Source organism: Phyllostomus discolor, chromosome 2 (assembly GCF_004126475.2).
Source record: "Phyllostomus discolor isolate MPI-MPIP mPhyDis1 chromosome 2, mPhyDis1.pri.v3, whole genome shotgun sequence".
NCBI lineage: Eukaryota > Metazoa > Chordata > Mammalia > Chiroptera > Phyllostomidae > Phyllostomus > Phyllostomus discolor.
Window position 1 is genome coordinate 209,021,970 of NC_040904.2, and position 64,748 is coordinate 209,086,717.

Below are 64,748 nucleotides of genomic sequence, written 5' to 3' on the forward strand. Positions count from 1 at the left end.
TCTGGCTGCAGAAGGGTGTGAGAAGCCGGACCCCCAGCCCCTCCTCAGCTGTTCGGGGGGCAAAGCTCAAAAAGCAAGGTATTCCGTTTCCCCGTTCCCAGCCAACCCCTGGCAGCCTGGCTTTCCTGGCTCCCCTTCAATGCTGGACCGTTCTCCGTGGGTGAAGCCAGAACAGGCTGGAGACCTGAAGTTACAGGACACCCGGACAAGATGTTGGGGAGGATAGGAGATAAGGAATTTCCATCCCTGGAATCTGAGAACGTGAGAGCCGAGGCCAGCTGGGCCCCTGGGGATCGGCCGGCCCCATCTGCTTGGGTTTCGGATGGGAGACGGAGGCCCAGAGAAGGAGCGAGAACAGCCAGGGTCACACAGCCCCTTTGGGCAGAGCAGGGATCAGAACCCAGGTAAACGAGTCGGCCAGGTTCAGGGAAAATCCCAAATTCTCCTGGATTTCCCCCCTACAAGGTAGGGAGGGGGGAAAAGATTGTTCAAATGTAGAAAAAATGCCCCCGTTTTTGCCGGGCCGGCTTGCAGGGCAGCTCTCTCAGACTGAGCCTGCCCTTCCCACCTGGTCTCGGGAGCTGGCTGGCTGTCCTCTCGCTTTCCCGCAATGGACAGAGCGCCGCGCTTTGAATCCAAGTGTCCCGAGACCCACAATGCGCCCAGGCCCCCCGTCGTGGCTACTCACCGTCCACCCCGATCTTGCCGTCCCCATCCTTGTCCCCAGCGGCCAGCAGCGTCTTGGTTTCTTTAGCAGACAGGTCCCTGGCGTCTGCGGAGAAGCCCTTCAGGATGGATCTGGGAAGAAAAGCCAGAGAGGGAGCCAGGTCAAGGGCACCTTGCAGGAACACCGTGCGGACGGTGGGCTGGAGTCTGCAGAGGGGGAGTGGGCAGCGGGGGCAGCAGCACGCAGCGGGTGGGCGTGTCGTGTGCTGGGGCCGGGCCAGGCAGCCCGGGCTGTGGCCAGCCCCTCCTGGGTGCGTGTGCGGGAAGGACAGGCTGTCCCCAGCCGAGGGCTGACCTCGCCTCGTCTACAGGCAGGGCACCTGCAACTGCTTTTTATCCAGCCAATGCAACCAACACAAAAGTATTCCTCTGTGCCGGGGCCATGCTGGAAACGGGGGGTGGCGCGGGCGTGGGGGGCACAGAGATGACCCGGGAGGCCACCTGAAAACATAGGGGGGAGGGGCAAACGCTGGGAGAGAGACCAGGCAGGGGGGTGGCTGCAGCGATGGGCACTCTCGAGGGAGGCGTCTGGGACACCTGGGGTGAGGGGACGCGTCCTCCCCACCTGGAGGGCAGGAAGAAGTCAGCCCGAGTGTGTGCATGCACACACGTGTGCCATGGGGCACAGGCGGACAGGAGGAGAAGGTTGCAGACAAAGGGTATCCTCGTGGGATGGTTTGGCGAGAGGCCGGATGGACGGGGACGTTCTCACTCGAAACGCTCCTCTCCACCTCCTCCCCCTTCGCTCTCTGACAAAACCCAAGCCAGCCGTGGCCAGAGAGTGACGCAGACCCAGCCAGGCGGGCAGACACACGCCAGGTGGCCGAGGGGGTGCGGCGGGGGCTTCCTCTGCTGGCGTCGCTCTAAGTCATGACCTTCTCCTCCTTTGCTTTGCCCCCCGAACTCCCCAGCCCCCAGGGCTGGTGACCGGCCCTGACACACCAGGAGCTGCCCTGGCCTCGCTGGTGCGGAGGGCAGGGGTCCCAGGGTGGTGGGAGGAGCCTGACAGCCACCTGAAAATCCGTGAAACACTCAAGCTGTTGCTCTCTGTCTTGCCTATGGTGTTAGGCAGAGAAAAGGGGCCTTTTGAATTATATTAAATTATGAAGTAGCATCCTTCCATTAACAATATTAAGTAGCTCTAATTTAACCTAGTTAGTTGCACTTTCTGCTGAGTTTACTCTTCCGGAAGCAACAGGGGTCCGGCTGTTTTCTGTTAGGGGGGGCGGAGGGAAGGGCTGAGGGAGTCCCAACCCCCACCCCCTCTCCCAGCCTCGGGCTGAGCAGCCCCTGCCCGCCTCAGTTTACCCCAGCTCCTCCTCCTCGATGAAGCCGCTCTTGTCCTTGTCCAGGATGTGGAACACCTTCTTCACGTCCTCCGGGCTCTTCTTCTTCAGGCCCACCATCTGGAAGAACTTCTTGTGGTCGAAGGACTCGGCGGCTGCGGGGGCGGAGAGGAGCGGTGGGAATGCCCGGGGGAAGGACAGGAGGGAAGGGGGTGGGGGGGGGGCTGTCCCAGAGCTTGCTGACTGAGTCCTCCTCGCAGCCTCCACGGGAGGGGCTGCGGTGCCCAGGGTCACCTAGCTAGAGGTGGGAGAGGTCAGCTGCACCCCGGCCTCCCTGGCTCCCCAGCCTGTCCCCGCCTTCACCACCGGCCCCTGGGCTGAGGGTGGGGGCAGCCTTGGAAGGCAGAGAGGGTCCCTGGTTTTCAGGAAGCCTTTTGGGGGGTGGCTGCGTGGGGGTGGGCAAGGGAATTGGGGGGATGTGCACACGGTGTGTGCATTGGGGCAGGGGGATGGGGGAGGCCCCCTTTTTCTCAGCCACAGATTGAGTTGCCAGAAAATCAACACAGAGAGGGCAGGTTTCTCTCAAGGTCACACACAGGAGGGGGAGGGGAGGACCCAAAAGTCCAGGCTCTGCCGTGGAAAGCAATTCTGGTGGGAGTTTCGGGGTGGGGGTGGGGGTGGGGTTAGAAGGCTCCCTGGGAATTCCCAGTTGAGGTTCCATGTGGAGGGAGCAAGGTGGGCCTCGGAGAAAGGGTGAGTGATGTCGGCACCCTGGGAGGGTGGCTTCCCCCAGCTGCTTCATGCCCAGAGGAGAAGCTGCCGAGCCGAGGGCAAAGGGGGTCCCCCTTCCCGGCTTCCTGAACTCTTACAGAGGAGCTGGGGACGCTGTGAGAACGCCGCGCAGGGGAACGCGCAGTGTTACGTGGAGTAACCTGTGTGGGGGGGAGGGGTCCTGGTAAGGGTCCGGTTCTCCTCCCTTTGCCCAGGGCTAACACGAGGGTGGGGGACCGGGACCTACTCCTGAGACCCCCCGGTGGCTGCGAGGTGACCTTGAGCGGGTTGCAGACCCTCTCCCAGCCTCAGTTTCCCCCCATCTGGGCGATGGGAGGGAGACCCCGGGCCGCTAAGCGCTCAAGTCCGGGGCCGCTCAGAAAGGTGAGGCAGCCGCTTCCCTCCGCGGGCCGCCAACGGGGGCTGGAAGTTGCAAGCGCTGAAGATGCTCAGACAGCGTTGGGCAGAGCAGGGCGCCAGCGTCAGAAAGTCACCTCGCTCTCGGGTCGTTGGAAGGGGGCTCTGAGCCCCGGACTGGGGGGTTCGGACAGTGAGGGGCGGGCAGCCCTGCCCACCGCGGGGTGAGATGAGACCTGGCCAGAATGGGTCGGAGAGAGGGCGCAAGTGCCTGCAGCCCCTTCCACGTGCCTTAAAGGGGCAGTCCAGAGCGCGCACAAGGACCCCAAGGGCCCGAAGGTCCTGTCTTCCACCGGGTCTTCGCCCTTGGTTCGGGACCCCAGTCCGCGAAGCCGGACACCCAGACTGTAGCGCCCGCAAGTTTTCAGTGTCTGGGGCAGGGTGCCTGGCCTCCCCACCCGATCCAAGTCCCGCCCGGATTTGGGGAAATGCTGAGGACCCCGCTCCCTGCCCTGCTGGCGCCGACCGGATGCACGCGCAAAGGGGCGCGGGGCGCAGGGCGGTGGGTGAGGGGAGAGGGTTGGGGAGAGGAGCGCGCTGCTCACCGGCAAAGGCCCCCACCGCCTTCTTGATGTCCTCAACGCTGAGCAAGTCTGTCATCGACATCCTGCAACTGTTTGAGCGGGCAGAGCAAGTGCGAAAAGATTAAAAAGTGCCTTTCTCATCATTTCTGCTCATATGACCGGCGCTGCAGTGCTGTGCGCCCGGCGCACGCGGGCCGGCCTGGCGCAGAGCCAGGGGGCGCGGGGCGGGGCGCGCAGCCAGAGCAGCTCCGTCCGCCCGGCGTCCCACAGGCGCCCCCGCCGGGGGTCCTCGCCATCCGGGGGGCTGCGGCCAGGGCGCCCGGGGAAGGGGCGGCCGCTGGGCTTTCTGGGGCTCCCGCGTCACCAGCGGGGCCTGGAGGGTTCGCCTGCAGCCAAGGGCACGCAGTAGGGCAGTGAGGTCGGTGCACCTCGGGGGATGTCCCGCCGCTTCGGGGAGGACAGGCACGGGCAGGGGCCAGACCTTCACCCTCCTGGGGCCCCTGGTCCTGCCGCCACTCTCTCTGCTCCTACCTCAGCCTCCGCGCTGTCTGTCCTGGATGCAAATTTTATGCTGCAAAATCTGAGCGCTGAGGTCTGGAAACCTGACCCACGGGACGCTGAGTGGGGGAGGCACAGGTGGGCGGGCACTCCGTGGGCTCCACGCCCGTGCCCCATCCCGCATCTGGTCAGGGATGCACCTACCGAAACCTCATTTTTTTTTTCTAGTCTGACTTTTCAAAGAACCCTTCTCAGACCTGGTAAACTACGTACTTTCCTGGTCTCCTGGCCACGGAGTAGAGCTCGGGTCCAGACTCTCTGGGCCCCCCGCTAAACTTTTGGAGGAGGGTAGGATGGGAGAGGCCTCTTGGAATCTCTACACACCCTCTCCTGTCTCGGAGCTCGAAGGGCTCAGGTGGGGGGAGAGGGTGGCACCTTCAGACCACGCTTTCCAGACGACCTAAGCAGGTTGATGGCCCGAACGTCATCTCTGGAAATGTGACACTTCCTGATCTGTAGACAGGCAGAAACCGGTTGCATTCTTTCCCACGGCCGCCCAAGGGTTCGGGCTGCAACCAGCTGCCTCTGGAGTGTGCGGAGCACTGGACAGGGAGCCTCGGGGGGGTGGGGGGGTCCTGGGTTCCTGGGTTCCAGGTCTGGGGCTGCACTAAGTCGCTGTGTGACCTTAAGGGGTTGTGGGCATCGCCCTCTCTGGGCTTCTGTCTCTCTCGGTTGTTTTGATGGTGTTGGTGGTCCCTTGGAAGGTGTGTGGGCAGCTGGGAGGGGCTGAGACTGGCGGCCCATGGTGGGCAGGGTGGGCGGGGGGAGAACTGCCCGGCGACCCAATAGCTCAAGTTCCTTCGCGCTCACTGTCCACGCCGGCTCCCTCAGCTCGACCCTGGATGGCTGCCCTTCCCGGAAACCTTAGCACCTGCTGGCTCTAGCTGCCCCCTCCTTGTGAGTCAGCTCCTTCAGGCAACAGCCCGCCATCTGGCTTCCAGGGCACCCAGGCTGCCGCCCCGGACCCGATCTGCGGTGGGAGGACTTGGCCGGGCCCCTCAGCTGCCCTGCGGCCCCCGCCCCGGCCGGGCTGCTCACTTGGACGTGCTGGGCTTCTGTGCCGCCTCGTCAGCCCCGGCTCGGCTCGCTCCCGAGGTCTCGGCAGGAGAACCTGTTCCCAGCTGAAGGGCCCTTAGTTGCACTGGCAGGGAGACTGAGGCCACACAGAGTCGGCAAGTGGCCGTGGCCCAAGGACTCGTGGAGAGGCGGTGGCTGGGGGCGGCCCACTCCCAGGGCTGCTGGCTGGAGCTCAGCGACTCCTCCGGGGGGGGTCCCCCCCAGTTCCCAGGGACCCAGCCCTCTGACCTCCCACACCCACACCCACACCCACACGGCTGAGTCCCCAGACTCTGCCCCTGGGGCCAAGGCTCCACAGAGACCCGTCCCTGTCCTCCTCTGTCTGCCTGTCTGTCCTGCTGCAGAGACCTCCCAGCCACGTGGCTCCCTCTCTGGCCTGAAGTCCACCCACCCCGGCGCCCGATGACGTCATTTCAGCCCGTCCACCTCCCACCCCCGTCCTCCTGCCTGCTCTGCCCACTGACCAGTGCACAGGAGTCTGGCTCCGCCCCTCCGGTTTCCCGGCCGGGCAGGTGGGAGAATGTGCCGCAGGCCACACCCGGAGGTAGGGCAGCCACCCCAGAACTCACGCTCCGGGGCCTGGGCTCCCCAGCTGCCTGCTGTTCGGCACCCCACACCCCAGCCCCGTGTCACCGGAGGGAGGGGAGACACGGCAGCCCCTTCCGGCGGGCCTCTTCCCACCGTGCCCCTCCATCCTCCTCCGACCTCCGTAGCTGCCACTCACCTCGGTGGGGGCGGGGGGCTGGAACCTGCAGTGAGAGGCCGGGCTGGTGGGAGGTCCTGTCGGGCAGTGCGTCTGGTGGTGGGATAGCCACCTATATAGGCCTGTGCCCTGGCTATTTTGGGAGGCGCCGCTCCCCCCAGCCCTCGGCCCCCTCCCCTTGCGGTGTCAGGTACTCCCCAACGCCGCGCTGGGTGTCTGTATCACATTCGGTCTCCCTGGGCCCATCGAGCTGGGCCTATTAATAACGCTGGCCCCTGCCTCCCTTCACCACCCAAAGTGGAGGCTCGGGCCAGGCTCTCCTCTTCCACGAAGCCTTCCATGACCACTTTAGATGGTGGCAACGTTTCTGTCCTCCAAAATCCTGCAAGGAAAGGAAGAGAAAGGCTGGCAAAGGGGTGGAACAGGAATCGTCTCCCGCGCATAGGCCACGGGCTGGGCTCCGGTGCCCACGTCATATCCCTCAGGATGGTCTTGCGGGGCAGGGCGGTGCCCGTGCGTGGGTGAGGGGACAGCACGCGGAGGCGTTGGGTGGTGCGGGACTCACTACTCAAAGCGGTGGACCTGGAGCAGGACAGCCCAGCGCCGGCAGGGGGTGCTCGAGTGCCGGGCGGGGGAGGCTCCATCCGCGCACTCGCTCACCAGCCTCGTCCTCTCTTTGCATTTCGGCCTCCGGTCGTGAGAGGAGCTCCACCAGGGGCCAACCTTCCTCTGTGGACGGGCTCTGGGGGCTACGGACCCCCTAAAGTATGCAACAAGTCATGTGCAAGGGCACTTTTGTGGAGCAAAGGCCCACTGCTTTCACGAGACTCACAAAGGGAACTCTGGTGCCGTCTGCCCTGGGCTGGAGGAGACCACCCAGGGGGCGCCTTCTGAAAACACGAATGAGCGAATGAGCTTCACAGATATTTATTATGAACATCGCGAACGGTTCCTCTCCTCATCCCCAGCCTGAAAAAGAATCCCCAGGGCGCTAACAGCGTCAATAGTCAAGTCCAGTTTGTCGAGTCCAGTTCTTGACTGCGACAGGAGGAGGGAAGCTACACGAGTCCTTCACTGACCGTGGGCTCCAGGGCAGGGGGCGGGGAGAGCAGCGGTCGGGCTGCAGGGGGAAGCTGGTCTGGAGCCCACGTGTGCCGCGGGTCTGGGCGAGGGCAATGAAGACGGGGGGAGGAGGAGCCTGGGTAGCATTTCTGGGAAGACTCTCCTAGGCTTGGGGGCTGTGATGGACGCATGCAAGCCAACTCTGAGTTTGTAAGCTGGGGGTCCACAGAAGAGAGCGAAGGTGCTGCTTTGGCAGGCGCTGGGTCTGGGGAAGAGGAGGGGCAGAGTGGGGGTGACGACGGGTTGGGGTTGAGAACCCTAGGACGTCGGGGCTGGGAGTGCTCTGAAGTGATGAACTACAACCCACTCGCGTTATCATGCAGAAAGCAAGGCCAAGGTGATGGGCCGAAGTCTCAGGGGAGTGGTGGACAAGCCGGGACGTTGTGCTGGGTTTGGGGTGCAGGGAAGACATCCCGGTGGGGACGCCAGCGAGGGGCCGGGCCCGGACACAGAGCTCTGGTGGTCATCAGGGAGGCCAAGGGCAGGGGCACGGCTGAGTTCAGGGAGGCGGGGACGAGGCAGTCGAGGACCAGCCCCCGGGGAAGGGCTAGGGCCTGGGAAAACATCACGCTCGTTCGTTGAACAACGTGCGCTGTGCACTGCGTTACACTTTTGCCCTTGAACCTCCTTACAAGGTAGGCATGGCCGTCCCCATTTTACTAGCAACAGAACAAGGCTCAGAGAGGTTAGGCCACTTGCCTGAGGTCACAGAGCAGGGGGAGGACGTAAACCCAGGGCTCTCTGACCCAGAGCCCCAGCTTCCCTCCACTCCGCAGCTCTGCTTCTTGGTGAGACCAACGGAAGCAGCACGCCGGGGGCAGTGCCCGCCAGGAGTGAATTCTCTGAAACCAGGATGGCCTTCCTCTCTGCCCCCCTCTGTGCCCATGTTTTAGGGGGTGCGTTTATTGAGGACCTACTATGTACTTAGTGCCGTATCAGATTATTTCACGTTACCCTCATTGTAATCCTCAGAGGCTTGAGGAAAGTCTCAGAGAGGGTGGGGGCTTTGTGCAAAGTCACACAGCTGGTGAGTGCGAGAGTGGAGATTTACACTGAAGGCTTCCAAGTCTGAAGTGTCCCCACCCCCCACCCCGTAACACCTGCAGTAGGGTAGGGATATCCTAAAGCCTGAGTAGAGTATCTTGGAAAATTATTTGGTTCCTTTTGCTCTGAATCAGTTCAAGAGCCGTCATTTCATGACTTTGGCTTCACAAGGGGCCCTGATGCCATGGAGTAGTAGGTTTATCAGGCAGGACATTTTTGACCGCAAGTGACAGAAAGCCCGGCTTGGCTGGATTAACTCTGTAACTATGCGTGGGACGGATGTTAAACATACTGATCGTGGTGGTCACTTTGCAACATATAAAAGTATCGAATCATTATGTTGTACCCCTGAAACTAATATCATGCTCTATGACAGTTGTACCTCAGTAAGAAGAAAAACATTTCACACCACCTGCTCCCCTAAAAGGACAACATGTAACAGATAAGGCCATGAAGGTTCAGGTATGGCTTGATCCAGAATGCTGTTTTTAACTCTCAGCAATACCTTGGGTCGCAGGGGCTACCTTCTCAGCCTGGCTGGCCCCTGAGGGGTACAGGAGGGCCCTCCCTCGCAGGGCTATAAACGGCTGGGTCCAGTCCTAGGCGGACAGGGGGCCCACTGCCCCAGAACCCTAGAACTGAGTTTCACTGGCTGTGGTTAGCTTGGTTGGGACGTGGCAGGACGTCAACATCTTTGGAAGCGCTCGGGGCATGGACTGTCCTGGGACCCTCTCGAGAGGAGAGGGATCCTAGGTGGCCAAAACCAAGAACGGTTCATTGAGCGAATCTCTGGGGGCGCCCAGTGTGCCAGGCACCAGGGAGGTTCACGCCTTAAGTTCTTGGTGAGTGTGATGACATTGAACTTCTAAGGAATGAGTCACTCTGGGTCGAAGTGGCCTTTCTGGACTTGACAGCCCCAACCCCATCCTGTCCCTTGCGAGGCTTCCGCGTCCAGGTGGCAGAAGTGCCCGGGGGCGTTGGCCCCTGGCTCTGGGGTCCTTGTTCTGCACCGCCGTGAGGCTGCTGGGTGCACAGATGTGTGACACAGTGTGGGGACACTGACCTCTTCTGTCCCCTGGTCCAAATACGGTGCCTGGCCTTGAGCTGGAGGCTTCCTCATATGTGCTGCTGAAGTGGATCCCGGACATAAAAACTGAGGCTCAGAGAAGTCCAGTCACTCGCCCCAGGTCGCACAGCACACAGAGACTGGAGACCAGAGACAGAGCCTGGTCTGCCTGTCTGTAGCCCTGTTTGGTGCTGTCCCCACAGGCCACATCAGCCTCCCAGCGGGTGGGGGGACAGGCCATAGTGTGTGGGTCGGCAGTCTCTTAGCTGCCCTGTGCCAGCAGACGAGCATTCAGCTGTTTGCTTCACTGGTGGTACTTCATGAGTTCACACTATTTCCACCTGCTGAGACCGAGGAGGAGACAGACTTCCTCGGGTCCGGGGACCCGGTGGGTGGGGCCACTGCTGCCGGATGGAATGCTGTCCCTGAGCTGGGCCGGGGAGGCACCGTGTATGACATTGAACGAGCCTCGGCCCTGTTCCTGAGGGGCAGGTCTCTAGGCTGCGGCCTTGTTCTCCCTCCCACCCCTCACCACCAACAGAGAGTCCTAACGGTGGTACGGGGACACAGGTCTCTACTCTGGCCCTGCCGCTTACCCGCTGCGTGACCTTGAGCCAGCGGCTTCGCCTCTCTGGGCCTCAGGTTCTTCATCTGTGAAATGGAGCTGAAGAGGAAGCCGTGGTGAGCGCTAAGCGGACATCACGGCGGAGGACAGGGTTTGGAGGGCACAAACTCCCACAGAAATGGATCGGATCAGGGTGCTCCTCATCGTGTGGAGTTCACCCTTGACCTTGCCCTGCCACTGAGGGCGAGGACCCCGGCGTGTCTTTATATGTAGAAATTCGGAGAAGCAGGGGCTGCCAGCCCCTAATCACCCCTGGCTTCCTCAGGGCGGTCTCAGGACCAGGACTCCGTGGCCCTGCTGGGGAAGTCAGGAGCCCCAGCTCGAGGGAGGAGGGGCGGGGTCTGAGAGTGTGAGACGTGGGAGGAGCCTGGGGCTCTGGGAGGGGAGCTAGGCCGGGCTGTCTCAGCCCAGGTGATCTTGGCTCTTGGCCACCTGGGCTTGTGTCCTTCCCGGGAAACCCCGCCCTGTCTCCCCGGCGCTCAGGGGAAACCAGAGAAGAGTTCGGTCCCTGTGTGGGCTGGAACAGGGCACCCCAAGGTCACAGTTGTGGAAATCAAAAGACCTGGTAGAAATCGGTCACAGTGGTCTCTGGGAAGCTCCTGTCTTGGGTTGCGCATGGGGAAGCAGGGAGGGGTTGGTCTGCAGAGCCTCTCAGAGAGCTCCAGGCTCCCGGATGCCTGCTGACCTCAGGGGAGCGGATGCCAGCACCCCCCCCCCCCCCCCCCGAGTCCAGCTCGGGTCTCTAAGGCGATCGTAGGTGACAAAGGCACTGGTATCTCCTCCCAGGCCTCTTCTAGCTCAGCCGTCACCATGTCGATGCACATCCCGCAGCAAAGAGTTAGAATGATCGCTGGAAGCGGTGTGTGCATGTGTGCATGTGTGTGTTGTGCGTGCATGTGTCGTGTGTGCACACATATACCCTCAGGGGCAGGAGATGTGTCCATGTGTTTTAGGGGACCTCCGGCGAGTGTGCTTTTTACTGGCCACTGGATGCCTGTGCCTGGCACCTCCCCCAGGTGGCCCCAGAGCGCTAACAGCCCATGTGCGTCATCCCCAGCACCCAGCATCTTTGTGTCCAGATCAGGTGGTACTCATGGTCTGAGCTCTCCCGTGACAAAAGGGGGAGACAAAGGGCGCCTCCAGCACCATCTGCCTGCCCCTCAGTGCCATGGGCAGTGTTGGGTGCCCCCCGCCGCCAGTCCATCTGTGGAAGCCCTAACCACCAGGAGCCCGGGACGTCCCTGTATTTGGAGGTGGGGCCTCTATGGTGGTGATCAAGTTCGCCTCAGTCTCTGGGGGTGAGCCCTGATCCAACGTGACTGGCGTCCTTACAAAACGATAAAGTCAGGACGCAGACACGCACAGACAAGAGACCGTGTGAGGACACGGGGAGAAGACGGCCGCCTGCCAGCCAAGGAGAGAGGCCTCAGGAGGAACCAGCCTGCCGACACCTTGATCCGGCCATCCAGCCCCCAGGACCGTGGGCAGTAAATGTCTGAGGTTTGAGCCCCCAGCCCCCGCACGTTGCTGCGGCCGCCCACGGGCGCTAACACACCAGCGAGGGGAGAGGCTCTCTATTCCCGTGATGACAAGGACAATGGACCACAGTCTCACGAAAACTCTCCAAGTCCTGCGAAAAGGCTACCTTCCCTTTCTTGCAACAAATTTTATGAAGAGTGACACATACTCTTTAAAGAAACAATAGAAAATAGAGAGGAGGCCAGCCGGAGGAGGAGTCGCCAATAATCCATTGCTACCCAGGTACAACCACTGTTGTCACGTCTAGAGGTGTTCGCCTTCTCACTCCTGCTGGGCCACCCACTCTGGATGATTCAGCTTGGATGCCGCCGCTTACTGGAAGCCCTCCTGGGTTTCTTCCCTCGACCTCATGTTCCTCCTAGCACCTGCACTGACCTCAATCATGGCCCCATTATTCCCGGGTTCTCCAGGCGTCTTTTCAGCTGGGAGTTTGGGGCGCCGGCACTGGCACCCAGCCTGTCTCCTGGAGAGCCTCTGAGGAGAATACGTCCGACTGATGTTTTCATTTTCGCTTGTGTGTGGGCCATGGTGGCTGTTCTCGAAGACACTGTCGGATTGTACTTAGAACACTACCTACATTCATTTCTTCACCGATCTTTAGGGGCGGCTGCTGGGGTGCAATTAGTGTTGTGGGAACGGGGATCTTCCCTTGGGGTTCAGGCCTCATGTCTATCCGGCTCTCTCTTCCTGACCCAAAATTGCGGCTCGTATTCTGGCAGGAGAGGGTGCTTTGGGGAACAGGAAACTGGATATTGAAACCAGGCTGAGCAGATCTGGGACATGTCTTGGTGGCCCTTCCGCCGGTGGGGGCGGCTTGCCCTTGGCGCCGAGCGTGGAGGCCCTGGGCGACGTGGCTGATGTGTTTGAGGACACGATCACTGTTTTTTCTTATCACTGTTTTTTCTTATCAAGTATGTATTGCTTTCATCTTGATGCCGGGTCAAATTCTACTGAAAAAAAAAATCTGAAATCTCAGAAGCTGACTCTGTTTGAACACCCACAGTCCCCGTCTTGCGCTGGTACAGTGTAGACCGACCTGCAGAGGAAGGTGGAGACTGAGGCTGAGCTTTAAAGAGGAGCACGGTTCAGAATGGGGAATAAACACCAGGCAGGGAAGGACGACGCCTGGGCTCCAGCACAGCCCCCCCCCCGCCCCCTCTCCTGGACTGGATCACTCCGCCGCTTCCTGTCTCCCTGGCCAGCGCTTCTCTTCCCGGCCTCTCAATCGTGCGTCCTTGGCCTCACAGGCCCATAGAATTGGGGGACCCTTAGCAATCAGTTAAAGTTTATTTACACTGTGTATCCACCATCGCGTGGGGAGGCTGAGGCTGGAGAAGTCGGAGCGTGTCAGAGGGAAATGGAAAAGCCGGGACTCACACCAGGCCTGTGGGCTGCCTCCGGGCCGCACAGTGGGTAAGGGGGGAGGGGGGGCATGCCTAAGGGAAGAGCAGGGGTGGGGGGAGAGAGCCCAGGCCTGGGCGGGAGGTGCTGGGTCATATCTGACACAAAGACACTGAAACGATTGCTGCGTTCAGCCCCGTGTTTGGTGTCGCTTGTCACACGGCAATAGTGGAAGCGCTGACTAACGCACTAGGGCATGGGGCGGTTGTCGGAGCCACGTTAGACAGTGCGTGGGAGGCGCTCGGGGCAGTGCCTGCCATGCAGAAAATGCTCTTCGGCTATCCACTGTTTATTTCCTGTTGCTGTTGTTATTGCATGTTTGTTGCCCAAGTTAGGTCATGAGTTTATCGAGGGTGGCAAGTGTGTTGTTTGCATTGCTGTGTCCCCGGGACCCAGCCCAGGACTTGGCATATGGTAGACATTCCGTCGATGTTGCTTTCAATGAATGAATGAATGAATGATACAGGAATGAATGAATGAATGAATGGACAGCAAGGGGAAGTGTGTGCAAAGTGCAAACCCAGAAACACATGCATAGTTTATCCTCAGCATGTATTTGTTTGATCCGAACATACTTCAGATGGCCCTCACTCCAAAGGACACACGGGCCACTGAGGGCCTAGACAACTTCCAGGGCGACTGATTTTGTAGCAAGTCAGTGGCCCCTGCGGAGGGAGGTTCCTACTCTCTGCGCCATCGGGGACGTGGGTTCTCATTGGTCAGTGCACCAGGGGATACGCAGAGCGTGGAGAGTACCGCGTAGGCTCTTACGTTCTTTCCCAGAGTAGGGACACACCTTACTTCCGGCTACATTTCATTGGCCAAAGCCAGTCACATGGTCCCACTTAACTTCAGGAGGGGCAGCCCTCCGAGGGGGCGGGAGGAGAGGAGAACCAGAAACACCAGTGAGCGGTGGGGACATTTATTCTCTATCCCTACATCACGGGCCCCAGGGGGGCAAGGCCATGTCGTACCCGTGTGGCACCTGGGCACTCACTCCTGTGTGACAGGGGGCTGTTCTCCAGGACACGGACCTGGTTTAAACCAGGCAGCCACCCAAGATACATGGGCAAGGCAGCCAACAGCTGTACCGCCCAGATAAGCTCTGGGCGCAGCGAATGACTATAATACCCCATGCTTCTCATTTTTCAGAGAGAAAATGAAGACTCTAATTAAAGTCCAGTGACTTGCGTAGTCCTCGGAGTTCAATTCATTTTTATTGAAAATGTAATATATGTGAGATAGAGCTAATGTAGCAAGACGGTCATTCTCAGCTGTGGGTGCGTGGTGTTTGAAGGAAGGAAGGTGATTGGTCCAGGAACCCGCGGCCTGGACTTAAAGAAACAGACACAGTTCAAGGGGAAAAGAGGCCGCTGGGACCTCCACTTCCCGTAGTCAGGAAGCAAACCGAGGAAGCTACTCTGCTGCCGAGGGTAGCAGAGCCTTCCGGAAAAGCCCAGAGCCCACAGGGCAGACCGTGAGCCAAGGGGGACAATGGATTAAAGAATTACCGCCCTCCCCCCACCCCGTGATGCAGAGTAGGGGAAGACTGGCAGATTTGCTGTGGACCAGAGCCTGCCGTGCGTGTCCCCCTCCCCTCCTTTTGGAAGGCTGGTGTCACATCTATTGTGGTTTCCCAGTCCCTGTCTCGTCACAGCGTGCTGGGTGTGTGTGTGTGGGGGGGCAGGAAACGGGTACTGTAGCCCGCGAGTCTCTGAATGCAGAGGAGTTGAACTTGAGGAGCTGCATCTGAGGCATCTGATCTGCACCTGGACCTGACTGACGTCATGAGACCCTGGTCCTTGAGCCTGAGGCCCACATGAGACGGGACTCTGGGGGTCTCGGGAGGGAGGGAGGGGGGTGTACCTCACACGTGGCATATTTGTGGCCACAGAGCAGACTAGGGTGAATGGAGGATAGTCGTAAAGTCTTTGTACCTTCCCTCTTTGAGAAGTCAAGGCTCGCCCTGACTGGTGTGGCTCAGTTGGTGGGAGCATCGTCCCATGGACCGAAAGGTTGTGGGTTCGATCCCTGGTCAGGGCACATACTTCGGTTATAGGTTCGACCCCCAGTCGGGGTGCAGATAGGAGGCAAACAATTGATGTTTCTCCCCCCACCCTTTCTCTCTCTAAAAAGCAATGGAAAAAAGAGAAGGGGAGGGAGAGAGAGAAAGAAGTGAAGTTCCTTCCCCCTCTCTGAATCCAGGCCACTCTGCAACTTTCTTTGACTGACACAGCGCTGCAGAACGCCAGTCACCACCTACAGAAATATGATCACCCGGCGGAGAGATGAGACACAAGGGGGGAGAGAGAACCTAACCAGCCCCCAGCTGTCCCAGGCATGCTGTGCGGTGCCAGACGTGTTAGCAAAACCCTCCTGGGTCCCCTAGCCCGAGCCGGAGCAGCTCAGCCAACACCCTACGGAGCAGAGACAAGCTGTTCTCACCAAGCCTTGACTAGTTGCAGAATCATGAACAAATAAACAGCTGTTGTTGTTTTAACACACTGAACGGCGGGCTTAACATTTATTCCGCGGTAGAAAATGGATACAGAAGTTTGCACCAGACGTGCAATTTGAACCCATGCAAATACTGAATCTGCGGGCGACGGGTGCCTGGCTGGGTCTCCGGCGGCTCCGGCCGGTGGACTGCCACGCGCCTTCTCTTTGCTCTGTCCTCGTTTCTTAGTGAGAGCGTCTGCTGCGTTGCCTCGTCCCCATCTCCCCGTTGTGTGCTGGGGGTATGTGGCTAGATGCGGTGTGCAAATAAACGATCCTTTTAGTTCTTCAGTCACCAGACCAAGGTGAGATGTACCCGAGGAACCGCACCTGCCTCTGGGCCTGAGGCAGGTGGGGAGAAGCTGGACGTTGAGTGGCTGCTCTGATTGGATGGCGGGCTTGGGGGGAGTGGGCGTGTTCTGCCCGTTGGCCAATCGTAAACTTTTAGGGCCGGAGGAGAGGCCGCGGTCGATTATCTCCAAAGAAGGCCGCCGACACTTCATCCCGGCCGGTGCTGCCGCTGCTCCCGGCACAACGCGCAGTCTCTTTCTCCATCCCCGTGACTCTGCGATGTCCCTGTGACTGGCTTTGACCCACAATGTGGGCGGAAGTTACACTTGAGTGAGTCTCAGAGCCTTGGCCTCAGATACCTTGCAGCGTCCTCCTTGTCTTCCTTAGGACCTGGCCACCATGTCCCAGAGCTGTCATCACTGAATGGCGAGGGTCCTACAGGGAGGGGGTCCAGCCAGCCAGCCCGCCCCAGCCACGTGCCAGACTTGTGTGACAGCACTATGGGCTCCCAATGGCAGCTAAATCCCAGCTGTGACCCCAAAGGATGCCACGTGGAGCAAAAGAACCACCCAGTACCCAACCCAAAGAAGCCTCAGAAACAGCATGTTGCTGGAGATTAGTTTTTTTTTTCTGCAGTATTTCACCAAATTGCACCCCAACAACGCACTTTGGGGTTGGGGCATGTGGCCCTACAGCAACTCCTTCTGAAGAAAAATGTGGCCCTCAACCCCTCTGCCTCTCCGAATTGAACCTTTTATAGCCCCCAGTTCAGGAGAGGTCAGAGTCACAAAACTGGTTTTAACCCTTATTTCTGCAGAACCAGCATAAGGGGTCTTGTACAGGGCTTGGCAAACGCTAGCCTGAATCCAGCCAACAGATTTTCTTTTCTTTTTTCTAATGGCTCATGAGCTATGGCCCATGAAGACTAAAGTATTTACTGTCTGTCCCTTTAAGAAAAATGTGTACAACCGGCCCTGGCTGATGTGACTCAGTGGATTGTTGGGAACTGCCCTGCCTGGTATCAGAAGCTGTAACCCGTGCCTAGGCTAAGGCTGAGGGAACAACCTTGGAACCGTAACCCTGCAAGGAGACAAGCTTATCTCCCTGACAGGAGCACTGCTTCTGCTCCTTCATACCTCACCCTGCCTAAACCCCAATACTTGGTCGGTTAGCCAATGACGGGTAAGATTCCCCAAGGGGGAAACGATCTAAGACAGGCACAATCACATGGGAGGCCCCCTTATGCAAAATGAACCCAATAAAAGCCGGTTTGGATGGTAAATCAGAGCGCTCCCCACTAGAGGGGGTGGCCGTTCCATCCCTACTTCTCCACAGAAACTGGTCTGTCTCTGTGCATGTTTTTTTCTTACATTTTGACGAGCCATCTGCAGCATTCCGTGATCACTGCTGGCCAGTGATCCACGCATCAGTGGATTGAACGCCGGACTGTGAACCAAAGAGTCACTGGTTCGATTCCCAGTCAGGGCACATGCCTGGGTTACAGGCCAGGTCCCCAGTAGGGGGCGTGCACGAGAGGCAACCACACACTGATTTTGTTTCCCTCTCTTTCTGTCTGCCTTCCCCTCTGTCTAAAAATAAATAAATAAAGTTTTTTAAAAAAAAGTCCAACCTAGAATTCCACTTTGGTATGTGGGAACAGCTGGCAACTCTTGTTTGGATGCTCAGCTAAAAATTAGATGGAATTACTTTAATTTTAGTATACTGTTTCAGAGGGTTGATACACAGAGCATTCCGGAGCCAGATACGCCTGAGAAATACACAAAGGAAAAACAAACGTTAGATGAGAGTCTTTAATTGCAGCCTTCTGTCCAGGGGGGCAAAAAGAGGCCTATATAACATGCTTTCCTCAATATTCTGGAACCTTTTCCGCTGGAACATCTTATGTGATGCGTGGTCCCCGAGACATGCTTGGGGAACCCCTGTGGCCCGAGACGAGAGATGGTGGACATTCAGAAAGGTGCCATGGAGCCAGGCAGAATTCCTGGTCCTGTCTTCACCTTGACCTTTCTGCCCTCTTTCCTCCCTGGGATCATCTGGCTGCCTGCCCATCTGCTCATAAACAATCTTGTTCATACTAGGTTGTGAGAGACTGACAGTTCCCTAGGGAAGGTGAGGTGAAGCATTTGGGGATTTAGTTTTTGACAGATGACAGCAAAGGTGAATTCAGAGACGTTCACTGTCTCTCTCTATTTTGTCACCATCAAAGTTGTGCTTTGTCACTCAGCAGCCCCCCTGTCACAGTTCTGTGATTTGCCGGAGTTACTTTCGAGCAGATTTCTTTATGATCAAAAGGAGTCTTTATGCCGGGAAGAAACTAACCTGTTCAGACCTGCCGCAGACCCCGCGGACACGACAGGCCCCTCTGTCAAGGGCTGTTTGAACTTCCAGCATCTCCTCCCTTTGGTTACACTGAACAATGTGCTGGCAATGCTGAGTCATCACTCACGGCGGGAGAGCTTTTCTCTCCTGTTTGCCCGTCACCCCAGTGATGAAAAGGAATGAACGCACAGTGTGGAGACGGCAGAGGAGTGCTCTTTTTGCAAAGCTTGTTTTTGTTCAGGGGAAGCAGATTTATGCAGGGAGATTAAGAATGCATTAAACACAGCACGATCGTGCTCATTTCGAATTGAACGCCAAGCTGCCTGCATGCGTTTGGCATTTCTAGGCGCTCCACCGGTGGGACCTGCACACGTGGAGCTTTGACGGTTTCCCCCCAAAGCTGTATTTTCTCAGGCTGGCGTGACATTCCTGCCTCCAACGTACTATGAGTGACTACGTGGCGTGTGTAGGGACATGCCATGCTCTGTATGTTCAGAGAAAGTCGGGTTGAGTGCGGTTTGCTTCTGGCTGCGTGTGAGCAGAGGCTGGTGGTCCACGTGGAACGGAGTGGTGGCATCTGGGGCGTGGCAATGATGGGGGCAATACTTGGGCCTGGGGAGCGGCCCTCTGCAGAAACGGGTGACGGGGCTGTTCCTATGGAGCAGACTCTGTGTGTGCGTGCGTGTGCGTGTACATGCATGTGCGTGTGTGTGTGTGTGTGTGTGTGTGTTGGATGTCAGGTCAGCAAACTGTGGCCGGGCTCTTCCTGGGCCGGCCCTGCCACTCCTGTCTCAGCCGTCCCCTCCCGGGGACCCGCTGGTGTCACTGCACTGTGACGGGAGAGGGAGCCTGGAGGGAGCTGCCCTGGTCCGGGCCGCACTGCCTGCCAGGTGTGCCCTGCGCTTTGCACTTGCTCCCGCCACCAGGTTCACAGGCTGGTGCGGGGCTGCTTGTTTGGCTCGGCTCTGGGTGCGCTGGTCAGTCCGGCTCTGGAGCCTCAGCCCTCGGGCCAGCCCCGGTCAGTTGTGTCTGCACAGGACGGTCACCCTCTGCCACCCCCGTCTCGTCCTCAGAGGCCAGGCTGAGCGGTGGGAGGCTGGCACCGAGAGGAAGGGTCACAGCTGGGCCTGCTTGCTGGGCCCCAGTCTCCAGGGGAGATGGTGGGCTTCTCCCTGCAGGCCAGAGGTTGCAGGTTTGGGCCGCGTGGACCTCACTGCAGGCGGCTGTGCACCCAGAGCAGGGGAGGCCTGGTGCACACCCCCACGATGGGACAGGAGCGTCTGCAATAACCACCCCCCCCCACCGTCTTGGTCTGAGCCGCCAGTCACGCCCCCTCCTCGGCATGGGGTGGGGTGGGAAGCGGGGAGGGTGCAGGTCTGCTAGGCTGCCTCAGAGAGGAAATGCAAATCAGATCCCTTTCCTCCCAATTCTCAGCCCTCCATGACTCCCCATCACGTGTGGAAGAAAATCCCAGTTCCTCCCCCCACCCCCACCCCTGCCCATGGATGGGGCTCTGGCTGCTCCACCCCCCCCCCCCACCCCCCCACCCCCCACCCCCGTCTCTCTGCTCTGACTTCGCCTCCCACCGCCCCTCTGACTTGCCTTCCTCCTTCACCACAAGCTCAGGAGCCCCGACGCCCGGCTGGTCCCACGACACCTGTGCGTGTCCTCACCAGGTCCCGTCCTCCTGGCTCTCTAGCGCCTCATCCTGCACTCCCCTCCACTGCTCTCTCTTCACTTGCTTTCCTTCCCCCCAGGCTCTCCTGCTGCTTGGCTGGGGCCCACGCCTCTGTCCCCTGTCAGCGCTCCTGGAAGGAGAACCTCGGAGGTTTGCCCGCCCCCAGAACATGGCGGCACAAGGAGGCCCTCCCTGACCCGTTGTTGAATGAATGGATGAATCCCTGAGATGGTGGGGGCTCATCACAGAGGGGCCCCGGAGGCAGGGTGGTGGCACTTCTATGCTGATGCTGGAGGGACAGGGACAGCTTGACCCCAGCCGTCAGGACACAGGGTGGGGGGTATAGGGTGGGGGTGTGGCTGTGCCCACCACTCCTCACCCCCGGGGGCGCATCTGATACCCTGGGCTCGGGCCTCCGCAGTGTAATGTAGCTGATGTCTTGGCTGCAAGCAAGAGCTGGTACATTTAGTCAGAGGACTAAGAAACGTATAAGATGCAGAGCTCCTTCAAAGGAGCTGCTGCCAGGCGAGAGGCAAAATGGGGCGCCCCGTGAACTTGGCTGTGAACGAGGAAGCAGCCACTGGAATTGCTCATCTTCCGAGGGCGCAGCATCTCCACATGGGGGTGGCGGGGGTGGGGCAACACGGGACCGTGGCCACTCACTGAGTCACCCAGCACCCCAGAGCGATGTCTCCGACCTGCCGACAAGGAGCCGCCGCTGAAGCCACACAGCAGCCCAGAGGCCACGAACAAATAGACTGGCAAACAAACGTGACTAAAACAATGTCAGACTAGCGCAAGGCGGGCGAGAAATGCCGTTGGCAAGGTCAGAGGCAAACAGCAGAGCGTAAGAAAGGTGTCTGCAGCGCACACAGGGGAAAAGGGGCCAGGTGCTGCTGGCTGGCCAGGAGCTCACCATCCCTGAGGAAAGGATGGAGAGCCCGGTGGAACAAAGGGCCCAGAGCGCACACAGAGGGCGAAAGGAAAAGGAATACGAACGGCCGATCAATGTGCACACATCTGCTCAGCCTCGTGCCCACCATGGGGACACAAATCAAAATGAAACGCTTTGTTAGCCTCTCAGATGGGCCAGGATTTAGGGGGGCTCGTGGTTTGCCACAGCAAGGAGGAGAAGGAACGTGAATTTCCACCGCAGGAGGGCAGTTTGGTGATTTCCACATAGATTAGAAACACACAAGCCCTCGACCTAGAAATTCCACCACTGGGTGGCTAGTCCCCGTATGGAGACTCACAGCCATTCTCTCAAAGGGAGGTTTATTTCAGAAGATTTGGGTAACAGCGAAATAAACTGAGGACAGTTTAACTTTCCACCCATGGGAGACGCCCACGGACTAACCGGTCAATGAAACCTAGTGTGGGGTTTCTTTTTCACTGTGCATAGCTTTCATTTTTATTTTAAAAGTTTTATGGGGACAATCTGGGTCGCAGGGTGGTTAACCCATTTTCATTTTGTGACTTAAAGAAACCTAATTAACGTGTAACATAAAACAAGATTAAAACGCCGACAGCCGGTTTCAGCCAGCCGAGTTCCAGACCGCGGTCGGAGACGGCCTCTGAGCGGCCTGGCCTTTGTCACCGGGGGGGACGGCTCTGGACCTTGGTCTGTCCACCGGTACGAACGAGAGGAGAACTTCCGACCTCGGGTTGCGACTTTGGGCAAGTGATTTTGCTTCTCTGAGACTTGGGCTGGTCATCTATAAAGTGTGGATAATAATGTTACTTCATAGGCTTGTGATGAGTCAACAAAAGGATACATTCAAGCGTTTCACACGGCATCTAAGTAGGAGGAGACCAGCACAGGGTGATGGTGATGATGATGATGATGATGATGACAGAGGAAGAGGAAGAAAAGGAAAACCGGGAGCAGAGGAGGGAGCAGGGGGAGGCACATGCAGAGGAGGGAAAAGAGGGGGAACCCGCCTGCCACCCTGTAGCTCGAGCCGTGGTTCTCATCACGAGGCCCGCGCACGGTGCGGCCACCCCACCTGCACTGCGTGACCCGGGACACCGAGGACTGGACTGTGACTGGTCTGAGGCCAACGGCAGGCGAGGGCGGGGCCAGCGTGCGCCTTGTACTTTTTCTTGACAGAGTGTCAATGTGGAAACACTCAACCCCAAGGATCTTTCGGGGTCCGAGCCTCCCCACAGCACCCAGCACAGTGCCTGGCACGTAGTAGGTGAACCATAAATGTTAGACGGAATCAAAATTTATTTCTAAAAAAGGCTTCACTCCTCTAAATTATGCTTTGGGAGTTGCTCCAAGGCCGGTGGCCCCCTTCTGTGTGAGTCCCCTGTGGTGAGAACAGTCTGTCCCCGCAGGTGTGCTGGTTGTGGGGCTGGTTGTGGTACCTTCTCAGCCCCAAACCCAGCCTGCTCTGTGTCCTTCTCTGTGGGGCTAGGACGCGGCAAACCCATTTCCGCGTGGCCAGCTGCCTTGCGGGGTGGTGGGGTGGGCAGGGGCAGGGGTGGGGGTGGGGGGGAGGGGAGACTGTGAGTCCAGAGGGGGGGAGGGGCCGTGTGCTTTCCCTTCTGCCTGCTGTTGCCCTGGGCTCCACCCGGCCCCACTTGCTCACCCTAGCAATGGCCCTTCATTCTGGTTACCAGTTCTGGCTTTTTCCAGCACCCCCCAAACCAGCCCCGTTACACTCCTGCAAGACCCCAGCACCAGCTGCACAGTGCCCCCTCCTCCGCCGTCCAGGCTCCAGCTCCAGGGGTCCCTGCTCTGCCCTGCGGGTCCCAAGGTCTGTCTAAACCATTCCCTAGAGTAAACTCTTTCTGCTAAAACAACTGGTGCGCCCTCTCCTTTTGGGCTGCGCCAAGCGGATGCATAGGATGAACTTGACTTCGGATAGTAACCATCCCGGAGACCCTAGCCTTGGGGGAAAGGGGCAGGACTGGGCTGTCTGGCACCATTTTGCTTCTGAAATACAGCTTGACTTGAAGACACAGACGAATTTTCTCGTGTGGCTTCCTGAGCTCCCGCTCTCCTCCTGGTTTCGTTTCTCTACGTTACGGCTTGGACAGACGGGGAGTGAGCGGAGCGAGATGAAAGGGGACACAGACAGCCCGACGTCCCAGACAGCGGGCGGTGGACAGGACCGTCCCCGGAGTCTGGGTTCGACCCCTTCTGACACGTCTCTGGCCTCCAGGGCTGGGAGGGGATGCTGCTCTCCACCCATCGCCACACACTCCTTCCTCCTCGGGTCCTCAGAGTGGCGGGATTAGCCTGAGACCGTCCAGAGGTTCCCCCGAACCGGAGGGAGCACCGCTGAGAAGCACACAGAAGGAGGGCATGGGTTTAACCCGTCCTGCTCACCACCCAGCGCCCAAAGTCTGCTTGCGGCCTGCCCCTCGGAGAACCCGGAGAAAGGTTCCTCGTCCCGGGTCCCTCCCTCGCCAGCTCTTGGTCTCCTTCCCTGGGCTCAGCGCCACGTGCCACCCTCCCCCAGGGGGGTGATAATAATGGTGAGTGAATGCATTACCACAGGCAGGCGCTGCTCTTGACCCATTTTACAGGTGACAAGACTGAGCCCCCGTGGGGCTCAGTGACTCTCCCAAAGTCGCTCATGGGGAAGAAGCATGCTGGGATTTGAACCCAGTAAGTCTGGATCCGGAGCCCCTTTTACCCAAACCTCTCCGTTCCTTTTTTCTCAGGGACGCCCCTCTTCCCCAGGTGGTCTGCCTGGCAGGGGCGTGGCCTCTCTCTCATATACAGCCATTGGCTGTGAGCTTATGGCTTTACAAAGCAGCCTGGATTGTTACAAGTTCCTTACAGAGCTGCATTTCCTTCCATTCGCTTTCCTGTGCTTGGAATTTCCTTTTAAATATACACGGAATGCATTTACATTCCTGCAACACCGGTATGAGTCTCTTTCTGAGTGTTTTCCTCTTCTTCCATCGCCCGGGCTCATCGGGACCCACCACCTCCTAGCAGTGTGATCTTGGACCATTTCCCATGCTTTGCCTCAGTTTTCTCATCTGTGAAATGGGAGTCACAGGGTTGCCCACGTCCTTGCAGCAGTCTGGACGTGCAGTGAGCGCTCAGCGAAGGCGGGCCGCATGCGCGGTTCTGCAGCCTTCAAGGTCCCGGCCTTTCCAGGTGGGGTGTGTGGCTGCTGAACCTGCTCGGGACCCAGTGTGGCGGTACCGGTGTGGCCATGTGGAAGCAGCCAGGGATTCCGTGACCCTGCCTTCTGTCTGTCCGCCTCCACGGCCCCTCTCCTCAGGCCCTCCCCACCCTCTGGATATGCACTCAACCCGCTACCCACTCTACCAGCCTCTGGTCTTGCCCTGTCCCAACCCACCTGCCCACCTGCCCCCAGGCTCCAGTGATGTTCTTGGGAAATGCACATTGGAATGGGCCCCTCCCTGCTCAGATCCTCCCCCCACCGGCCACCCCCCCACCCCGCCCCAGACAAAACTCAGACTCCTTAGTTCCCTGCTGGTCTCTTGGCCCCTCCCCTCGCCTCCTCTGTCTCCCCTTCAGCTCCACTTGCAGCCAAACCAACCCACTCCCAGGTGTGTGAGCCTCACCTGATGTGGGCTGTGCCTGCCTCCTACCTGCTGCCTGAGTCCCCAGACCCAGCACAGGGCCTGCCCCTGGGGCCGGGGCCTCTGTCACCCGGTCCAGGCCTTGGCAGGCAGGAGCCTGCGTAGAGTGAGTAAGGCCGTGTGGCCTTCTTGTCGGCTAATGGCATTATTTTTTCCAGGAGGTGCCCTCATGAACCAGGCATTAACCCTTTTAGCTGCTGGATTGTGAGGATTTCCTGGGGGGCCAGGGTGGGAGGTCAGTGCCGAGGGGCCGTGCTTTGTACCAGACTGGTGTAGAAGCTTCCTGCCCGTCCCTGTGCCAGCTCCCCCCCTCCCCCAGCGTCCCCAGGCCTTTTCCGTGGCCCTGCTCACCACCTCCATCGCAATTTGGAGGCTTTTATTTTGAAGCCTGCACAGGGTTCAGGTGACCCCGATTTTTCCCGAGTTTGTCCACGGGGCTTGGAAAGGCTTCCTCCCCACATGGCACTGTGGCCACCCATCTGGCCTGGCTCTCCAGCCTCCAGGTCTGCGTCCTCCCCGTCCCCCACACTCAGGACGGGGACAGGGAGCCCGCAGCTTGCGCTCCTAGCTCTCCCCAGCCCACGAGAAACACACAGCAAGGGCGCGTGCAAATTGGGTCAGCCTTGGAGAGGACAGTTGAGTAACCAGGTTAACAGATACGGTCCCTCAGGAGGTGCGAAGCGGGTGCTGATGGGAGCGCGGTGACCGCGCTCAGGGTCCCTGCCCCTCCAGGCCTCTGGATCCCGCCCCTCTCCCCGTCATGGAGGACGGCGGCTCCAAGGGAAAACCCTTCTGTAGTGTCTGCCGCTTCATGCTCCATGACACCCCAGGAGTCAGCAGCCTGTGGGGGGCGCCTGTGGGGTCTGCAGGAAACCGTCTTCCAATGTGTAATGAAGTTAGAAATGTCTGCAAGGAAGAGGCAGGAAATGGTTGAGGTCAGCTTTATGTGACGAGAGTACCCAATGACGACATGTATTGTGTCGCTTTGGCAATTCCGAGTCTCAGTTTCCTCGCGTGTGCGTGGGGGCTGTGCCGGCCTGCAGTACTGAATGAGCCTGGCGAGGCCCCTGGCCGGCGCACGGCCCCTGCACCTGTGTCCTCCACCAGGTGGCGCTCCTGGCACGCGGTCACTTGGCGGAGGGGAAGCAGCACCGCAATGAAAGGAATAGAAATCAAGTCCCAGCTCTGTGACCTCTGACAAATCCTTCCTCTCCGCAAGCTGCTTTTCTCACCCACGAAATGAGAAGAATAAAGTAAAGAAAAGAAAAGGAATACACATTGCCAGTTAAAAAAGAAGAAGACGAAATGCCTGTTATGTTTTATTCCTGGAGGATGGCGACTTCTTAGTTCAGAAAAACACCTCGATTGACTTTCGTGTTGTGGGGAACGGAGGCATCCCAAGCAGGGTCTGGGTGGCAGACGTTCACACACACACACACACACAACAAGCAGTAAGCCACTTTGCAGGAAAAGGGTAGAGGACTGGGTTTTCCCTCCTTCCCGAGGCCTCGCTGGCATCCTAGAAAAACGTTATAAAAAGTACAACCCCACAGGGACAGAGGGACGGAAAGGGCATCGGCAGATGAGGGCTTGGACCCACATGAGCAGGGGGGTTTGCGAGGAATGCCGGCAGCAGGTTTAGAAAGGCAGAGAGACCAGGACACGCAAGGAAGATAACGGCGAGAAGACAAACGAATGGGGCTCCAGGGGCCCAGCGAGGCTGGGGGATTAAGGAGAACAGGTGGGGAGGATGATGGCGCGAGCTGAGAGCCAAGGTCTTGCCCTCGGTCCTCCGGCAGGAGGTTTACTCTCTGGAGACCGGTAGAGGGGACATTCCTGGGCCAGCAAGGCCACGGGCATGACAGTGCACAGGGCTGAAAGGCAGGAGTTAACTGGAAGTCTGCATTCTGAGTGGTCAAAATAGCCTCCTGATCCTCCCCCCCCCCCAGCCCGCCCTTGCCCATTCCTCCAAGCATAGGCTGTCAGCTGCCTGACAAATTATTGGAACATTTACTAGAGAAAAAGCCTTATGCATGTTTCCATTGAAGGGAGTTCCCAACGACAGAGCTGCCTCCCAGCCCCAACACCCACATGGACACCTGTCCATCCACAAGCCCTCCCCCACCCTTGCAGAACTTCTGAGCAGCCCTACTAGCCCATTTGTCTTAAATGTGAACAAACAGCCAAAGAGCATTAGACACCCGAGGAAAGCCCCCCGTATGAAACAGAGACACTAAACTGAAAAGGGGCTCCATCCAGAGGTGCAGCCAGCTCAGGAGAAAAGCCGCAGGGAGCAGCGGGGAGGCACAGCAGCAGCCAGGTAGGGCAGCCGGGGCTGATTGCTGTTTTAACCTGTGGCGGAGGGCCTTAAGGGAAAAGGAGGTCTGGTAAAGTGGATGGTACAGTAGGTAACACAATGGAGTCTCTCATGAATAATTAAAAATATATATTTGGAATATTCTGGCGAGCAAAAGTTCAAAACAATTATTAACTCAAGGAACAACAAAAGTTGCCCAAGAGAAAATCATAAAATGCATATATAAATAAAAATATATAGGGTCGTAAACTTATGCACAAGGCTTATTGTTTTAGATACAAGTTGCGAGATCAGTATTTTGGGAAGAGGGAGGAGTATCGTTTCATATGAACACTCTCGCCAGGACAACTGGCACTGATCTGTCGGAGCTGATACGTTGTATCTAAACGCCAGTCCATCAAAAACAGAAATGCACGTTTCTTCTTTGGAAACACAGAGGCATTTACAGGAAATGGCAGGATGGGTTTAAGTAATGCCCTCCGGGGCAGGAAAGAGAGAGCAGGGCCTTTTAGTATTCGTCCTCCTTGTCGTGAACACCGTGCCTGCATCTTCTGTTCAAACACTGAAAAGTCAGGGAAGGGCAGCGGCAGGTACGGCCAGAGCCACTGCGCAGGGCGGAGGGTCGGAAGGGGAGGTCGTGCCTGGGAGGAGGGTCACCCAATGGGACACTCTCGGGGACAAAAGGCCGGTGAGGACCCCTGCAGGGGCGCCTACACCTCCCATGCGTCCATGTAAGTCTGCGCAAGGGGTTTGCAGGCACGAGGGGCAGGGCCACGCCCCGCTTGGGGAGCTGCAGCGCCCTCGTGTGGCTGCAGAGGCGCGGAGGAGGTAAGGCCCTCTCCCTCACCTTACTAGAAGCAGGGGTCACTTGGGAAGAGTCAGAGTGGGGGCTGGAGAAATTCTAGAGCCCATCATGACACTGGTGGCACCTTTCCAGTGGATGTTGTTTTGGGGGAGAAATGAGAGTTGGCCGAGCAGAGAAGAGGTGGGCGTGAACATGGGTGGGCGTGAATGTGGGTGGGGGCTGGGAGGGGGGAGGCATGCGGCCGGAGTCAGGCTGGAGCCTGGTGTGAAGGAGAGCGGTGGGTGCCAGGTCCCCAAAGAGCCAGAGGCCCGGGGGCCTGAGCGTTGGTCATACTTAGGAGAGGGCTCCCTGGGCCAGTGCAGACGAAGGAGTGCAGGGCTCAGCGGGGATGGGAGGGCCAGCTAGGCAGCTGCAGGAACAGCTTGGGCGATGGGGGAGGGAGGCCTGAGTTAAGACCAGGCCAGAGGGCTGGAGAGAGGGGGGTAGCTGGGGGAAGTAAAACCCATTCCTGGTGGACTGGCCTTGGTAGCTGACGAAGGAGAGGAAGGCCACGGAGACTCGTAGGTCTTTGGCCTTGGTGACCAGTGGAGACAGAATGCACGAGGAAGAGCTTTTGGGAAGAGAGAGGGCTGCCAGCTTCGAGGAGCTGGCGGGGGGGATTGGTGGGGTCCCAGAGACAGCTGGGCACACGGGCCTGGCACTGCAGGGAGAGACCAGTGACCGTTGGTGTGGGATGGTGGTGGAGGCAGGGGAGTGGATGAAGCCCACAGGCAGAGAGCCCGTCGGGGTGGGAAGGGGCTGAGGAAGCCGGTGAAGGAGGCCTGGGAGGGAGCCCCAGACACGCAGGAGCAGATGGTTGAGCAAGTGCTGGGTGAGGGACGGGGTGGATGGTGGGAGCACGGGGGCAGTCAGCAGAGGCCAGGGCTGGAGACGGGGGCCCCGGTGGGGCTCGGGCACGGTGCCATCCTGGAGGCCACAGCAGCCCTGGAGGAGGGCTCAGGCCCTCGGGGGGTGGGAGCACATTGCCAAAGGGTGAGGGGACGGAAGGGCAGTTACAGAGTTTCCAGGACCCCCTGTTGCAAAGCTGCCGGGCTCCTGGGTGTGCACTTCCGGGGTGGAGGGGCGCTGTGGACAGTTATTGCGCTTGGTGGGCTGGGAGGGAGGGAGCTCTTCCCTAGAACAGAGACAGAGGCAGAGGCCACGGGGAGGAGGAAATGCATTGTCAGTCACCGGGGTCCAGCCTGGCCCGGGGGCAGGGGCTGCCTGGCGCAGGAAGCTCAGCTGCTGTGCCCCCTTCCCGTGCCCTCTTCTCTCTCTCCCTCCCACAAACTTCTGTTGGTCCCGTTTTGAACACAGCGATTTATAGATGCGTACGACCCAGTCCTTGACCTGAATGCGCTCACGGCACACAACCCTTAGCGGGAAGGAGTAGCAAGTCTGCACGATGCCCTGAGAGAGGCTGGGAGACCCTCTGAGCGAGGCTGCCGACCCATGAACGCCAGAGGGAGGGGCCCTCTGGCCGTGGAGGAAAGTCTTTGGCCAGCCTTGAACCTCAGATGGTGCAGGATGAAGAGGATAAAGAAGAACCACTGAGCCATGGAGGCGGAATGACAGTGGAGAGAATGCACGGGAAGAGGCCAGGCCGGGGGATCTGCAGGAGGAAGGACCGGCAGGAGGGGCAGAGGAGGGGAGGGCAGGAGGAAGATGCGCCCTGGGGGCTGGGGCTGGAGTGGGAGGGAGCTTGGGCCAGGGGCTTGGAGCTGCGTAGTGCGGAGAGGGAGGGGCTCAGGGGCAAAGAAGGTCACATTCCTTGTAAGTCCCTTTGGGGTGGCGCTGATATTTGAACAGAACCCTGTGCAGACTGGACAGCTGGAGCCTTGGCTGTTCTACTGGGTATACCACCCTCCCCCGACTTTTGGAGCCTTTGAGAAAGTCAAGTTCTAACAAGTCCAGACTATGCCAACGCCTTCCTGCCGTGGGCCAGAGGCTTGAAAGGCTATGGCACCCAGTAGCACAAAGAAGTGCAGCTAGGTCCCCAGGGAGGAGGTGACCCTTGGGTGGGGGCAGAGTCAAGCACGTGGGCTGCTGCTCAGCCTCCTCTGCAGGACCCGCCCTCCTGTGCTCTCCCGACACCCAGTCTGTGGACCGTGACCACGGGGATTCTTGGCTCTTCACTGCAGGGCTGAGGGCCACAGCTGCTGCCTGTTTTTGTAAATAAAGTTTTATTGGGAGACAGCCACGTGCGTTCAGTGATTTACTGCTCTGGCTGCTCTCAGGCGATGACGGAGAAGCAATAGTTAGGACCAAGAACAGTGGCACTGCAAAGCTTAAAATATTTGCTGCCTGGCTCTTTACAGAAAATCTTTGCTAAGTCCAGCTCCAGTGCAGGAAATAGGGCAGTTTCAGCTGCTGTAACAAAAGGCGAAACAGCGGTGGCTTGAGCAGAGAAGGGGGCTCTTTCTCATGGACGGCCTGAACGTCAGCCGTCTGGGGCTGAGTCCCAAGCTCCCTCTACTTTGTTGCTCAACCGTCCTCTCTCCTCGGAGCCTCCAGCCAGCAGGAAGGGGGAAGGGACAGGGAGAACCCACCTTCTCCCTCCGAGGGCACAGCCAAGAACTCCCTCCCTTCCCACTGGCCAGCCCTGGTCACATGGGCATGTGCAGCTGCCAGGTCCCTTCAGAGAAGAAGTCACCTCTAGCTGGGTGGTCACGAGCCCAGCTACAACTCAGGGGCTTTATGGCCAAAGGAAGGAGGGAGCATGGATTCTAGGGGGGTTTAGCAGTCCCTCGTGAGGAAGAAGCAAAGCACAGAGTGAGGAGGGGGAGGAATTCGCATTCCCAGGAGGTATGGGGGTAAAATCTGTGACGTGTCCAGACTGAGCAGGTGCCACTGACTCGCATAAAGTGCCACCGTCCCCCACTTCTTTCCGTGTGGGCCCTCAGCCGTGTTGGGCTTTGTCTGGAGCCTTCGCAGAGGAAGACACCTATGGTCAGCGTCCTGGGCTGAGGGCCCATCTTTCTCCGACGGGACACTCCAGCTGGGAGCTAGACTTGGGGCCCGCTGGTCTGCCTGCATGCTAGGAAAACTGAAAGCACACAAGTCATTTTAGCAGCGAGAATGTAACGCAGGGCGTTGGTTGAACAGATCTTGGAAGAGCAGAAGGGCAAAGGGGGCACCTGAAGTAAGCCGAGAGTGTAACCGTTCCTGCTGCCAAAGGGGCGGGGCAGAAGGAGGAGTAGGGTTGTCAGGGCCTCCAGCTCGGAGGAGGGTGCTGGTAGCATGGTGTTGTCCAGCCGGTGCAGGTGCCTTAGAGCTGGGACAAGGGCCCTCAGAGAGTCGGGACTCAGAACTTGAGACCTCTGAGGTGGGGACAGGTGAGGCTCATCTGGGGAACGTGGGAAAAACTGGAAACTGGAATCCATTGTTACCGGGAGCAGCAAATGTCTTCCTCTGGGTCCTCCAGTTTCCCTTTAGCGCCCCCTATTGACAGAGACTAGTGGGGCAGCCCACAAAGCAGCAGTGTGGTTTGAGACTCAAACCCAGTGCCAGAAAGCTGAGCTTAGGGGGATAGGTTTGGAGCTCAGAGGAGGTGGTTTAATGACCAGCCCAGAGGCTGTGACTGCGTGTAGATCCCAGGCTTCCCAGATCTGGGGTCATCATCTCTGAGCCAGTGTGGACCTGGAACCTTCCACCGTGTGCGTCCTGAGACCCCGGCTGGTGGGAAGGCAAAACGGTTACAGCCTCTTCAGAAACAGTTTTCTCTCGAAGTGAAATATGCACCTGCCATACGACCCAGCACCCCCTCTTGGACATTGAACGAAAAGAAGTGAAAACACATGCCCACCCAGGCCTGCGTGCGCGAATGTTTCTAGCCGCTTTGTTCCAATGACCCCGAACTGGACACAGCCCTGATGGCCACCAGCCTGCGACCGGACGAACAGATTGTGGTGCATCTATGCAACGGAGTCCGACTCGGTGATGAGAAAACGCACTGCCGATGTGTGCGTCAGCACTAATGGAATTCAGCAGCCTTAGACGAGGTGGGACAAGCCAGACACGAAAGACCACGCGCTCTGTGGGCCCATCCGTACGCCAGTTCAGAGATGAAAGTCGAATGCTAGAAAGCAGATGAGTGGCAGCCAGGGCCACCTGGGGTGGGGAGAGGAGGACACCAGTAGGAGAGAGACAAGGGGTCTTGTGGAATAATGGAAATGTCCTGTGTTGAGATGTGGTTGCGTAACTGTCCAAACCCATCGAACTGCAGGCTTCAGGTGGGTGGGTTTTATTGTACGAAAATCACACCTCAATAAAGCTGACTTTTAAACATTGAGTTAGAAGGTTCTAGAAGGAGACGCTTAATCTACCCCCTTCTAGCGCCCCCTCCTGTGAACCACATGCTAAACAGCAGAGGGATCTTCTAATATCTGTAATCAGGTTGCACCCCTCTCATTTAAACACTCCAGTGGATTCTCCGCTCTCAGAAGGAAGTCCACAGGGTTGCTGTGCCTCACAGGTCCCTCTGCCCCGCTTCCTGCCCCCGACACTTGCAGGCACTGGAGCACTAGAGCAGACGGAGGCCAGGGACCTGCGTGAACACCTAAAGCTGTAGAGAGGGCCAAGGAGCTGCTGCTAAGTCCAGGTCTACCCTGAAGGCCAGTGTGGAGTTCCTGGAGTCCTTGGAGTCCTGTGCCACGGTTGTGAGCCTTCCTATCCCAGCGCCATCTGAAACAGTGAGGATGCCTGCTAGGCCCCTGGAGACATGTGTGTTTGTGACCCTCTGGGGGTTGAGGCAACACTGAGCACGCAATTGGGGGAACAGAATTCTTAACACGTATCTCCTGGCATCTCCCTGAATTATACTTTGTTCTGTGTGTGTGCGCATGTGTGTGCATTTATATGTGCGTGCATGCCTGTGTATATGTGCATATGTTCATGCATGTGCAGGAATGTGTGTGCACCCGTGCATGTGCATGCACATTTGCACGTACATGTGAATGTGCATGTGCATGCATGCACATGTGCACGCCTGTGTGTGTGTTTATATGTGTACTTCAACAGGAGCATGAGCTCCTCGAGAGCAACAGCTGTGCCAGACTCATCTCTGCGCTCCTTATGCCCGTGCACAGCGGACGCCAAGTGAGTGCGTGCGGGGCGAGCGAAGGATGGGGCCCAGCACAGCACAGTTGCCCACAGTGGGAGCGGTGGGGTCAGCCGGATCTGAGGCCCAAATCCTACTTTGCCACTCACTCACTACGTCATTTTGATCCAGTCTCCTAACCCCACAGGGCCTCGGTTTCCTTATCTCCAGGGATAAAAATATGACCAGGAATAAAAATATGACTTATTTTATGGGGCCTGGCACCAAGATGAAGTATCAGTAATCCAAACCCACCTGTACTGAGTCAGACTTTGGGTCCAGCATGATTCTAAGGGCTTTGCAAATGCTAACTCATAGGTTCCTGCAACTTTATGGTGAAGAGATGGTTCAACAGTGAATTCAATGCATCTTGGCCATTATCGTATTTATGATCAACGGACAGGTGATTGAGGGTCCCTAGCATCCGGGGAACCTTGCTCAAATTCCGAGTGACGGGGCTGTCTGGAGAGGGCAGCAGGTGGCGCTCTGCCAGACTAGCTCACTATTCGACCCTGTAGTTAGACTAGACCTTCTATTGAGAATATGACATTACTCCTCCAGGTGGCGCTGCAGAGTGGAAACCGATTCTGAATCGCAGCGTCCCCTGGCGGTCTTTTCCCGTCAACATCTTGATTAAGTGCAGAGTCGTTTCCACCTGTCAAGTGCCTCATTAGAATGGATGGCAAATACAGGGAAGAATTAGAATTTAATGTGATAAGTTTTAAGACAAAGAGGAACAAGTAGTGCAGGGGGAGAAAGAGCAAGAAGAGACCAAGCCATGTCAAAGAAATTATGATCGATAATAATCACGTTAACATCTGTCATTTACTGCCTTCTACGTGTCAGGCATTGTACTAAGCCCTTGGCATTCATTGTCTTATGTAACGCACCTCCAGAATGCACGTATCACGAGAACAATGACTTCCGTTTGGAGCCAGGCACACAGTAGGTGTCTGGCACATAGTAGGTGCTCAATATATTTTGAACAAACGAATAATGCAGTAATCCTGTGAAGCAAATATGATCATTACCATTTAGAAATGAACAAGGAAGCTGGTGGTCAGAGAGGACGCACAGCTGGCACATGTGGGAGCCAGGGCACCCGGGTTCCTGAGCAGCCTTGCGCAAGCTGGGGCCTCACGGAGGGGCGGGGCCTCGCGGAGGGGCGGGGCCTCCACCTCAGCCTGCGGTCTTCACATACTGCTCCCTGGGTGGCCCAGAGGCTGCTATTTATGGCTCAGGCAGGCGGTCCAGTGGCGCTTCCCTCATCAATTATGAAGGGAGACACATGTGGGTCAGGATTGGGGAATGCAGGGTGTGAGGGATCTTCCGGAATCTTGCTAGTCTAATCTGGGATCTTCCTTCCCTTCCCTGGGAGGGCCGCTGACTCAGGCAGCCGGCATCCGCAGAGCTCCCATAATGAGCTCCCTAGGGCATCTCCTGGTCCTGCAGCATGGGCTCACTCCCCTCCCCTCCATCGCCACCGGTCTCCGTGCTCCGTTTCCCACAGCGGGGGCCTTTGGGAGGACGGTTTCCCTACCTCTAACTTGAGTGCTGTGCTTTATCTTGGGTCCCCAGCACGCGAACTTTTAGAGCCAGTGCTGGGAATCCCCCGGGTCTGGTCTGAGAGCATTGAACCTCTTCGGGGAGGCGTGGCTGCGAATGGCGGGAGGGAACTTCTCACAGGGCAACCGCACTTCTCTTCTCTGCAAAGGCCCCGCATTTGTTCATTTGTTTTTGAGTTCTTGAGCCTTTCTTCCCCCCCCCCCCCCCCCCAGCATTCCATCTTCTTTGTCACTGTCCGAATGTCACTTCACTGTCATTTGCTCTCACTGCCCTTGGCAGTTCTCGTCCTCCTAACTAGCCCCTTCGACTGCTGGGTCCCGCATGCTCCGGATGTAACCTGCCAGGGGAGGGCGGGCGGGAGGGGCTTCTCCTAAGGAAAAAGCACGTAGCTTTAGTGTCTGCGACGGGCCTACCCGTTCCGGCTAATCCGTGACCGTTGGACTGTTTGCTCGTTGACTCGCAGGCTGTGGAGACTGGAGGCTGTGTTCTGCTGTGGGGGAGATCACTTCAGGCCTTTCTTTGCACCCTCCCCGAGGACTGGAGAAATACTTGCTTAATGGGACGAATGAAGAGTTTGTCTCCTTGTCCCAGGTGGGCACTGGGAGACAGAACCACAGCAGCGGCGGGATGGGAGCCCACTGCTGACGAAGTGTCTGGCCTCCAGTGACGTGATAGCAGAGCCCAGGTGCAGAATTAGCAGCGGGTTCTGTGTGTGAGCGGCCGGAGAGATGCCCCCGTTCAGCAGAACCACGGCAGGGACAGAAGAAGGGGTGGGGAGGAGGGAAGGCCCATCCCCGGCCCGGGCCCCTCCCTGGACAACCTTGTGCTGCTTGGTGGCTGAGTCAGAGCCTTGGAGGCTCTCTGGGGCCAAGGGGGTGTGGATGGGAAGGCAACACCTCAAGAAACCTGGGAAGGTGAACTTGAGGGCTTGTGCTACCCAGCACACACACACACACACACACACTGAAAACTATAAACACGAATACGAAATTCCCGTGTGTCTAGGCACTTTTGCATTTTTCTCGTGAATTCTTGCTACAGCCCCAGTGGGTAAGCCTGGTGTACAGATGGTCAAGAAAGGGTCGGGAGGGGCATATGAATTTGGTATGAACGTGTTCACACGGATGCCCACTGTGCGCCGACTTGGATGTGAGCATCCAAGTACGCCCTCTTGTACGCACGGGCCACCACCGCTCACACGGAGGGCTCTTGTGGAGACACGGCACGAACACGCCCACCCTGGCCTACACAAGTGTATGTCTTTACACACATGTCACCGTGGACGAGAAAGGGTCCACATACTAAAACCAGCAAGCTCAGGGGGCCTGCCTGGTGGGCAGCCACAGCATGGACCTGCAGTGGCTTCCCGGACAAAGGCCAGTCTTGACCGGAGGTGAGGCTGTCTGTTGTCTTTTTGCATCTAAGGTAACAGCGCTTCGGAGAGATCAGCGCGCTCTCCTTCTGCAGGCCGCTCGCTGAGCGGAGGCCACAGGACCCCTCAGAGCTGTCTGGTCCCCCAAATGCCATCTCTCTGTGCTGTGAACGTCTATGACTGACTGTGTCATACCCAACAGTGCAAAAAAGTATGTGTTTCTCTGTTCGACTTTTTACCCAACACCAGAGATTTCCCCACTTTGCTTTTTCCCACCCCCTTAATCCACCCCCAGCGGGTTTCGTGTGACCCCTTCCGTCTCCGCCTTTGAGGCTAAGGTACCGAGTCAGCTGCAAAACTGCCGTTCCCTGAGGCATTCTCTCAGTCCATTGAGATTTTGCTTCCGGGCAACCGTCATCCATGTTCGGCTCAAATAAACTCATTAAAACTCGCTACAGGTTTGGCCATTGCTTACACCGACATTTGTGTATAACAGCATATGCTTTTGAATATACGCACGTGGCGACACACACAATCGCATGCCCAGGCTGCACCACAGTTTTTTGCAAACACTGGTGTCACTCCCAGCCTCCGTGACCAACTGTAGGTCAGCGGCTTCGTCCCTGAAACACAGCGAGGTGCTCAGACCTCTTGGTACCTACTGGTCACAGCTGTGACCCTGCCTGTGACCCTCACCGAATTGTTTCATCCTCAGACTAGCAGCCCTGAGCCACCAGTGCCCGGATCAGAGTCGTCCTTTGTTAAGATTTCCCGGTCTTGCCCTGGCTAGTGTAGCTCAGTGGATTGAGCGCGGGCTGGGAACCAAAGTGTCCCACGTTCGATTCCCAGCCAGGGTACATTCCTGGGTTGCAGGCCATAACCCCCAGCAACCGCACATTGATGTTTCTCTCTCTCTTTCTCTCCCCCCCCCCGCCTCTCTCTCTCTCTCTCTCTCTCTCTCCCTCCCTCCCTCCCTTCTCTCCCTAAAAATAAATAAATAAAATCTTTAAAAAAAAAAGATTTCCCGGTCTTCAGGCGTAAACTCTTCAGTATGCAGCTCGTGGAGCTGGGCTTCCCGGGCCAGGCGTTCTTTGCATGATGGGTGGTTTGGGGTGAGGGGCCCGTGCAGCCCTGTGGACTCCAGACATCGTGATGTGATGCCTCGCCTTGGGAGCTCTGCCCTGGGGTGGGGGGGCAAGCTTGGATCTGGGCCCCACTTGTGCACGCTGCAGGCTCCAGGCTCGGATCTGGGGCCCACACTCCTCCCCCCTCCCGTGGCCTGGGAGGGAGCATCTCAACCCCAGCGACAGCCCGGGCTGACAGCTGGGAAGCCTACTCCTCTAATCAGCCCTGACACTGGCTTCGTCCTGGGAGCTCAGCTTTGACTTTCTGCCCGTGCACCAGGACCGGAGCCTGGACCGAGACCCAGACTAGCGCCAAAATCTCGGCCCCGACAGCCTTGGTTTTCCCGTGGGGTGTTGCACTCCTGCTTCTCTTACTGGTATAGGTTCCTCCGCTCTTAAAACCTGAAAATGATGCTCTCTCGCCTCTGAGCTGGGTTCTAGATGTTTAAAATTCTTAAACATACATCATCCAGCGTCTTTGATGCGGCTGGAGGAGGATGGGAAATTTCAACTTGCGTTTGACCTGCCTGCCGTCTGAACTTACCTCTGTAGTCCAAGTGTCCCTCAGTACATAGTCGTTGGCTGGGTCCCTCTCCCTTCGTGTCCTCTGCTCTGTCTTTCCCCAGCTCCGGCCTCACCTCCCGGGGAGCCCAGAAAGGAGCCTGGTTCAGAAGAGCCCCTGGCCCTGCCTGCCTGGATGAGGAGAGAGACACTTCATTTTGGGCTGGAGGCTGGGCCTGGAGCACATTTCCTCCTGGGGACTCTGCTCCCCCCGGAACTCTGTTTGGGGCAGCGGGTCCCTTGGAGTGACAGAGAAGTTCAGACGAAGGGCTTGAGGCTGCCAGCTGCTCTCCGTTCTCGGAGCCAGGCAGCCCTTGGGATCCTGAGGATGGCTCTCGTCCCCAGTCCTTTTGTCTGGGAGATGACACAGGGTCTGCAGTGGGAGACCCTGGCTCCAGGCTCCACCCAGCTGACTCCGTGCCCACAGACACCTGTCCCAGTCCCGTGGGTCCTATGGCAGCATGTTTTGGGGGCCGAGGGAGTCAGAAGGGCCCATCCTGTGATTCATAGATGCCAGGGCATGGCTGCATCCTCATCTCCGCCCTTTCTGCTGCCTTTCTGCTGTGCATCTGTAGTGCGTGCGTGAGTGTGAATTTGAGTGTGTGTGGCCAGCTGCTGGGGTTCCTGGATGTGGCCGGGGACTTCGCCGAGAGCTCCCTGCAGCACCCAACAGCCAGGGAGGCTGTCGTTAACCATATAAATTTGCAGACGGGTATGAAATGACAGCAGTTCCAACTGCTCCGAAGAGCAAGTACAGGGATCTGGGAGAGAACAGCGCAGGGAGGGCCTTCATTTACAAGGCAGGGGGAGGGCAGGCCTCGCCAGAGAGGTGACCTCCTAACCGAGCCCCAAAGGAGGCAGGGAAGAGCATTCCAGCAGAGGAACAGCATGCGCGAGGGCTCTGAGGGGCAGACCTCTTAGAGCATTCTGGAAACGGAAGGGAGGCCAGTGTGGGAAGGGGGCAGCCTGGGAGAGGGGGCCAGGGAAGCCAGCAGGACCTTGAGAGCCGCAGAGGGAGGCAGGGCCGGGTTTGGACTTCCTTCTAAGTGCAGGGTGAGCCGTGGAGGAGTTTCCGCACAGAAGGTGCGATTAGGTCTGTAACAGGTGCTCGCTCCGGTGAACAGCCCCGCAGAGACGATTGGCTGTGCCAGTCCCGTGTGGGTCCCACGAGGAAAGTACAGCCCGAGCTCCCATGGAAGGGGGAGGCATAAACCTTGGCACTCCAATACGACAGAAGAGCCCATGAGCACTACCTGTCGGGGGAACCAGGGAGGCTTCCTGAAGGAGGGGGCATCTGAGCTGGGCGTGGGTGCTGGTGTGGTGGAGGCCAGCGCTCTGGGCCCAGGGACTCACCTCAGCAAGGGCTCAGCAGTGGGGGTGCCCGGGCTGGGTTTGATGAGCCGGACAACGACGAGAGACTCCCCAGGGGGTCATAAGGCCCCATGGTGGCTGAGCCAGCACCGAGACCCTGTCTCTGATGCCCACCTGAGGCCTGCCACCAAGAACAGGAATCGAGGAAGTTCCCACAGCCCCCAGGTCAGCGGGTTCCTGCAAATCTGACCTCTGAGGGGGTGCATTTCCCTGATTGCAGCACAGCGGGGGGATGGGGAAGAGGAAGTGTGGGCCACTGGCTAGTCCCAGAGAGCCAGGAGGAGGGGCCTCTTCTCGAGCTGAGAGAAGCAGGGGCGGGGCCTCCCCAAATGCGGTTCCCGTGGACCCCTGAGACCCACGGCCCAGACGCAGGGTGGCTGGAGGGAAGTGAGAGGTGAACCCGGCCTGGCCTGGCGGGTGCAGGCCCTCTGTCACCCACTCTCCTGGACTGCTGAGGGCCATGGCTGTGGCCCAGCAGCTGCGGGCTGAGAGGTGAGTGCAGGGCACTGCCCTCCCCGGGCGTCCCCACTGTTCCCAGCAGGCCTCGGGGGACACAGGCCGGCCCCCCTACAGCCCCCTGTTAATATCAGAAGTGGGGAGGCTGGAGCTGAGTCAGAGCCCAAATACTCAGAAATGCAGACTCCCGGAACCGTTTTAAGGAAATTAAGCTGTGGTTCGCCTCCCTCAGGCGCGGGTGAAGACTTGAGGCTCAGAGATGGGCAGTGACTGTCCCAGGGTCACACAGGAGTGGGTGGCAGAGTCTAGAGGGGACCTCAGGTGATCTGTCTCCTCAACCGGGCTCACGGCTCCACATTGTGCTCAGTAACGGCTTTCCATCTTCTGTTCAAATGGAATACAGAACTTCGCTTGTCTTCCATCTTTATCCAGAGCTAGGCCCAAATGTCACCTCCTCCAAGCAGCCCTCCCTGACTAACCCCCACTGTCCTCTGACCCGTTGCCCTATTTCTTTTTTTCTGTACAGTCCTTATATCACTGCCATAATCTTCTGGACTCATTCATTTGTTTTCTTGATCACTGGCTCCACCTTTAGAACGAAGTGAGATGAGGGTGGGACAGTGTTTGTCTCTTTGAATCACTGCTGTATCCCTAGGACGCAGAACGGTGCTGGTACAGACTAGATGCTCAGTTAACGCGCTGAATGGATACATGAGTGGCTCTTTGAGTTGGAAAATGTCCGTAGATCCTTCTCGCCCAATCCTGCCATCATACAGATGAGCAAACAGGGGCCCCCGGGAGAAGAGAGCACCTCCCTGGGGCCCAGGGAGCGAGCGGCAAGGCCTGCGTGCAGAGCGCAGCCTCGCAGGGTTAGGCTCATCTCTAGCGGCATTTCTGACGCTTCCGCGGGATCCGGGCCCGGGCTGCAGCCTTCGGGGGCGGAGGACTCCGGGCTGGGCACCCGCCTTCCAGCATCGGAACACATGGCGCATGTCAAACACAGAGTGAGCTAACTGGGAGGAGGGGGCTCAGAGGGTCGCCGGGGATGGTCAGGCTGGTCTGGACTGGACCGAATCGGGCAGGCAGCGCAGGGCCCGCGGTGGAACTGGCTGGAAGTGCGGCCTGGGGTGGGGTTTCCGAAGCCTGGATGGCGCAGCAGGAAGGCTGGTCTGCATGTGCGTGCAGGAAGCGGCGGGAGAAGCTGATGCTTACAGGACGGATCACAAATGGCCTCGGGGAGCAACAGAGGCTGGTGCTGGGGTCCTGGGGCACTGGGCGGGGTCTTCCCCGGATTCCAGCCCCTCTTCCCCACGAGTTTTCGCTGGCAGCTGGGTCTGACACGCAAACTCGAACCCGCAGGAAACAGCTGCCGTGGGAGGCTGGCGGCGCTTCCTGTTTCTCGGGTCCATGGGTCAGGGAGGGGACTCCGAGAGCTGGCGGGGCGACCGTGCGTGCCTCCCTCCCACTCCCTGGTCCCTTTTGCCTGCCCTCGCCCCTCAGAGGAGGACGGCCACTCCCTCCAGCCCTTCATGGGGGCCCCGAGCCAGGTCCTGGGGTCACTGGCCTCCCTGTCCCTCAAAAATCTTACTCGAAAGCGGGCCCCATATTTGTTCTGTTCGAGGCCGAAGCAGAGGATCCAATGGGCGGGCGACAGAGTCCCACGGCTGGACTCTCTAAGGTCCGACCGGCCTGAGGATGGAAAGGACTACTCAGGGGTAGTGAGTTTCGTTCCAACAAGCAGGGTTTGAGCACCTACTGTGTGCAGGAACCATGAAACCTGAACCAGCTGCTGCCTAAGGGTCTTTCCAACTTTCGGCCTTGCCTGCGCAAGCTCCCAAGTGGACTTTGCATGAGTGTGTGTGTGAGCCCTGAGCGTCCTGGCCTTCGGGGAACCCTGAGCTGGCGTCAGCTCTGAGGGGTCCTGGCTCAGTCTCCAGGGGAATGGTTATTCTAGGGGCACAGCTGATGGGGGTCGCTGCACCCCTGCCCCACCCAGCGGGCAAATAGACCATTCCCACACTTCCCACCAGGGGACTTGCTAAAACACAGACAAAGGCACTGGCCCTTGCTGAGCCCCTACTATGCGCCCAGCGCAGTTCTGGGTGCTGGGGACACAGAGTGGGCAGGGTTCCTGCTCTCTCGGGGGTTCTCAGGCTGTGCTTCTTGCAGTGGGACCTGCTGACCCTCCTGGGATGTACGTGCTTCCGTGGGCCCCGTTTTATAGAGGGGGCAGGAGCCAGAGCACAGAGAAGAGCCTTCCCAAGGTCCCTGCTGGCGACCGCAGAGCCGGGGATTGGAGTCCCCTCTCCCACATGTGCCCTCCTGCTCTGGTACACACAGGTCCCCTGATGCCCTCTCATGACGGCCCCTGCTCCGCCCCCACCGCCCCAGGGCAAGGCACAAGGGTCCTTCGCCAGGGTGTAGGCCCCCGCTGGTCTCACTGGCTCCTCTCTCATTGCTTTCTCCCGCTACCCTCTGTGCTCACATGCACTCAGAAGACCCCTTCCCACCACTGCAGATCCTTGAACGTGCCCCCTCTTGCAGGGCTAGGGCCTCTGGCACTCCATGTTTCCTTTGCCTGCCATCCTTGTGGCAGCTCCTCTTTTTTTCCCCCCCGCTGACCTGGTGCTGCTTCCTCCGGGAAGCCCTCCCTGACCACTCTCAGTCTGAGCAAGCCCGGCCCTCATCCTAGCACAGCACTCCTGCTTTTCTCTCCGATGGATGGAACCCCCATCTCAGAAGTGTCTGCTTGCCACACTCTCTCGCACCCGCTGCCACACACGGATTCTCTGAGGGGCCAGACGAATGGTCTCTGAGCTCCAGCTGCAGCTCAGAACACCAGGTGCTTTCCCTGTAGAGCAGCTATGCCCATCGGAGCTGTGTCACTGTTTGTTCAGTGACCGGCTTCCCCGCTCGGCCGTGAGACTCAGGCAGGCAGAGGCCGCATCCCAACGCGCTCAGAACAGCGTCTGAGCTACAGCAGGTACTTCCCAGGGTTTGCTGTTATTATTACTTCAGATGGGGAACCTGAGGCTGGGAAGGGCTGGGATTTATCTAAGTTCATGCTTCAAACCAGGGGCAGCCCAGCCTGTGAAGTATATTAACCTCTCCGTGCCTCGGTGAGCACTCAGGAAATCGTGAGTGTAGTCACTGTTACCCAACCTGCCCGATTCCCTGCTCAAGGCCTCGTTACCCCTCCGGTTCTTTCCTGCCCCGCCCCAGGCAGACTACAGATGAAATACCATGAAAGGCACGGCCTCGGGGGAGAAAGTGGAGGAGGAAGCCTTTCCCAAGGGTGTTACCATAAGGGCGTGTGTGGAAAGTGAGTGGGGAGGCCGGTTGCCAGTGGCTACCAGCTCGCTCCGGGTGTGGTGGGGATTTCCTCTGCCTGCCCTCTGCCACCCTGAGTCACCTCCCGACGGCAGCCTCCTGCGTCCTGCAGTAGCCCGAGACCCCAAGCAGCCGGGGTCACACGGGGCAGCAGCAGGGGCTGGGACTGGCTGTGCAGACGTGGAAACCAGTATCTCCTGACGTCCCGACCAGCTCGGAGGCTTCAGCCACGGCAGCCCCCACCCCCCGCTCCCACCCTGTGCCCCAGTTGCTGCAATGGTGGGGTCACGCTTGCTCCTGGTTTCCTGATGTGGCCACAGGTGGGCGGCCGCTTCCGTTTCCTGGGCTGGCTGCGGGCTCTTCCTCCACCTGTTTCTCTCAGCCCCTCCCTCTGCCCACTGCTCTTCTCTGGGGGTCTTAATCACGGTCACAGGCAGATGGTTCTCACCTCTCCCGCTGCCGCTGAGAGGCCCCCAACCAGCTCCAGAGCCGCACACCAGCTCTTTCCAGACCTCAACCTGCGTGCCTGAGCGGCCTCCCAAACTGGCCTGCGGGAAACTGAGTCCGTCTGCTCTGCTCCCCAACTGCCCATCCTCAGGAACGGCTGGCAAATGGGCAGTGTGTCCACCGAAGATGCGCAAGGCTGCAGGGAACAGAGGAACTGATATTAGCATAAACAAACAGGGGTTTGATTCTTCAAATAACAAGAAGTCCAGGTTCACAGCTGGTTCTGCAGCTCAGTGACTTTGCAGAGATTCCTTCGGTCTTCCTCATGTTTTTGCCTCATGGATGCAATGTGGCTGCTGCAGGTCCAGATGTCACACCTGCTTTCAGGCAGGCAGAAGGCAGAAGGGAGGAGACCATGCTTGGCTTTATCCATCTCTCTGGATCAGGAATGCAAACCTTCTCCCTTGAATGGCTCAGAGAGTGTGGGGTGGCCCACGGCCCTGTGTGTCCTGCGTGGCCCTGTGGGACCTCAGGGATGCTTTTGGGAGGAGTGGTCGCCAGCATGGGATGCTAGGAAGGTGGTCACATCAGGGGGATCAGGGCTGCACAGCCGGTTTCTGCCCCTTGCCGCTGCCACCAGGCCGGCTTCCTGGCTTGGCTAGGCCACAGTGTCTGACCCGGGTTCTGCGCCGCTGGGGCATGGGCGTGGTAGGAGGTTTCGGGTCCTTCGCTGCCTGTCCACCTCGAGCCCGAGTCCTGGGCCTGAGCAGCCGGTGGGTGTGAAGGAGAACTGCCTGCCGGACTCCTGGTCCCTCCTGTGCACGCACTGACGGTTGGTGAGCCAACAATAGAAAAGCTTCATAAAGGAGAGGGAAAAGACGAGAAAAGGACATTGATGCGGTCGACAAAAACGCCTGTCCTTGGAGCAGGTTCCGTGAGAGACGAGGCAAAGGCAGAAGAGCTGAGGGAACGTGAGGAAGCAAAGGACTCCTACCGCAGGGGCCGCTCCGTGCCCTCACTGGAGTCTGCCCCTGCCCGCGGAAGCAGGTGCCGGCCGGGACGTGCGTGGCACCGATGGTGGCATCAGGCAAGCACAGCTCCAGGGATGATCACACGCGAATGGTGGCTCCGCAAACGCAGGCGTACCAGCTGCCCAAAATCCACCTTGCGTGCAGGAGGCGTGCCAGCCCCAATGATGACCCTGACGGGAGAGGTCACCGCCGGCCAGCTGGAGCTGGCGCACCACAAGGGTCACCAGCTTCCTGTTCCCCACCAGGGCCAGCACGTCGGGGAAGAAAGGACTTCCCGGTCCCAGAGCGAGAGGCGGTTTCCCCAACAAGGCACAGGCCTCCGCCGCCACCCCCAGCACAGGAGGCCCACGGGGGATCATGGCTCTGAGGTCGGATACGCTGATGCGGACGACGGCCAGGCTTATGGTTCCTATGCTGACAGCTGCAGCACCCGGCTCGGAGGCGTGCCGGTTACCACGACTGTGGACAGGGACTCAGGGGTGAGACACACGATTCCTGTGGACGGAGGAGCGTGCTGGCTCAAGACTCCAGGCACCGTCAGCCAGGACGGCAAAGGGCACCTACGGAGATGAGCCACGGGCCCGGCAGTGAGCGTCCTGTCTGCAGCTGCGGAACGGCCGGTCTCCACCAGCCCTGTACTCCTATACTGTCCAAAGCACTTTTTTCTATGAACGATCCCTCTTTAAATAAATCAAAATGCTTAAAATCTGGATGGGTGGAACTTAAAACTACTTTATGGAAATGTCAACATGGGCAGAAAGAAAAAAAAGGAGGTAAAATTTTGTTATTTCCAGTTGTATATGAAAAAAATAGGTTATCAGCCCTGGCTGACATAGCTCAGTGGATTGAGCGCAGGCTGCGAACCAAAGCATTGCAGGTTCGATTCCCAGTGAGGGCACATGCCTGGGTTGCAGGCCGTGACCCCCAGCAACCGCACATTGATGTTTCTCTCTCTCTCTCTTTCTCCTTCCTTCCCTTTCTAAAAATAAATAAATAAAATCTAAAAAAAAAGGTTATCAAAGGGGGAAAATACTTTGATGAACTAGCATTAAACAAAAATAGGTTTATTAAATATGCTCATTCATCCTTGAATGTAACCTCACCTTTCATTTTAAAGGTTTCTATAGAATTTGGTTATTTTACCTTTCAGCCACATGCTAGCTCCTTTTTCTTCTCTGGCCAGCTTACGTAAAAAGGGAAGCCAATTACAAGTGCAAATAATGTGGTATTCTTTTGAAACTCAAGTCTTGAAATGTTCTGTAGCATTAAGCTGTTTCCTCTCGCTTGAGACTAAATAAATTTTTGAAAGAAAAAAAAAACCACTCTCGGAAAGGCCCCTGCACAGATTCCTTCTTAAGTCTCATTGGCCACATTGGTCACGTGGCTGCTCTTAGCTGCAAGAGAGTCTGGGAGGCAGGAATGGGATCTTTATGTCTGGCTCCGCCCAGTCATGATCTATCACCTTGGAGCTAGGCCTCTTGCCATCGTCAACAAAACTGGAGCCTGATGAGCAGGAAGAAACTTGACACAACAGATGAGACAGTGTTTTCTGAGAGTGGTATCCCCTGTTCCTGTCCTTTCCTCCTGTCCCCGCCTGCTCTCTGCCACATCGTCTCTCAACTGGAGCTCTTCAGGGCCTCCCAGTGGTGCTCTGTCCCTTTAAGCCTCTGCCCTCTTCCCCTTCTCCACACCGCTGCCTGTGGTGGCCTCCCAGAGCTGGGGTCCTACTGTGTTTTCACTCTCACCCAAAGCCTTGCGTGGCTCCCTGTGGCCTGCAGAATTTCCGGAGCTCAGCCCCAGAGCCCTTCCTCCGGCCGGCCTCAGCCTCATCTGCCTGCTTGGTCTCCGACCTCATCCAACCGCTCTCCTCAGGCCTCGGAACCTTAGCACACGCTGTTCCCTCTGCCCGGAAGGCCCTCCACGCGTGTCCTACCTGGAGGATTCCAGGTCTTTCTAGACCTGGCTCAGACGTTACCTCCTCTGTGACATCTCCCCCACCTGGGCGTGATTAGCCATTCTCTCGGTGGGGCACATGTTGTTGGCCTTGTCCACCCTGGTGACCCGGGGCCAAGAGCAGGGTCCGAGGCAGAGGAGGTGCTCGCAGCACCGGTCCTGGCCGGGCCCCATGGTCGCAGGTGATGTGAGACTCACACACACGCGGCTGTCACTCTGTGGCCCCATCGCCAGATGCCTCCCCCCGGAGGTCTGTGCTGTGCGTGCTGGCCTGGCCCGGGGAGGGGCGTTGGATGACAGATGCCAGACACACCCTGGGCTCACGTCACCCACTGCTTCACGCCCCTCAGGCCCCCCCCCCCACCAAACAGATCAGAGTGGTAACCAGTGCATCTTTGCCTCCCGCCTCCCTCAGCGACTTTCAGCAGCTTCCCGATGACGTGGCCATCTCAGCCAACATCGCCGACATCGAGGAGAAGAGGGGCTTCACCAGCCACTTCGTAAGAGAGACCCCTAGACCTTGCCCCTCTGACCCCTGAACCTTCAACTCTCCCCTCTCTTACCTTTCCCCCAGCAGTTCTCAGCAGGGTGGGTCTGCCCTCCAGGGGACAGTGGCAGCGTGTACCTTCGGGCGTCTTTGATTATTGCCACTTGGGGCAGGAGTGCCGTGGGCACTCCGGGGGGCAGAGGCCCGGGAGGCTGCCTCACGCCCTGCGTGCCCAGGACCACCCCAGCGAGGCCTGTCCTGCTGAGGCTGAGGAACCCTGTTCAGCCCTAGGCCCTCGGGACCCCCTGCTCTCTGTTTCCCGGCCTCCGAGGGCCCACCCTGGCCTCTGTCCTAGGTATTCGTCATCGAGGTGAAGACGAAAGGGGGCTCCAAGTACCTCATCTACCGCCGCTACCGCGAGTTCTACGCCCTGCAGAGCAAGCTGGAGGAGCGGTACGGGCTGGACAGCAAGAGCAGCCCGCTGACCTGCAGCCTGCCCACCCTCCCAGGTAGGCCGGCCCCAGCCCTGCTGCGGGCAGCGCGGATGGGCCTGTCCATTGGCCCTCCTGCCGGCTGGGCTGGCGCGGTTCAGCCGGTCTGCCCCAGCCCACATGAAACTCGCCCATTGTGTCCGTGCCCCCCTCCCGGCAGTCACAGGCTGCCTTCTCGCTCTCCCGCCTCCTAGCCCTTGGCTTCCTATAGCCCACTGACCTTTACGGTGTCCACCATTCACCAGCGACTGTGGCCATGGTGTGGGGCACCTGGGCACCGGCCTCTCTCCCCCTGAGCCAGGCCTTCCGTGTCTCCCTAGTAAAACACACAGACACCTGCCAGCCCTCCCTCGGGAGCACTGCCCTCCACCTCTGCAGTCTGGGCCCCCACCGGCCTCACGGGACCCCCTTCCCCCGCTCTGCCGGGAGCCTGTGCGCATCACACCTGTGCTTCTGGACAGTCCAGCGCCCTGCTGCCCCCTGGCCTTTCTCCCCAGCTCGAGCCTAACCTGCACCTCGGACAGGCCCGAACCTCCTACCTCTCAGTCCTGCCCACTTGAGCCCTGCGGGAGAGACCCCCGCCCTCGTGGTCCTGAGGCCCCTCCAGGCCCTGCAGCCGCAGGCACGCATCTGTCCCCCGGACATGGAGCCCTTCCTGCCCTTCCCTCCTTCAAGCTCAAACCCCACCTCTACCAGCTCTTACTTTCTCTGTCTGGGCACCTGCCCGCGGTTCCTCCTCACCCAGCTCCAGGGGGAGCTGACGCGGCCCCCAGCGGCTCCTGGCTTCTCTTGTCCTCCTTGGGAGCTGGATTCGCTTGCACCTGCCGCTTCCCCCTCTCTGGGCTGCAGAGGAAGGAGGGTCTCTCCTGCTTGCATCCAACCCCCCTCCCTTTGGGGTTCCCCCTGACAGCTTGTCCTGCATGCTCCCTGTTTGTGCACTTTCTCCCTTTGGCCTGGACTCGACCACGTTGCTGCACAGGCTCAGCCCCCTTCCATCTCTAATAAACCCCGGGCCTCAGGTAAGCATTCTTGCAACCGGCCTCCTCGAGCCCCAGGAGCTCTCAGAGATCTCCTTTCCTTCCTTTCGCAATAAGCCTTCGCTCGCTCTCCCCCTTCTCATCTCCCGCCTGCTCCCCGGCCCCTGCCGCCTGGGTTTCCACTTTTCCTGCTGCACTGTTCCCCCCCCCCCCCGCATGACGGTGGCCCGTGGCCTGTTAACGCTGACACAGCTCAGGCCTCGCCTTCCTTGTCTTGCCTCCTCTTCCAGGAAGCTCCCTCCAAGCTTCTGTGACACTGGCATCTGCCAGTCCCCTTTCTGCCTCACCCGCGGCTCCTTCAGTGTCTCCTTGTAGATCCCCGGCTCTGGTGGGGCTGGGGGGGGGTCGGTCTCTGGGTAGGCAGTCCCACCAGAGCCCCACCTGAGGCTCCCGGAGAGGACATTGGTCTCTGGTCGGCCACCCCCTCACACTCCAACTCACCCCCAAACACTCCATCATGCTTTTAAAGAAAGATTCCTTCATCCACTCAACAAATATTGGTTGATTTGGGCAATATTCTAGACCCGTGGCTCTTAATTTGAGCGGCATTGGAAGTCATACGGTATTTCAGATATCCTGATGCCCAAGGCCCACACTCCCAGCAGTTCTGATCCAATGGCTCTGGAGCGAGTCCGGCACAGTGAGGGTTTTGGAGGCTCCTCGGGCGGCTGGAATGTGCGGCCACGGTGCAGAGGGTCCAGCTATGAGCAAAGCAGAGACCCTGCTGCCTCTTGGGCTAAGAGTCCTGCGTGCACGGGGGTGGGGAGGGTGCAGTGAGGCAACGCGGGAACAGCCACAATAAGGAAAAAACATCAGCGGGCAATGCGGCAGCTCGGGGAGTGGAAGCCGGGTGGCGGGTCGGTGCGGAGAGGCCACTTCGGCTCCGTGGAAAGGGGAGGGGAGGAGCCGGGACCAGTGGGGAGGACACGCTGCGCTTCTCCTCAGCCAAAGTCTACGTGGGTGTGAAACAGGAGATCGCTGAGGCCAGGATACCCGCCCTCAACGCCTACATGAAGGTAACCGTGGGGCGGGGCCACCTGGGCGCCTGGGAGGGGGGGGGAGGGGTTGGGGACGGAGAGGTGCCCAGGGACCACCTCTGAGCGAAGCTTTGGGGCCTGGGGCTGGCTCTCTCGCTCTGATGGACCACACCTTCAGTCCTTAAAGGCCTGGCCTGCGGGGAGAAGCAGGATGTGTTCTCAGGGTTCCAGGCCGCGGGGGTGGGGCGGGGAGGGCACGGGAGTAGTGGGGAAGGTCCAGGGAGCCACGGTTTGAACCGACAACTACAATGTCAGTGCGGGCGTTCTGACGCAGCGGTGAGTGGGGCCGGTGCCTGCCCAGGGGAACGGTCAGGTGGTTGTGACGTCACAGACTTGGCCTACAGAGCAGGGGCACGACGGACCAGGGCCCCAGCTCTGCCACACAGCGCCTTTGTGCAAACTGCAGAAAGGCCCCCCTTGTCAGTGCGCAGGCTGGGCATTGTTGCATTCATGGGCCTTGGCTTGGTGCCCTCCTATGTCCCCAACTTATACATTGTCTGCAGCCTTAGGAGGTGGGGGAGACTGAGGAAGGAGCATCTTAAAGGCAGAAGCCGGGCTGGTTCAGAAAAGGCCTTTCAGCCCTGGCTGGCATAGCTCAGTGGATTGAGCTCGGGCTGCGAACCAAAGTGTCGCAGGTTCGATTCCCAGTCAGGGTACATGCCTGGGTTGCAGGCCATGACCCCCAGCAACTGCACATTGATGTTTCTCTCTCTCTCTCTCTTTCTCCTTCCCTTCCCTCTCTAAAAATAAATAAAATCTTTAAAAAAAAAAAAAAAGGCCTTTCATCAACAGAACTAGGCCAGAAAGGGGACAATGTTCCTCGTGTGGTAGCGAGCACCTGTCATTAGAGGCATACAAGCCATGACTTGCTGGCAACCTCAAGAAACTGGAGAAAACCCTGGCTGGTGTGGACTGAGTGTCTAACCAAAGGGTCTTGGGTTCGATCCCCAGTCTAGGGCACGGACTGAGTTGCGGGCCAGGTCCCGGTAGGGGGCGCATGAGGGGCAACCACACATTGATGTTTCTCTTCCTCTCTCCCTCCCTTCCCCTGTCTAAGATAAATAAGATCTTTAAATAGAAGAGGAACTGGAGAAGGGAGCCCTCCTCATAGCCCAGCGGCACGCTCACAGACAGGGGGGCTCACGGCCTCTCCGCTCTCACTACCTGAAGAGCAGGAGTGAGTCTCTTTGCTCGCACTAGGGGTCTCTTTGGTCTTGGCTCTGGTGATTTTGGGGCAAGTTGCCGTTCTCTCCGGGACTTGGTTTTCCCTCTTACAAAGTGGGGTGGCGCACCCAGCTCTCCGGTCTCATAGCAGTGGCCTTGGGTCGGCGGGAGAAAAGGACATTAAGCGCTTTGGAACTGTGAACCTGGTGGGGGCAGAGGGTAGGAGGGTGGCAGAGGACGTGGGAGGAGCGAGCAGGTGGCCCAGGGGTTCCTCCCTGGTGGCCGCAGGAACCAGCACCGGAGGCATCTCTCCCAAGGGGGCGCTGTGACAGCCGCTCCCAGGGGGCGGCTGGAAGCCCCACCCTCCTCTGAAAGAGCTGGAAGAGGAGCGTGTGGTCTGCTGGGGGAGAGAGAGAAGAGGCTGCCGAGCCGGGGCTCTCAGCCCCACACCTGGCCTCAGCAGCCAGCAGTGGGGAGGGTCCCATCTCTGCCCATCCATGTCCAGCTTGATTCCTCAAGCCCAGAGGTCAACCTGTGCAGGGCTCTGCTATGGTAACCCTACCCTGTGCTTGCACACCTGCAGAGACGGGGAGCTCACTACCACTCCCCTGGCCGGGGCTGCTCACCCCATTGCTGGATAGCTGTTAGGAAAGCCCGCACCCACTGCTCTCACCTCTGGCCTGAATGGAGAATGAGGGCCACGTGATAATGACGATGCCCCGGGACCACGTGAGGCACTCTGACTAGCAACAGGGAGGCTCTGGGTGTGCGCTTGGCAGGCGAATGAATGGGCTTGTTTTTTTGATAATTCCTGCGATAACGTGTGTGTTAGATACTACTGTTCCTATTCTGAAACGAGGAAAGAAGGCACAGAGAGTCAGAGTTGCTCCCTCCCCGTGTCACAGAGCAGTTGGGTAGGAGGGATGGGATTCGAACTCACATCCTGAGATGCTAGGCTGCGCTCTCATCTACGGTGTTGCGTTGTAATACAAACAACAGCTGTGATGGGTGATAGCTCCCTCGGTCACTTGCGAGATGCCCAGTGCCGTTCTAAGGGCTGTGCACGTGCTCAAGTATTTATTCCTTACACAAGCCCCTGAGGGAGATGCCGTTTACCATCCCCATTTTATGAATGGGCACGTGGAGGCGGAGGCTCACCCAGCCGCAGCGTGGCAGCGCTGAGGCCCCGAGCGCGGGCAGCCTGGCTCTGCGCTGCGCCCCGAGACCCAGCTCTGGGCGGCCGCCAGCCCTCCCCTACGACAGCTGCGTCTTTCCCAGGCTCCGAGTCCCCAGTCCCTCCGGGGTACAGTTCCCGGCTCCTCCCGCCTTGCTGCCTCTGTGGGATTTTCTGAGGAGGTCTGGGTGCTGGCTGCCTGTAGGGCTTCGGCATGCGGAGCTACAAACCGCAAGGCTCCTGGGGACCTGCACGGTGTGCGGCTGAGGGTGGGGACCTGCGCGGTGTGCATCGCGGGACCGCCAGGTTCTGGGTCCTCACCCCCTCACGGCCTTTTCATTGGGGGCGGTATAACCAGCCCGAGATCAAGGGAGGGTGCTGACCCCACCCAGGTCCTAGCCCTGCCAAGCTCAGTTTCCCCATTGTGGTATGAGGTAAAGTGGTTTTAGGCCAGAATATCACCAACTGTTGTTCATTTGGGTATTTGGGTTATTCCTCCCCGTATTGCCTCATATGGAGCTAAGGGATGATGGGACTTGGTGGCAGACGGCCCTGGGGGACTCCAGCTTTGTCAATAGTAACACTGTGTGGCCTAAGGCAGGTTCCCTTCACCTTTGTGGCCCTGACTCCCCAGGTCAACAGAAGATGGAGTGAGGCACACGGTGCGGCACTCAGGGCAATGCTGGGCAGCTGCCACCCCATCCATTGCCTGGCACCCCCTCTAGTGCAATGCCTGGAGGCCTTTCGGTCCTTCCAAACGAGCTCCTCTCAAGGCAGTTGGCCCCTCCTGACCTTGAACCCAGGGCAAAGCAGGGGAGATGTTACCTTAGCCCACTGAAAACCGTTAAAACATAACCTGCCAGAGAAGAGGGGTTTGGCGTGGGGCGAGCAGCCGGGGTGGGACGCCTGGGCGGGCCTTGCTGCTGACCGCCCGGCCGCCCGCCCTGCCCTGCCCTCTCCCCCACGCGCAGAGCCTTCCTCAAGCCTGCCCATCTGGGTGCTGATGGACGAGGACGTCCGGATCTTCTTCTATCAGTCGCCCTACGACTCGGAGCAGTTGCCCCAGGCTCTCCGCCGGCTCCGCCCGCGCACCCGGAAAGTGTGAGTGCCGGGCCCCTGCAGCCCCCCGGCCAGAGCCAGGGCCCCTTCTCCTAAGCAGGTGCCCCATCCCCTCTTTCCCAGGAGGAATGGAAGGAGAAGAAGTCAGCTCTGTCCCACAGGAAGTAACCACGGAAACTCCAGGCCACTGAGATGGTGGGTGCTGGGGGCCCAAAGGCGAGCTCCGCTGCCGCCAGGAGTCCGGGGGCAGTGCTCCTGGGCCCCGGCCTCCACACCCACTCCCCCCTCCTTCCTCCAGCCAGCACCTCCGGGTGCCCGGCCGTGTGTCCTGAGCACCCAGGCAGGAATTCATCCCGGACACAGGGCGGCCCCTGGGCCCTGGAGCAGGGCGTGTGCCCTCTGCAAGCCTGTGTCCTCCGCTGCAGTGTTAGAATAGTCACACGGCTTCGGCGGCTGGGTGTAGGGGGTGGAAGGAAGAAACAGGTGTGAAGCACCTGGCAGGTTACGGCCCCAGGTGGGTGGTCCCCACCCCCCTCCTCTCTCAGCTTCTGCTTCCTGTCCACACAGGGGGTACGCTCTCCCCTCCAGGGCCGTGAGAACTGAGGTGGGTTGCGGGGCTGGTGGTGTGATGCCCACAGGAGCAATTGTACCCGCATTTCTAACATCCTCTCCTTCCTGCCTTTACTGGCCTCTGGCTCAGAAGCGAGAGCGCTGGGCCTGAGAAGAACCAGGGGGGCTGACGGCCCCTCTTTCTCTCCACAGCAAGAGTGAGTCCCTGCCAGGTGCCCCCTAGACCGCCTGGAAGCTCCGAAGCAGAGTTACACTGCGTGCCTGCCCCTCCCCCTCCCCCCTGAGCCCCTCCTGCTGGGTGTGGGCTGGTGTCTAGGGCTGGGCGCTGCCGGAGGAAGAGACAGGAGGAGACGCAGCCTCTGGGTGCCGAGGACCCCAGCCCAGCTGCGAGGGGGGCGATGCTGAGCACACAGAGGTAGAAGAGAACGTGTCCACCCACCACCCATTCAGCCAGCTTTCCCGGCCCCTCTGGGCCAGTCCTACTTGGGGACCAACACCTTGGAGGTGACACAGACGGGCCCTGTCCCCTAGGAGCCCACAGCTCCCTGAGGACACACACAGAAAGACACGCGTTTCGGACCCGGGGTGGTCAGTGGCTGGGGGTTATGGGGGTGCTGGAGCCCACAGAGGCCTCGGGGGCCAGGGAGGGTGCTGGGTCCAGGGAGGCTGGCTCCTTCCTCCCATCCTCATTGCAGCTGCAGAAGGAGCTCCCACTCTGGGGTCACAGAGACCTGGGTTCTAATCCCAGCTCCTCCGATGGCTGGTAGAGCGGCCTTAAACAAGTCACTTATTCTTCCCGAGCCTCAGTCTTCCCACCTGTTAAATGGGACATCAAAGTGAGCACTTAAGTGGGAGCTCAGGGGGTGTTCCTTCCTCCTGCCTTACCACACCCTTCTTTCCAGGCCCTGTTTGACTTCACTGGGAACAGCAAACTGGAGCTGAATCTGAAAGCTGGAGATGTGATCTTCCTCCTCAGTCGGGTCAACAAAGACTGGCTGGAGGTGAGTTTGGAGGTGAGGGTGGAGGTGAGGTTAGAAATGATGAAGGTGAGGGTGGAGGTGAGGGTGAAGGTGAGGGTGGAGGTGAGGGTGGAGGTGATGATGGAGTAAGGAGGGAGGTGAGGGTGGAGGTGAGAGTGGAGGTCAGATCGTTTGGGTCTGGCAAGGGGATCAGAGAATGAGGAAGGGCAAGGAGGACCCCAAGGAGGAGGTGCAGTCTGGGGGTGCCAGCTCTGGGGCCCTGGCGGCGGCGGGCAGAGCCTCAGGGCATACAGACGCTGGGGAGACAGGTGTGGGTTGGTTAGAGGGACTCTGGAGGCCCACACTGCCTGGCATTCTGTCTGCCCCAAGACACAGTTGCTCGAGGCAAGTTCATGTCTTGCTCTATGACGAGGTTTCTCAAGCTGCGGCAATGCTGACGTCGGGCCCCGCCCCCTTGGTCGTGGGGCGGGCCCGCACAGCAGGTTCTCAGCGGACAGCCGCGCTGTCCGCCCACTAGGTGACAGCCGCAGCCCTCCGGTGCGGCAGGCAAATCTGTCCCTGGGCGGCCGCTGAGATGCGTGCGCTGCCCTGTGACCGGGATGGTGACATCACTGCCATCGCGGGCAGCAAGACGGGAGCCAGGCAGGGCCTGAGCTCTGGGGTCGCCCGTCTGGTGTCTGGCCTTGTTCTGGTTTTAACTCGTTTCGTGACTTGGCCAACTTGCTCACCCTGTGGTTTCCTTTTCTGCAAATGGAGGCGATGCCGCTATTTCTTCATAGGGTTCCGGAAGAGAGAGAAATGAAGTGGAGCTGTGCGGGGCCCGGCCCACAGACGCTCCGCCTGGGTGTGCGGCGTCCCAGCGGCGCCAGGAGCCGTTGAGAGAGTTGAATGGACTCCGGAGCCAGGCCCGTCGTGGTGACTGCTCTGTCCCCGCATGCAGCAAGTGGGGCGTGTGTCAGGGCGCACACAGTGTCTCAAGAGTGGAGACGGGAGGTTACGGGCTGTTGTTCTTAAGTGAGATTCCTTTCTCTCAGGGTGGCGGTGTCCGAAGGTCATGGGATTGGTCCCCGAGTGAACACTGAGGGCTGGGGAGGGTCCCCGGCATCCAGGCCAGGAGAGGGACAAGGACCATCGGTCTTGCCAACTTGGCAGTTTTGATCCCCCCCCCCCCCGACCCCTGCCCTGCCCCCCGGCCTGGAACCTGTGTGATAGGTTTTTATTAGCTCTGAAGCTTCCGGATGGGGTATCTTGGGCCGTTCTCCAGAAACAGGAAAATGTTTGTTGCCTCCTGTTTTCTGGAAGTTCTTTGTGTCAGTATGCTGGCCAATTTCTGGCTCAGGTTGAGGGGAGAATCGGGCGAGATGCAAAGAGCTACTTTGAGCCTCAGTTTCTACATCTGTGAAATGGGCCATAAAGTGACACCCTCCCTGGGGCTTATGAAGACGCAGGCGCATGCAAAGTGCAACGCAGGCGGTGGCTGGGCCTTGGGCCAGAGGCCTGGGCCCAGGGGAAGGTTTTCTGGCCGTGTCGTCTGAAGCGGGTGCTCGGTGGTATCTGGGGAATGAATGCATGAGTGGGAACCACACCCCTCCTCTCTCCCCTGTTCTATTTGCCACCTTAACACCCACTGCATTCTGACTCAGCACGGAGCTCACCTGTGCACCTGCACGTCGTCACTGCCCATTACAGTGGAAGTTCCATGAGAGAGGACAAAGGGCTTCATTCATTCTGTGTGCCCAGAGCCAGCTGGAGCTCAAGAAATCTTTGAATGAATGAATGAATGGAACGAGTGAGTGAGTGAATGAAAGATGATAGCAGACTCTCCGATAAGTTCAGATCCCCATCTATTCTGAAACGGAGCTCCCCTTGGGGTGTGTAGCCTGGTGACCTCTGCCGCTTCTTCCCGTCCCCCAGCATCAGGGAGCCCACACCTCGCCTGCCTCTCCCAGCCGTGAGGAAGGAATGGGCGTCCCGGGCTGCGGCGCCCCCCACCTCTCCTCACGCTCACATCGAGGCCCTGCCTTTCCTCCTCAGGGCACCGTCCGGGGAGCCACAGGCATCTTCCCGCTGTCCTTCGTGAAGATCCTCAAGGACTTCCCCGAGGAGGACGACCCCACCAACTGGCTGCGCTGCTATTACTACGAGGACACCATCAGCACCATCAAGTTCGTGGCCTGTGGGCGGGGCCTGTCCACCTTCCTTGCCCACCCCCACTCCCACCTCCATATCACGTTCTGGGCCCCAAGACCCGAATCAGATGTTATGTTGCCCCCTACCAATGCCCTCCCCCCACACACTGAGAGCCTGCAGTGCCCCCCGGTCCTCCAGATAAGCCATGCCAGGATGCCAGGGTCCCTCATGACCTGGCCAGGGTCGGTCTCATGTCCCCCTTCCGGCCTGACGCCTCCTCACCCATTCCTGTTGTCCCCGCAGGGACATCGCCGTGGAGGAAGACCTGAGTAGCACCCCACTCTTCAAGGACCTGCTGGAGCTCATGAGGTGAGGGGGGGGGGGGGGGGGGGGGGGGGGGGGGGGGGTGGGTCCTGTTCCCTGGAGCAGCGACCGGAAGGAGAAACACGAGGCATCGAGGTGCCCTCTGCACCTGGTTCGCCTCCTCATTCCATCCCCAGCCCAGCCCTGCAGAGTGGGGGTCAGCACCCGCGTTACAGTTAGGGGGCACTGCAGAGAGGTCTGGGCACTTGCGTGAGGCCCCACAGTGTGTGGGCATAGGCGTGCGGCTGCAGCTGAGGTCTCCTTAGGTAAAAATCCTGAATCTGGGTCCTCCACCACCAGGGAGCTGCCGACTCCCGGGACCCAGGTTGGACGATTCTTCCCCAGAAGGGAGAGGGCGGGCGCTGTTCCCTTCCTGACTCTAAAGTAATGCCTGTTCACTGTTCTTATACACGTTGGAAATCACAGGAAGGCATCAACGAGTGAATCACCCGGCAGCATTGCTCCTCTCCCTGTCTGGTGCTCACTCAGGTTGCTTTAGGGCGCACCCTGCCCCACCCCCCGCATTCACATCCCTGTAACTGGCTACACAGGATCATTCCGTGGATGCGCCTTAATTAATGTGCCCATCCCTTTTCGTTGGCCTTTTCAGTCATCCTCCGCTTTCTACCATAAATAGTATCATGTCACATGTTCGGTGACTTGCCCGATTATTTCCTTAGGATGAGTTTCTAGTAGTGGGAGTCTGGACAAGGTGTTTGCAAATCATTTGCGTTTTTCCACTCATTCCGTCCAATTACCCACAGAAAGCTCGACCGGCCATCTGCCTGTGCACCCCCAGGTAGTAAGCGTGCCCACCTGCCTGTACCCCCATACACATCAGGTGGTCCCGGCCTCCACAGCCTCACGCAGGCGTCTCGTGGGCTGTGCTCTGTTCCGCTCTGCTCTGCACTGTGCCCGGCCAAACCCATCCTCTTCCCCACGACAGTCCCTAAGTGCCCGGCACACTTCCACACAGGACACTTGGGGCTGCGTCACTAATTTAACGTGGCGTTCCCTTCCGCCGGGGCTCTGTTTCCCCATCTGCGCGGTGGGAGTTGGGCCACGCAGGTGCTAAGGGCCCTGTCGAGCTCTGGCTTCTCCTGACGTGGAGCCCCAGCCCCCAAAACTCCCCAGGCCGCGCTCCCTGCCCACCCGCTTAGGCCCAAGGCCGCCGGGCTGCTCACTCACCCCGACCTCCCCCACCCAGGCGGGAGTTCCAGAAGGAGGACATCGCCTTGAATTACCGGGACACCGACGGGGACCTGGTCCGGCTGCTCTCGGACGAGGATGTGAGGCTCATGGTGAGACAGGCCCAAGCCCTCCCCGCGCGGAAGCGCCTCTTCCCCTGGAAGCTGCACATCACCCAGAAGGATGACTACAAGGTCTACAACACAGTCCCCTGAGCAGGGGGTGCCCCTCCCTGGGGCCATGCGGGGACACCTGCAGGAACGCCCATTTAAGAAAGACTAAACGGACCTTGCGACGTCTGTTCACACAAACCCGATCGTTCGGCTTCTAATGCGTTGCCTGGCCAGATTCACGGAGAACTCCAGCCGCTGCAAAACAACTGCACCCTGCACAGGACACGCCCTGCAAAGAGCCTCGAGAGACAGGGTGGGGTTCTCCAATGGCCTCCCACTCTCCCCCTCCCACCCGTGACCCGGGCTGGGGCCAGAATCCATGTGGCCTCACTTTGGAATTGTTCTGGAACGCAGAGGCGATGCTGCTATTAGAACGCTGAGCCCTGGGGAGGCCCTGCGGTGGGGAGTCTGGACCGGGGGCTCTTGTGTGAGGTCAAGGCCTTGGGGGTAAGGGACGAGGTGATCCTGGGACAGTGACAGAAAGCAGAAGAAGGAAAAAGTCCCCCCACACCCTGAAGTACAGTGTTCCCAGTTTAGGATGATGTGAGATGTGAGATGTCACGCAGATTAAGATGAAGCTTATTGTCAAAATCAACAAATTTCTGTGAGTGAGAACAGGCAGTAACAATAAACAATTGCTTTAGAGTCCCAGGGACTATGGGTTATTGAACTACGTGGCTAAAATGTTTAAAGAAATAAAGAACAAAATCATCACAATGAACAAGCTAATGAGAATGACCAGGCACATTTACAAAAGAAAGATAGAATATACATATAAACATACAAGTGTGTATATGCACACTGATACATATACCTATGAATAGGTATGTGTGTGTGCATAAATCTGTTGAAACAGAAATTCAGTGGATGAGTCAGATAGCATATTGCACGCAGGCAGAGAAAAAGAAACTGGCGAATTAGAAGATAAAACCAAAGAAATTACCCACAATATAACTCAGAGAGACACATAGGTAGAGAACATGGAAATGAGGTTGAGGTGTGAACAACATAACGAAAGTTCTTTTAAAATCAGAGTCTCAGAAAGAGGAAATATGGAGAATGAAGAAGAAGCAGTACTTAAACAGATGACAGATGCACTATTTCAAAAGGAATGAAAAACTGAAATCTGTGGGTACGAGAAGCAAGCCTGGGCTCACAGGGTAAATAAAAACTGGTGCCCAGCCAGCTACGGCATTTTGAAACTGCAGAACACCAAAGCCAAGGAGAAGGTCTCAAAAACAGAAAGAGTTGAGATCATTACAAAAAACACAACAACAACAATTAGAATCGTAAGCAGATTTATCAATAGCATCAGTGGAAGCCAAAGTCAATGTGGTTATAGCTTCAAGTTTTTGCACCAAAATAACTTTCAATCAAGAATTATAAACTCACACCCTGGCTGGTGTAGCTCAATGGACTGAGTGCCAGCCTGCATACTGAAAGGGTCCCTGGTTCGATTCCCAGTCAGGGCACATGCCTGGGTTGTAGGCCAGGTGCCCAGTAGGGGGTGCATGAGAGGCAACCACACACTGATGTTCCTCTCCCTCCTCCCTCCCTTTCTCTCTCACTTCCCCTTTCTCTAATAATAAATAGAACCTTTAAAAAAAGAATGACATACTCAATAAACGCATCTTTCATTAGTGAGGATGAAACGAAGACAAGTACAGATAAAAACAAGGCACCTGACCTAAAAGCACCTTTAAAGCACTTTCTTCCAGAAAGAAGGAATGTGAGCCCTTCTCAAAGAATAAATAGACACAAGAACAATTGATAGCGAAGATGAATGGTAATTTCTTGTCTCGTGGATTTGTATTGTGGGCCTGTAGTCCGTTGACTTCGCCTGGCTGGGACTGGACTTCCAAGCATTCCCTTTCCCGCGTGGATCCAGAGTAGCACGGAGATCGGAGACATTTGGTGACAGATCTAGAAGGCAAACCAGCAGGAGGCAGCAGGCAACTTCTTTTCAGTTCAGCTGAGATGCTCTGTTTCATCTTGCGAACATCGTTGCTCGTCTGCTGGCTCACATTCTGAAACTTCAGAATGCGAAAGTCAGAGGAGAAGGTCCTCGGAGCACCCCCAAAGAGTGACACTTCGAGTGATGAGCGGACTTCTCGGTGACCTCCTCGAAGTCAGGCTCCGGCTCCCCTGGAGTCTCCTTCCCCTGGGCCAGGCGCGTGTGTAGCTCCGTGACAACACGCACCAGCTCCTTCCGCAGGCCACGCTCCCTGCGGTCTCGGAGGTGGCGAGAGACGGACCCGGTTACAGTCTGTCTCTGTGGGGCCAGGTCACGCCTGCCGGTTACAGTTGTCTTTGCTTCTTGTCTCGCCTCACGTGCATCTGCCATCTCTGCCTGGCTGGCTGGCGGGCCTCACACAGGCGCAACAGCACCATGTAAACGGTTTAACCGGCCCCCACGGTAGAGGAAGACTGAACTCTCAAAGCAGACCTCTCGTGGTATCTTTCCCAGCGGTCCTGCTTCTCTGATCCTCATGCAGGTAAATTCAAGCCAACATTCTCAGTACAAAGGAATCATAGCGTCTAATTTGTCAGGTTAAAAAAAAAAAGGCAGAACTAAAATACTGGATGATGATGAAAATAATAACAACAATGGCATTGGGAAGGCAGAATTAAAATATTCTAAGGTGTTTAGACTATTCACAAGCAGAGTTTAAAAAACCATTAACCATTAGACCTCACCAAATAAAATGTGCGTGGTAGCATTTCAATGAAAATAATTCAGAGAATAGAAACAGAACATATGTATTTCTCAATATTTAGATCAAAATTGGTAAGAAAAAGAGAGATCCATTAAAAAGAGGCAAGAGAGGAAAAAAGACGGATTCGAAAGGCTAGCTGGCACAAATATATCAAAGTCCAAATCTGTCAGTGATGTTGGCACTGTGAGCGCATGTGGACTCCAAGCACCGACAGAAAGATTGTCAGATCGGGTGGGAACAACCAAGTCCGTGTTCGGGTCACCCACACGGGGGCCACAGAGCGTGACGACATGGACGCCCTGGAAGTAGAGGCATGGAAAACATATTTCTGGCAACTACCAAGCAAAAGACGGCTCGGGGGTTGGGGGGCAGCCTAGGAGACTCACAGTCTATTTTTGTGTAAACTTGGCACCAAAACTCATTTAGTGGCAGTTTCTGACCCTAAACGGAATAGTTATGCTCACCAGCCATGCTGGCCACTGTGGTTCTTTTGTATTTTGTTGCTTTTTGGGAATGGTTTTTGACTTTATGTCTAACTGAAGCAAGAAAATCCAACATCAGGGGTGAGAATGGTTTTACTGATCACGAGGCTGCTGAGAACCTGGTCAGTGGGTTTGCTCTGTTTCCCAACGACAGCTGTGGCACCATCCATCAACCATGGGAATGCACCTGCTCCGCTGGGTGGCCAACAAGGCCCAGCCCGGCTCCCCCGTGACTGTTCTCAGTGCCAGGTGCTGCGGGGACACCCCCGACACCCCTGGAGTGGTCTGGAACAGGCCCACGTTCACCATCTTTGAGGAGCACTCGCTGTTCACTGCCCATTGTCACATAAACGAGAGGGAAGGAGTCACCAGACAAAGGCTCTCTGACCGATCGGTTAGCAGCCACTTTGTGTCACTGGTGCCGACTCAGTGCGGGCACTCTGGGCTGGAAAAACACCCGTGTGAGATGCTATCTGCATTCCCCGAACATGGCTGTGTCCACCTCCTTCCTGGACTTGTGAAAAGCAGTGTTTCAGCGTTTATTTCTCCCCAGTGGGATATGTGTATTGCATCCTGAACAAAGAACTGGAGCGTGAGGATAAACACTTATTGCAGACTGTGCACTTGCTACAATTCCACAAGTTCCCGAAAGAGTTCAGTCTTAAGAATGCCATTTATACAGTTGCCAAAGTTTGGAAAGATGCTGATACATCCACCTTCCCCAAGGGCTGGCACAGACTCTGTCTACGAGAGCGTTTGAAAAATGAACCTGCCCGTACGAAATTGGAAGACCTTTTTTTGTGACAAATGAAAAGGTGATGATACAAAACTTCATTCGTGCAGAAAACGTTTATCAGCCACATGTGTGAATAAGTCAGAGGAGCCGGCGGCGGACAGATGCTGGAGTCTGGGATCCATCCATCACTCCTCCCCGGCGTGACGGGGAGCTCGCCGGAGTGGTGTGAGACGCAGGCAGCAGCTGCCTGGTGATCGGGACACCAGTGGTGGCATGAACACAGATGCCAATGTTCTCACTGGTAATACGGTGACTGTTCATGATGAGTTAACAATTCGCAGTTAATAGCGAGTAGAAGGTAGTGGCAAATTATCTAATTAGAAATAGACTTCTTGGGTAGAAATCTAAATTAATGGGGTACATCCCTGGATGAACTCATTAAAAAAGAATCAATTGCAACGCTGCTGCTTCTTCATTGGAGAACCCTGCTCCTGACCCGTAATCAAACATCCAATAGGAAAACCGTAGCATCCTCAAGTTGGGGGCATTCAAGGAGGGTTTAATGAAGGAGCTACTACAAGGAGAGAGGCGGTGTGTAGGAAAACAACAAAGCATAGTTCAGCATTCCAGAGACAGGACTATGGGCCTGTTGCCTTCCCGGGTCCACAGGAACAGAGCAAAGAAGCACTCACAAGACCTGAAAGGGAGAGTTGTATAGAGAAGGCCACCAGGAGAGGACCAGTGGCCTTTGCTTGGGGAACCAAGTTGACCCAAAGTCACTGCAAGGAGAGAACCTGAGAAATACATATCCCACCCTCTTCCTCCTTCCTCCCTCCGATCTCTGGAGAAAGGTTTCCCCATTGCCAGACCTAACTGGGAGCCAGAGAACGAGGCTGAGATGATGCACCCAAGCTGGCTTCCTCGGGCGCAGCAGAGCAGGGTGGAGTCGAGGGCAGGCTAGGTGGGAACGGCCAAGTGAAGACAGCTGGCACGATCCACCCATTGGGCCCCTCACCACCTACTCTTGTCCTTTATCCAAGTACAAGTCCCACGTTCTCTGGGCAGCAGACACAGAAAGACTCATCAGCTACAGCAACATCGCAGGGCAATACCAACACTTATACTCTCACGGGAAACCTCAGGGTGAGCCGTCCCCGGAGTTTTTATACAAGGTGGTGGGAGGGCGGTGGTTTAAATAACACACCCATGGCCGCTGCCGCTCCTGCATGCCCAGCTGGGCACAGGTCTTACATCGGCAGCTCAAGCTCCTTCCCCCCACAGCCCATGGCACGCGCCCTTGCTCTCTGCCCACGTGCTGGTCAAACAGGGGCCTTTACTGGGTGGGATGGCCCAAGAGTTCATTCTTAGGGGGCCTGAGTTCCTACAAGTCCGGTCTTCGCTGGGTTGCCTCAGTGTTCGGGACTAGTGGGGAAGAAAACACGAGTGGGTGAGAGGCACCCATGTGAATCACTGTAGCTCCAGACACTGCCTCCCCAGTGGTGCAATGACGGACTGAAACTCCCCGCCCCATCGCCCCTGGTTAGTACGGGGACTCCTTCCTCCGCCTGCTGGTTCCATGGCCCAATGCGCCCCAAATGGCTCTAATTTTTAAAAACGTGGCTTTGCCATAGCCCACACGTTTTGATATGGACCATCACCATTCTACCATAAGTGGTCTTTAAATTCAATTACGATTGCCTTCTTGGAGCTCTCAGTTCCTTAGGAGTGTGTTTTTTAATTTCTACATTGGCGAGGATTAGAAAGACACTTGGCATTGTAAAATATAACAAGACACAAGGTGTGTAAAAAGAAAAATAGCTGGAAGTTAACAGGGTAAGCTTCCAGTAGAAAAGTTTAAAATAGAAAACAATACAATTCTGTCAAGGAGACCAAGAGGAAGCAATAACAGAGACAAGCACAGAGCTCAATGTCAACAACAAAGGCAATAAAAACAGGTGAGTGAAGCCCAAAATTGGTTCTTTGGAAAGACCCTGGCAAGACGGATGAAGATGGAAAAGAAGGGAAAAAATAGTATTAGGAATGAAAAGAATATAATTAAGAGAAAACAGAGGTTTAAAAGAAATTAAGAGAAATCTATCAAGAGCTGTATAGAGCTTAAATTTTAAATTTTAGACAAAACAAATACTCAGAATAGTATAACTTGGTAAAAACAAATCAGCAGAACTAGAATCTGAATTTCCCTTCAGCAGTTGAAGAAACTGAAGCAGAAGCATTGGGCCTCATCCAGCATGTGGAGGTTTGTTGCCAAATCCTATCAAACGTTCAAGGAACAGGGCACTCTAATATGATGGGAAAAACTTTCCAGAATATAAAAGGCAAAATACTTCCCAACTCTCCTATGCAGACAGAGTAATCTCGATGCCCAAACAAACATAGTACATGTACTAAAAAGTATAAGCCACTCACGTATTTGAATATAGATAAACATTTTAGCAAATTAAATCCAGCAAAGGGGTCGGGGGAGGGCCGGGGACTGGGAAGAAACCCAAATGCCTACACGGAGTTTAAACCTGGCATTCGAGGCAATTAGGGCAATTTAGCAATTTAGCATTTGAACATCTACAAATATCCACCACTATGTAAGGCGTTAAAGGAGAACTGTATGGTTACCCCGACAGATGGGGGGAAAAAAAATTGAAACAACTAGAAATCCAGTTGTAATGAAGTCACACAAACACGCACGCACACAACTCAGTACGCTGGGAACACAGGGACTTCCTCAAACTGATAAAGACTGTCTTCAGGAAAACCTGCAGCAAACATCATCCTGGATAAGAAGATATCAGAGTATTCGTAGCAGTTCCTTTAAAGAGCAGGAAGAAGGCAAGAATGCCCATTGTTACCCATCTCTGCAACACTGGAGGTTCTAGCGAGGTCAATGGGACAAGAGAAAAAAAACAAAGCATAAAGATTGGAAGGCGAAAGTATATCTGTCACTATCCACATTTGATATCATTATCTGCATAAATAGCCCAATACAACTTATTACAGTGATAACAGATTTAGCTAGTTATGAAAGTTTAACTACGTGACATTATAATACTGCTAGAAGGTGATTGCCTTTCTATACTCCAGCAGTAAACCATTTGAAAAGAAATGTTACAACTTCAATAAAATCTTCAAGGTACCTGGAATGAAATCTAACTAAGGGTGCGCAAGACCAGCATGTGTAAAATTATGAAATTCAACTGGAATATGAAAGAATACCAAAATAAACAGAAAGAGAACCCACG

The 64,748-nt window shown here is 57.5% G+C and overlaps 2 protein-coding genes across 5 annotated transcripts in view; one reads left to right on the forward strand and one right to left on the reverse strand.

Moving 5' to 3' along the window:
- The window catches only part of PVALB (parvalbumin), a 17,250-nt gene extending 11,088 nt beyond the window's left edge, over positions 1 to 6,162 (reverse strand). Inside the window, exons 1-4 of one of the 4 annotated variants that reach the window (XM_036019575.1) lie at positions 6,084 to 6,162; positions 3,746 to 3,813; positions 2,035 to 2,167; positions 689 to 798 (exon numbers count right to left, since the gene is read on the reverse strand). In XM_036019575.1, the coding sequence (XP_035875468.1) occupies positions 689 to 798; positions 2,035 to 2,167; positions 3,746 to 3,806 (304 nt within the window). In that variant the 5' untranslated portion in view covers positions 3,807 to 3,813; positions 6,084 to 6,162. Of the gene's footprint in view, positions 1 to 688; positions 799 to 2,034; positions 2,168 to 3,745; positions 3,814 to 4,211; positions 4,349 to 4,495; positions 4,602 to 6,083 lie in introns of those variants that run through there. The other 3 variants (XM_036019576.1, XM_028532893.2, XM_028532894.2) reach the window with 3 other exon arrangements.
- A 32,611-nt stretch (positions 6,163 to 38,773) lies between these two features.
- NCF4 (neutrophil cytosolic factor 4) lies at positions 38,774 to 58,276 on the forward strand. The gene is given in 9 exon segments (XM_028532896.2): positions 38,774 to 38,981; positions 46,122 to 46,206; positions 46,549 to 46,702; positions 48,667 to 48,737; positions 52,070 to 52,197; positions 53,567 to 53,726; positions 55,740 to 55,870; positions 56,139 to 56,204; positions 57,406 to 58,276. Coding segments are annotated over 9 exon segments (1,023 nt in total). The 5' UTR covers positions 38,774 to 38,949; the 3' UTR covers positions 57,602 to 58,276.
- Positions 58,277 to 64,748: the final 6,472 nt, after the last annotated feature.